The 65226-nt window shown below is 37.3% G+C and overlaps 1 protein-coding gene and 1 pseudogene across 1 annotated transcript; one reads left to right on the top strand and one right to left on the bottom strand.

Annotated features, from left to right (window-relative positions):
- The first annotated feature begins 13452 nt into the window (after positions 1-13452).
- LOC133074089 (putative protein CRIPTO3) lies at positions 13453-14005 on the top strand (annotated as a pseudogene).
- Positions 14006-21269: 7264 nt separating this feature from the next.
- CD200R1 (CD200 receptor 1) lies at positions 21270-64538 on the bottom strand. The gene is made up of 8 exons (XM_061167228.1): positions 64223-64538; positions 43582-43662; positions 36130-36189; positions 32655-32969; positions 32284-32535; positions 23418-23523; positions 22828-22873; positions 21270-22319 (listed from the first exon to the last, which is right to left on the bottom strand). Exons 1-8 carry the CDS (start codon positions 64287-64289, stop codon positions 22164-22166), a joined length of 1083 nt encoding a protein of 360 aa, XP_061023211.1. The 5' UTR covers positions 64290-64538; the 3' UTR covers positions 21270-22163.
- Between the last annotated feature and the right edge of the window lie 688 nt (positions 64539-65226).

The raw sequence follows: 65226 nt of genomic DNA, 5'->3' as shown, positions 1-65226 counted from the left end.
TATTGTTCAAGTCTTCTGTCTCCTTACTGACTATCTATATAGTTGTATTCATTAATGAAAGTGGCTTATTGAAGTCTCCAGCCATAATCACAAAATTTCCTATTTCTCCTTTCAGTTCCCTAGTGGCTCAGCAGTAAAGAATCCACCTGCAATGCTGGAGACGCAGGAGACAGAGGTTTAATCCCTGGGTTGGGAAGATCCCCTGGAGGAGGAAATGGCAACCCACTCCAATATTCTTGCCTGGGAAATCCCATGAACAGAGGAGCCTGGAGAGCTACAATCCATGGGATCACAAAGAGTCAGACACGACTTAGTGACTAACACTTTCTTATAATAATTACATCCTGTATATGTTATTAATATATCATGGCTTCCCTGGTAGCTCAGCAGTAAAGAATCTGCTTGCAATGCAGGAGGCGTGGGTTCGATCTCTGGGTTGGAAAGATCCTTTGGAGAAAGAAATGGCAACCCACTCCAGTGTTCTTGCCTGGGAAATCCATGGACAGAGGAGCCTGGTGGGCCATCATCCATGAGGTCACAAAAGACTTGGACATGACTTAGCAACTAAACAACACGTTATATCCCACATGCTGACTTTATTCTCAGAAGTCAGACGTTTTTATTTATGTTGGTGGTAAGCTATGTGCAAAAATCTGTTCACTTTCAAGGTCACTTGTAGAGACCTTACAGCCTTTCATCGACATGGCTTTAGCTGCTTCTGCTTGGACATATCTTGGGCTCCAGTTATTCCATCACCCTCCATAGTCAGCTTGCCTCACTGCACTTCTCCCCCCAGTTCTCTGGGCAGTCTTTCTCATCTTTCTCCTCTACTGCTTATCTAAAGTTCATATTTAGCACTGAAATAGTTACTCACATGAATTTCCTGTTCAGGTTGATTCTTCTCACAAACATTTCCACCACTAATACAAACATTTTGTCAATAGCATTAAACACACAAATGCAAATATACCATATACACACAAACCAAGCATTAAGTTTTCATGGTGTGGTCGATTGTGGTCATCATAAATATCAGGGCTCAGAGGAAACTGTTCTTTGCTTATTTCACATCTGAACCACAGGCAAAGTGGTTGATTATGTTGCAAATGCTATAGTTTCTGTATCTGTTCTAACATTTGGGCAATATTTTATCAGTAGTCTCTAAATGGTTATGACTATGAGTAAGACTTTGTTACTCTGTCTTATTTTATTTTGCTCCTGCAAGTGTTTTTCTTTTTTTTTTTTTTCATCTTTTTTTTTCTTGGAATGAAAACTAGTAGTGCTAATAACTCCATGGTTACACTTTAAGATAATAGATCCAACTACACATTCAATGAGTGGCATAACAGAGAGACAGACATACTCTGGACTAGAGTGAGTTGAAATAGGTTTTATTTCATCTTACCTGTAGATCAAATCCAAAGAGGACAGGAGAGAATTTAAAAACAGATACAAGCACTCATTTCTTTAATCTTTCCTCTCATACTTCATCAATTGTTAAACATACAACAAAAGCACTAGATAGTTCAGTTCAGTTTAGTCTTTCAGTCCTGTCCGACTCTTTATGACCCCATGGACTGCAGCACGCCAGGTTTCCCTGTCCGTCACCAACGCCCAGAGCTTACTCAAACTCATGTCCATCGAATTGGTGATGCCATCCAACCATCTCATCCTCTGTCATCCCCTTTTCCTCCCGCCTTCAATCTTTCCCAGCATCAGGGTCTTTTCAAATGGGTCAGTTCTTTGCATCAAGTGGCCACAGTATTGGAGTTTCAGCCTCAGCATCAGTCCTTCCAATGAATATTCAGGACTGATTTCCTTTAGGATTGACTGATTGGATCTGCTTGCAGTCCAAGAGACTCTCAAGAGTCTTCTCCAACACCACAGTTAAAAAGCATTAATTCTTCAGCACTCAGCTTTCTTTATAGTGGAACTCTCACATAGCTTTGACTAGATGGACCTTTGTTGGCAAAGTAATGTCTCTGCTTTTTAATATGCTGTCTAGGTTGGTCATAATTTTCCTTCCAAGGAGCAACCATCTTTTAATTTCATGGCTGCAGTCACCATCCGCAGTGATTTTGGAGCCCAAGAAAACAAAGTCTCTCACTGTTTCTATTGTTTCCCCATCTATTTGCCATGAAGTGATGGGATTGGATGCCTGATCTTAGTTTTCTGAATGTTGAGTTTTAAGCCAACTTTTTCACTCTGCTCTTTCACTTTCAGCAAGAGGCTCTTTAGTTCTTCTTCTCTTTCTGCCATATATATCCCAACAAAAAATAAATAAATAAAAATTTTAAATCATGATTTGTGATGAACAATAAATACATTTAAATATATAGTTTAAACAAGGGAGAATTATTTATAAAGAACACAAGTGTTTTGACCTTCAATATGTAAAAATGTATATTGAAGAAGGAAATATATATTGGAGAAGGAAATGGGAACCCACTCCATTATCCTTGCCTGGAAAATCTCATGGACAGAGGAGCCTGGTGGGCTGCAGTCCATGGGGCTGCAAAGAGTCGGGCACGACTGAGTGACTAACACTTACTTATGTAAAAATAACATAAAACCAACAAAACAGAAAATGAAAGGAAAGGTAGTGTGAAGAAGTGTGACATTGGTCTTTATCTGCCATAGCAGGGAGTCACCAGACACAGTGACAGTGAAATTGCAGGTTTTAAAATGAACAGTTACATCACATGCTTAATATTGTTCACAACTTAGAGAACTCCTTTTGAAATTAGTGTCACTTCTGGTAAAGAATTTTGTTTTCAATATGTAGGGGGCAATAGTCCAAACTAACTAGAACAGACACTTAAGCAAATTTACTTTCTCTATTTGGTATGCTGTGTTTTTGTTTTGTTTTTTGACTGCCTTATGTATCATTATGGTACACCAGAAAATATTGCTTCTGAAAAGGAGCTTACTTTTTATATGTAAGCTTAATTTTTTAGAGAAGTTTGAGAGTCACAGAAAATTAAGCATTAAGTACAAACAGTTTCTGTTTGCCCCCTACTTCCACATGTACACAGCCTCCCCCATCATCCCTACCAGAGTGGTACATTTGTTGCAATTGATGAACAAATAATATTGCAGCATTATCACTCAAAGATCATAGTTCACATTAACGTTTGTATATGGTAGGGACATTTGTATCTCACATTCAGTAATTACATCTGCTCCTTTTGCCAGCTTAAAATAAAGTAACAATAAATGTAATAATTTTTATTTAAGGTAACATGCTCATATGAAATAATTTTCATAAAATAATTTGTCTTTCCTTCTTTTTATATATATTCAAAGAAAACTGTTCAGCTAATGTTAGGAGTGGTTGTTTTGAGTGGTGGAATTTGAAGCAAGTACATTTTCTGTATTGCCTGTATATCCTACAAGAAGGACATTTCACCAAAATAAAATAAAATATATTATTTTAAAAATAACTAAAGAGAAAATTGTATGTTCTAGGAACCTCTGATAAATATTTCCACAGTATATGTGAATGCTGACTTATAGCATATTTGGCAGAATTGACTTAGAAAGGTATCTTGAAACACAGGAGACTTGAGAAAAAGATACAATAAACAATTTGATTTGGGAAGGTAAGAATAATAAGTGGGATAAGTAGAATACTTCAACACATATTTATTTAGGCTAAAAATTAAAAGTATTTACATAAAAAATAACACATATTTAAGGCATTTTAGACCAAGTCCCATAGTGTACTAGTCTGCTGTGGCATCAGTAACAAAATACCACAGACTGACTGTTTGGCTTAACCACATGGTGTTTGTCCAAAAAGCAGGTTATTAAGGCTAAAGAGTGTGTTTGTTAGTAGTCAACAAAAACCAAAGTTATGATTGTGTTAATTTTAAAGAATATGGGCAAATATATAGATTTATTTACAAAACAAGACAAAAACAAAGAAAGAGAGGAAGCTCTGCAGCTTAAGAGTCTGAGTCTTAACCACCAGAACCTTGTTACAACTCTAAAAAAAAAGGAGAGACCCACAGCTAGGAATTTATAGGAATTTATAGTCAATTCAGTAATTTATAGTCAATTCAGGCAAGCCAAATGATACAGCTCATGAATTTTCATTACTTTTTCACATTTGATAATATCTTATAATTTTCTAAAGTTTTATTCCCCCAATTTAAGACTAATTCAATAATAAGTGGTCCTAATTCATATTTTCTCTCAGCTAAAACAGTAATTCTTGGGCTTTTTAGTTTCAATATGTCTTTATACCCTTAAAAATTGTTGAGGATCCCAAAGAATTTACCATAGGAAACACACACACTAATAATACATAAGTACTCACTCCATAAGCCATCAAAGCAATAATATCAACATATGCCACGCAGCGTCTAGAAAATGAATGCAAGAGAATGTAAGTGCAAAAAGCAAACATATCAGTATTATTATGAAAATAGAACCTACCCTGAGGACCTCCTGCAAGGGTTCCTAGGACCACATTTCAACTAGAACTAAGCTAAAACAAGCTTGAATGCTCAAAGACTGTTCTTCTTTTATGTATGTGTGTGTCAAAAACATTAGGGAGGCAGGAAATGTAGAAAAAGAAAAAATAATCTGATTTATTTCTTTATTTTTATTTTTTGGCTGCTCTGGGTCTTCGTTGCTGTGCATGTGGGCTTTCTCTAGTTGCAGCGAGTGGTGGGTACTCTAGTTGTGGTGCTTAGGCTTCTCATCATGGTGGCTTTTCTTATTGTAGAGTATGGACTCTAGGGTGCTCAAGCTTCAGTGGTTGCATCTCCCAGGTACTGAGCTGGGGCTCAGTAGCTGTATTTCAGGGGCTTAGTTGCCCTGCAGCATGTTGAGTCTTCCCAGACCAGGGATCAAACTCATGTGCCATGCATTGGCAGGTGGATTCTTAACTCCTGGACCGCAAGGGAAGTCCCTGTAATTTGATTTAGTACTTGTTATTCCTCTTTTAACAATTCTAGTTGGCAAAGCAATTGTGATAAAAAGCTATTTACACTTTTAAAGAAAAACCTTTTTTTAAAATTGTGTGTTGTGTTATATTTTTTATTAAAGGGAATAAAAAATATTCCTTTTTTTATTATGTGTCATATTCACTGCTATACCTTGACATATCCAAAAATACATGCATAAAAGACATAAAAGCTTTTCACATAAATGATCAGTTACTTCCAATATATATTTCCATCCTTGTTAATAAGAAAAATAATAGTTTAAGTGATATGTGAGGCATATGGTACAGCGCCTGGCAGAGTAGTAAACATTCAAATGACAATTATGGCTGTTTGTTGTTGGTTGCTGCTGTTGCTACTGTTTTGTTTTAGTAGTTGTTTTTACCAGTGCCATTAGTATTGAATACTAGAACTATTGAGGTAGCATAGAAGGATCATAAAGTTTGCTGCCTATGAATTTCCCATTTAAATAAATATACTTTGAATGTAAAGTCCATTTTGATTAACTAATAGATAACTTGCATCCAGTAAACTAACAGAAAGCAATGGATCCCACAATAGTCAGAATGCCCAGAAGGAAAGAAAAACTTAAGGCTGAGTCCAAGGGGTAGAATAACCTGGAGGCTCAAGAACTTTAATTACAAGTACAAGTAATATCTTAAAAGTACATTCCTTATTGACAAGTCAAGTTAATCTATAGTGTATTATTGATGTTGATAATTCTTGTTTGCTCAAAGTAGCAAAGGAATCTGGAAAAAGTCAGGTATTTTGCTTTTCTCTAAGAAATATAAAAGTTTTCTAGTGAAATTTTGCTGGAATGTTCCATGAAAGTTCTTTGGAAAGGGTTCTGCATATAAGACATCAAATGTCAGCATTCTGATAAAAAAAAAAACTCCTTGACCAATGTGCTACTTAATATTATGATATTATACAAAAAGAACCTCAGTAAGGCATTTGGGGATATTTCCTGATATGATTCACAGTAAGGTTTTTTAAAATATATACATAATCTAAAACTTCCCGGAGAGCAGTTTTTATAGCCCTCCCCATTGGTTTTATGATAGTCATCAATGATCCATTGATTAATTCAAAATACATTTAAAATTGTTATTCTACCTGACATCTTGAAGGAATTTGAAATTTTTGCCTCTTCTTCCCTCAAACTCTTTCATTGGTTTCCATTGATTTTCCTTCCCCATGGACTCCACTCTGCCTCTTTTATTAGATTCTGTTCTTTGGACCATTCCTAAAAATGTGATGTTTCCCAGATTCTATCTTGTGCTTGCTTCTCTATCCAACTCAACATCTTTGTCTAGAAAAATTTGATTCATTGCTTATAAGAAGATGACTTCAAAATCTGAATCCCATTCTAATTTCCTTTGAATCTGTGTTTCCAACTCATCTGTAAAACATATTAATTCCAAACAAATCATCTCCACTTCCATCTCTGCATTGGAGAAATACTCTTTGCAAAAGCAAAACACTCTGTGACATAAATCACAAGCAAGATCTTTTTTGATCCATCTCCTAAAATAACTAAAATAAAAACAAAAATAAACAAGTGGGACCTAATTAAGCTTAAAAATTTCTTCACAGCAAAGGAAACCATGAACAGAATGAAAAGACAACCCTCAGAGTGGGAGAAAATATTTGCAAATGAAGTGACTGACAAGGGATTAATATACAAAATTATACAAACAGCTCATGCAGCTCAATATCAAAACACCCAAACAGTCCAGTTAGCTCATGCAACTTGATATCAAAACACCCAAACAGTCCAGTGGGTGGACTAAAAAGTGGGAGATCTAAATGGACATTTCTCCAAAGAAGACAGATGGCCAAGAGGCATACAAAAAGATGCACAGCATCACTAATTATCAGAGAAAAGTAAATCAAAACTATAATGAGGTAGCACCTCACACCAGTCAGAATGGCAATCATCACAAAATCTACCAACAGTAAAAGCTGGAGAGGGTGTGGAGAAAAGGGAACCCTCCTACACTGTTGGTGAGAATGTAAATTGGTACAGCCACTATGGAGAAGAGTATGGAGGTTCCTTTAAAAAGTAAAAATAAAGCTATGATATGATCTTGCAATCCCATTCCTGGGCATATATTCAGGGAAAACCAAAGTTCAAAAATGTTCATTGCAGCACTACTTATCATAGCCAGGACATTGAAGCCATGTCAATGCCCATCAATGGAGGAATGGTTAAAGAAGATGTGGTACATATACCCAACGGAATATCACTGAGCCATAAAAAAAGATCAAAATAATGCCATTTGCAGTGCCATGAATGGACCCAGATATTGTCTTACTGAGTAAAGTCAGACAGAGAAAGACAAAAATCATATGATATTGCTTATATGTGGAATCTAAAAAATGGTACAAATGAACCTATTTACAAAACAGAAATACAGTCACAGATGTAGAAAATAAATTTACAGTTACTATGGGGCAAGGGATGGGACTTCCCTGGTGGCTCAGTGGTAAAGAATCTTTCTGCCAATGCAGGAGATGCAAGAGACGCAGGTTCAATCCCTGGGTCAGGAAGATCCCCTGGAATAGGAAGTGGCAACCCACTCCAGTGCTCTTGCCTGGGAAATCCCACGAACAGAGGAGCCTAGCAGGCTACAATCCATAGGGTCACAAAGAGTCAGACATGACTGAGCGACTGAGTACGAGGGGGGAAGGGATGAGCAGAGGGATAACTTGGGAGATTGGAACTGACATATATACACACTACTATATATAAAATAGATAACTAATAAGAACCTACTATATAGCACAGGGAACTCTACTCAGTACTCTGTAACAGCTTCTATGGTAACAAAATCTAAAAAAGAGTGGATATATGTATATGTATAACTGGATCACTTTGATGAGCAGCAGATACTATCACATTATAAATCAACTATTGCTGTTATTGATAAATAAAATAAAATGCCCTCTTTTTAGTTTGTCAGCCTAATTAACTTTTTAAACTTCAATCTATCCTTCAGACCTCATTCAAATTTTATCCCCTGTATAAAGTACTCTCTAAATTCTTCTCACTCCCATCTAGCATTTAATGGTCACTATCTCTTCTATAATTCTGTTTTTCTATTCAGCAACCACCAGAATTGGCAACACAATAACTAGAAATAATAAGATAGTGTGAAAACCACTATGGTTTTCCACTATGGAAAATAACATGTGATTAACATGGTTGAAAAAGAAAAGAGGAAAAAGGAAATAAAATGAAAGAACTAAACTTTTAAGACTGAAAAATATAATTATTGGAATCAAATCTCAATGGGTAGATTAAAAATCTGATTAGACATAATCAAAAAGAAAATTAAGTGGTGACACAACCTGGTAAAATGCACTGTCAGAATGCACTAAGAATTGATAAAGAGATTAAAAAAATAGAGTGAATTTTATCTGAGAAAATCAACCTCAATACAATAATAAGACAGAAGGCAAAGGAAAACTTGAAAGAGGAAATAAGACAGAATGAAAAAATTCAATGTAAGTCAATTATAATTTCCTGAGGTAATAACCAAGTACGTCAATAGGTGATGACACTTGTTTGGGAAGAAGTTATGATAATTAGATCAGTTACTGCAAGACTGCTCCCCTATGGTTAGACTTTTGCTCCTGTTCAAATGTAAAACAAAGCAGGTCACATAATATACGTTGTTGCCTACCCAGTGGCATGTGCTCCGGGCATCACTGTCTTGTTAGTCCTAGATTCATGCACAGTGATGCAATCTTCTGGGACTCAGAAAATCTGTGCAAGCTGGCTTCCCTGCAACCTTTGCACATTGAAGTTTTATTCTTCCCCTGAAGTAGTGTCACTTCTAGAGATGCTGTAAATGAGAACAGGAAAAAACATCAAAAAAGCAACAAAGTTTTACCTGTGACTATTTCATAAGGATTTATAGTGCATGCTAGTTAAGCACGTAGGCTCTTGAGTTAGATTATCTGGGTGCAAATTCTGCCACAACTGTCTTATAACTGTGTAAACTTGAACAAGTTTCTGTGCTTTATCAAATAAAAGAATGATACTAATTTATAACATATTGATTATGCAACAGTAGGGGACTAAATACTCTGCCAGTTACTCGTGATATGACCTCTATTGTAGGATGCATCTTGTGCTGGAATATGCTCCATTTGCTCCTCCAGATCAATTCTCCAATCTTTTCTGCCATTCTCTGGGTCCTAAGAGGCTGACTTCTTGGAGGCATTTACAGCAAATGTAGATCAAAGGTGGAAGGAGAGTGAGGTTGGAGTACTTTTCCTGTGGGGGTGTTAGGGTCACTCCCATAGCCATCATCCTATAGGCAGCCCTCTCAAAAACACTGCTTTCTTCAGATTCCTTCATCTTGTAACTTCAGGCCAAGGAGTGTAATGCCTTCCAGCAGTTGCAAGACACCAGGTCCTTCATTATCTCTTATTGATTATGGAAACCACATCTTTTTAAAGCATGCATGCTTTTGTAAAACTCTCCCCAAGTTACTCAAAGTGTGCTGGTTGTTTACTGCTGGGGCTGTAACTGATACACATCCCATTCCGGAGATGTTAAAATGTGAAAAAATATTGCAGCTTAGATATAGTGAAATATATCACTTGGTTCCTCTGTGTCTCAATTTCATTTCCTTTAAATAGGAATAATATTCCTTTCAGGATTACTGTGATTAAATGAACTAATACATGTAGAGTACTTAGAAAAGCATCTTGCATGTAATAAGTGCTCAGTAAATATCATCATATTTGAAGTATTGTGATAGGTACCATGAATTATGCAGAGACGGATAAAAGACAAAGCACAATTTCAAGCATCTTGGTAGTCTTGGTAAGTGACCACGTTTTCATCTCAAAGTCAGATATGTTGACCTGAAGCCCAGTATTCTATCAAAACTTCCCTGATAATCCAAAATACCTGGAAAGAAGATCACTCTAGGTTAGTTCAAAAACACTTGTAAAACACTTGTTAAAATAAGAGAAGTGTTATTAATTTTAATTATATACAGTAACCAGCCTAATAATTAAAAGGCATTGTCATAATGCACTAAGCAATGAATAAAAAGATAAGAAACTAAAATTATCTTGAGTGCAAAACTGGTAGTTATTTATAAATAGATTCTTCAAAAGATAAGATAGGAAAGAGATAAGAAACCTAAGCTTAACTGAGCATCCCCTACGTGAGAGGCACTTCTATGCTATGTGAGAGGCACTTATATACTCACGAACTCTCTACAGGGAGAAATGGCTACCCCTGTTGTACAGATGAGAAATCTGCTGAAGAGCAGAGCAGAGACAAACTCAAAGCTTCCACAGTCAGGAAGGGGGAGCACAGGGAACAAGCATACATTTTCTACCTCACACTGCCTCTGGAGTTCTTTTTTTTTTTTCATTTATTTTTATTAGTTGGAGGCTAATTACTTTACAATATTGTAGTGGTTTTTGCCATACATTGACATGAATCAGCCATGGATTTACATGTGTTCCCCATCTGAACCCCCCTCCCACCTCCCTCCCCATCCCATCCCTCTGGGTCATCCCAGTGCACCAGCCCCGAGCACTTGTCTCATGCATCCAACCTGGACTGGTGATCTGTTTCACACTTGATAATATACATGCTTTGATGCTGTTCTCTCAGATCATCCCACCCTCACCTTCTCCCATAGAGTTCAAGAGTCTGTTCTATACATCTGTGTCTCTTTTTCTGTCTTGCATATAGCGTTATCGTTACCATCTTTCTAAATTCCATATATATGCGTTAGTATACTGTATTGGTGTTTATCTTTCTGGCTTACTTCACTCTGTATAATGGGCTCCAGTTTTATTCATCTCATTAGAACTGATTCAAATATTAAATCCCCTATCGTGGCTTAAATAGCTTGCACCCACTTATAAGGAGATTTAACATATATGTGTGAGTTCATTCTTAGACTCCTTTTTGGTTTTTGCTTTATTTTAGGGTTGGGTGTTTATTTTTGTTTTTTGTTTTTTTGCAAATGGCACAAAGGTGCAGTCTTAGAATTATCACAAGTGTCTTTTTTCAAAAAACAAGACTTCTTTAAAACCTTGCCTCTCATTGTTGAACTACATACCAGCAATATCAATATCACATGGTTCAGTTTTAGAAATGCAGAGCATTAGATCCCCATGCAAGGACTGTTCTAAAACTCTTACCAAGGAAACTAGAAAGAGAAGAATGAAATTGGGATTTTTAAAAGACATAAAAATTCTGGTGGAAAACAATCTAAAGTATCTTTCTCAACATGGTTTCCTCTACTTTTTTTTTCCTCCAGTACTTTTCACCCTTCCCCACCACCACTCCCAATAGACTCACCAGCTGTGAAAGGGAGAAAAATTGTGAAAAGTATCCCCAAAGCTGAAGATATCTTCTGAAGGGAGTTCCCTTCTTCTTCCTATCCTTACCTCTCTCTTTTCCTTCCATATACCTAGCTGTAGTATTTTTCTTCTCCTGATCTCCCGCATAAGCATTAATGAGAAATCCCCTGCTCTCTTAACTCCACTGTGTTTGCAGCTCACGAGAAATTTATGAGGAAGCATTTCCTATTTGGAGAGTTAGGTGATAATGGCTGAACTTCCTGATTTGTGCTTTTATACATTTATTTCTCTCCAGAGAAACATATGCATTTGACCCACTATTCAGTTCTAATTGTAATCAATTGAGTTATATCCCAGATAATGTTTAAATAATTCTTATGAGACATGCATCAGTATATTCATTTTTATAAATGGGGGAAGTAGAAAAGTAACTTATCCTAATTTGATCAATGGCAGAGCTGTACAACCAGGATAGACACAATTTTTTCATGGATAGTTTTCTTTCCCTTGCATTGTATCGTGTATGTGTGTGTGTTGTAATTTGTTGTGTGGTTTGTGACAGAAGCCAAACATGATCTCTCATTCTAGAAGTATACACTTTAATACAAAAAAACATAGAGTATTTAAAACACTCATAAAGACCATAATACTAATAGTTCTCCACTCATATGACCCCCTGCCAAACTTGGGCTGGGGCTAGCGATCAGTCTGCAATCCAAAATTAAAGCCCAGATGGTACAATTTTACTCTGATCCATCCAGCAAATTCTATTCACAAGCCCTGCACTTCCACAGATAGGGAGGGGACCAGGTACCGTGATAATGCTACACCTGACATTTCTCAGGCACTTCCAACCTGGCTTTAGCCACCGCTGCCCCACTGCTTTTTCCTGAACATGGCCTTAGTGCTATGCCATCCCTGACAGGAGACACCTCTGCCCACTCCACAAGCGCAGATCTTTTGTAAGCCAGGCCAGGTCCTTATTGCCTCTGCCCGACCTGCCTGCACACTCACACTCACACTTTCACACCGTGCAGATGATGTTACCCTCTTCTACTTCATAATTTCTGCTTTATTTCTTTTTTCTTCTTTATTCTGTTTGTTTCTGGCTGAGGCATTTTAAGATATGTTGCTTTCTGCCACGAAATAGAGGGGGGTTGGGTGGGGGAAGCATCTACAGAGTCAATGCAGTGTTAACATGGGTTTTCTATGTGGAAGGGGTCAGTGAAGACTGAAGGGTGTGAGTTTCTGCTTATAAATTCTCCTTTTCATCTTCTTAAACAAACAGTAATCCTTCTCTTGGGGTTTGTTCTATAAACAAATGGTTAACATAGGTTTCAGTTTGATTACCCAAAAGAAAGATTAATGAAAATTTCTTGTAGAAAAAACATTGGAATCAGATTCTTGTCACCAGATAGGTAATTCCTCAACACATCTGAAGATTAAAGTTTTATTCTTTTTAATTGGTGAATTTTATTACTGTCAATATTCTGGTTGTGAGTGTGTGCTCAGTCGTGTCCAATTCTTTGCAACCCCATGGACTAAACTAAGCTCCTCTATCCTTGGAATTTTCCGGGCAAGAATATTGGAGTGGGTTGCCATTTCCTACTCCAGAGAATCTTCCCAACCCAGGGCTCAAACCTGCATGTCTTGTGTCTCCTACATTGGCAGGCAGATTCTCTACCACTGTGCCACCTGGGAAGTCCTCTGGTTGTAATATTATACTATTATTTACCATAATGTTATCATTAGGATGGGCTTCCCTGGTGGCTCAGATGGTAAAGAATCTGCCTGCAATGCAGGAGACCAGGGTTTGATCCCTGGATCAGGAAGATCCCCTGGAGAAGGCAATGGCTACCCACTCCAGTATTCTTGCCTGGAGAATTCTATGGACATAGGAGTTTGGTGGGCTACAGTCTATGCTATTGCAGAGTTGGACCCAACTGAACAACTCATACACATTTTCATTAGGGCAAACTGGAATGGTGCACAGAGATCTCTGTGTTATTTGTTTGCATGTGTATCTATAATTATCTCAGTAAAAGTTTCGATTTAAAAACTGAAAGTCAGATGTGGCTGAGGAAGGAGAATATCCCTGAAATTTACAGCCAAAACATTTATTAGGACCAGCCTGTGGGCCATGGACCAAAGGAAGATGGAGCGTTTCTCTTCCAGTGTGGTTTTGATCATGGCTTTTTCCAGAGCATTTGAACTGGGATTAGTTGCTGGATTGGGTTATCATGAACTAGCCTGTCCATCACAGGGAGATCTGCCCCTCAGAGATAATGGCCTTCAGTCCCAGAAGGAGCCTGCTATTGGTCATTGGGCTTCCCAGTTTGTACTATTCAGAGGAATCCAGAACAGGAAGGAACTAAACAGAACCTGCTGTCTGAATGGGAGAACTTGCATTCTGGGGTCCTTTTGTACTTACCTTTCCTCTTTGGATGGAACTGTAAGCTTGACATGCACGAAGGGAAGTGTGTGGTTCTGTGCCTCATGACACCTGGTTGTCCAGGAAGTGTTCTATGTGTAAATGCTGGCATGGCCAGCTTTGCTGGATTCCTCAGTCATTCCTACCTGGTTGTGATGAGCAACTCACAGCTGCTGGAACTCCAGAATTAACACTGTCTGCATTTGCTCTCATGCTTCCTTGCTATACAGGTATTAACCCATATTTACATGCAACATTTGTCATGCAAATTTCATGATCTGTCCTTCCAATATCCCGCCTGAGAGATGATCATTCATTAGTTGCTTTGAAAGAATGGATACATTTCCTTATGATCCCTAACATTTCCTTAAAGTACCAACTACTTTCCTCTGCCCTACTCTCCCCTAAACAACTGCTTTTAAAAAAATAAGCCATTTATTATGCCAAAGTCCTGTGCTTCTGATACATTTAATTCTAGCAAAGGTTTACTAATAGTTTCCTTTAAACAATTGAGTTCCATCTTCAGATTATTAAAGGTTACGCCCAATGTGGAACTGAGTATAAAACATTGGATAGAGTTGATCAAATTAATGAAGATATTATCTTGGGAAGAAAAGAAAGTATCTGTAAAGGGAACAAAGAAGAGATGGGGCAGATATAAGAGGTAAGAGTCAGGATGCTGAAGTAATGGAAGTGTGCATGTGTCCCTGGGAGACTAGGTTAAAAAGTGAGAGCAAATGAGAGAGAGTTGAGAAAATAAAATGGATTACTTAGTTGATTGAATGAGTACAGAGAAACAAGTCAAGCTAAGTTGAAGGGCAAGCTTCTATCATCTATAGGTAACTATATAAAACAAGAACACATGTTTTCTCAAGGGTTTGTAGAGGATAAAGTCTCCTTGAAAAAAAATTCTATCTAAAGTCTCCCAGTGTATTAAGAGAGCTAATTCATTATGATTTCTCCATATTATGCAATTATTTTAATGGTGGTAAAAGAGAAAATATTCACAATATATTTAGTTGTAAACCAGGTGCTAAAACTATACATTGTAAAGTCCACCTTAAAAATATGTACCTGGTGTATTTCTGGTGTGCCCAGCACAAATGGGAAGTAGGTTGAAAAAAAAAAAAATGGAAAGTCAGGTCTAGATCTCAGATCTTGTATGTCGGTAAATTTAGGATAATGGAAAGGAAGTTGGTTGCAAACTTAGAACTTTTACCAGGCTAATTTCAGGAGTTGCAACACATGGATGGAAGAGATAATTTGAGATATTATTATATGAATGATCCATTCATAAGGGATATCATTCAGTCGTGTCTGACTCTTTGTGACCCTATGGACTGTAGCATGCCAGGCTCCTCTGTCCATGGAATTCTCCATGCCAGAATATTGGAGTGGGTAGCTGTTCCCTTCCTCAGGGGATCTTCCTGACCCAGAGATCAAACCCAGGTCTCCTGCATTGCAGGCAGATTCTTTGCCATCTGAGCCACCAGGGAAGCCCATAAGAGATACCTCTAAGTAATTAGGATGTTCTATACTTCCTCACTACACCTAAGTTTTAGGGAAATTCACACTCTTTCCAAACTTTTCTTTAGTACCTCTGACAGAGATTTAATATAGTTTTTGGTGGTTGTAATTTCTAACATCAGTCATAGAAAAATTTTTAAAACAAAATCCATCACCTCACATAGTAACTTTTTTGTATATTTGAAATTAGCAAGTTTCAAGTGTAAAACACAGAATTATTAACTACAGTCACCATGCTGTACATTAGATTCCTAGAACTTATTCATCTTATGATTGAAGGCAGGTACCCTTTGACCAGCATGTCCCCATTTCCCCAACATCCCAACCCCTGATAATCACCGTTCTACTCTCTGTTTCTATGATTTTGACTTTTTTTCCTTTAGATTACACATATAAATGATACCATGCAACATTTGTCTTTTCCTTTTTGTCCTATTCACTTAGCATGATGCCTTCCAGTTTCATCCATGCTGTCACAGATGATAGGATTTCCTTTCTTATTTTAAGGCTTAAGAGTAATCCATTGCATATGTATACCACATTTCTTAATCCATTCATCCATCAACACATTCAGGTTGATACCTTGACTATAGTGAATAATGCTTCAATCAAATTGAAAGTAGAGATATTGTTTCAAGATAATAGTTTCATTTCCTTTCAATATATACTTAGAAGAAGGATTACTGAATCATGTGGTAGTCCTAGTTTTAATTTCTTGAGGAATCTCCATACTGTTTTCCATAACAGTTTATTGGTTCATTTTTCTACCAACAGTGTACAAGGATTCCCTTTTTTCACACCCTTGCTAGCATTTGCTACCTCTTTTCTTATTGATAATAATCATCTTAAAATGTATGAAGTGATAGCTTACCATTACTTTGATTTGCATCTACCTGATGATTACTGATGTTGAGTACTTTTTCATGTATTTTTTGGTCATTCATACACCTTCTTTGGAAAAATGTCTACTCATGTCCTATGTCCACTTTTAAATTGGAGTATTTGGTTTTGTTTCATTTTTGCTATGGGTTGGATGAGTTCTTTATATATTTTGGATATTGACATCTTACAGATATGGTTTGCAAATATTTTCTTCATTTTATAAATTGCCTTTCCATTTTTATTGAATTATAATAAACTCATAACATTATATTAGTTTCAGGGGTACAACACAATGATTTGTTACTTGACTATATTATAAAATGATCATCACAATAATTCTAGTTAACACACATCACCACACACAGCTATTAAAACTATTTTTTTCTAATAATGATAAATTTTAAGATTTGCTCTATTATCAACTTTCAAATACTCAATCCTGTATAATTAATTAGAGTCACCATGCTGTACATTGTATCTCCATGACTTATTTATTTTATAATTGGAAATTTGTACCTTTTGACTCCATTTACCCACTTCACCCACACCCTACCCCCTACCTCTGACAACCAACAGTCTATCTTTTTTATCTGTGAACTTGGTTTGGAATTTGTTTGGGTTTTTTTTAAGATCCTACATAAGTAAAACATATCTTTCTTTGTCTGATTTATTTCACTCAGCATGATGCCCTCAAAGTCCACTCATGTTGTCATAAATGGCAAGATTTCACTATTTTTGTGGCTGAATTATATTCTATTCTAAGTATTTACCACATTTTCTTTATCCATATATCCATCAATGGACACTTAGATTTTCCCCCCTTGTCTTGGCTACTGTAAATAACCAATTCAACAAGAAAGAGTAAAAGAAAAAAATAAAAGAGTTGGTGGAGAAAACATAGTAAATGAGACATGTAAAGTAAGATTGTAGAAATATAGCCAAATATGTGAGGCTTCCCTGGTGGCTCAGACAGTAAAGAATCTGCCTGCAATGCAAGAGACCAGGGTTCAGTCCCTGGGTCTGGAAGATGAGCTGAAGAAGGAAATGGAAATGGAAATCCACTCCAATATCCTTCCCTGGAGAATTTCATGCACAGAGGAGCCTGGCAGACTAGAGTCCATGGGCAAGCAAAGAGTCGGACATGACTAAGTGACTAACACTTCACATGTAAGTAATCACAAGAAATGTAAATAGCTTAAATTCTCTAATTAAAAGTTTAAATTCTCCAATTCAGTTCAGTCACTCGGTCGTGTCCAACTCTAAGAGATCCCATGGACTGCAGCATGCCAGGCCTCTCTGTCCATCACCAACTCCTGGAGTTTACTCAAACTCATGTCCATTGAGTCGGTGATGCCATCCAACCATCTCATCCTCTGTCATTTCCTTCTTCTCCTGCTTTCAATCATTCCCAGCATCAGGGTCTTTTCAAATGAGTCAGTTCTTCACATCAGGTGGCCAAAGTACTGGAGTTTCAGCTTCTACATCAGTCCTTCCAATGAATATTCAGGACTGATCTCCCTTAGGATGGACTGGTTGGATCTCCATGAAGTCCAAGGGACTCCCAAGAGTCTTCTCCAATATCACAGTTCAAAAGCATCATTTCTTCGACACTCAGCTTTCTTTATAGTCTGACTCTCACATCCATACATGACTACTGGAAAAACCATAGCTTTGACTAGATGGACCTTTGTTGGCAAAGTAATGTCTCTGCTTTTTAATAAGCTGTCTAGGTGGGTCATAACTTTTCTTCCAAGGAGCAACCATCTTTTAATTTCATGGCTACAGTCACCATCTGCAGTGATTTTGAAGCCCAAAACAATAAAGTCTCTCACTGTTTCCACTGTTTCCCCATCTATTTCCCATGAAGTGATGGGACCAGATGCCATGATCTTAGTTTTCTGAATGTTGAGCTTTAAGCCAACTTTTTCACTCTCCTCTTTCACTTTCAGCAAGAGGCTCTTTAGTTCTTCACTTTTTGCCATAAGGGTGGTGTCATCTGCATATATGTGGTTATTGATATTTCCCCTGGCAATCTTGATTCCAGCTTGTGCTTCATCCAGCTTGGCATTTTGCATGATGTACTCTGCATATAAGTTAAATAAGCAGGGTGACAATATACAGCCTTGACATAGTCCTTTCTCTATTTGGAACCAGTCTGTTGTTCCATGTCCAGTTCTAACTGCTGCTTCTTGACCTGCATACAGATTTCTCAGGAGGCAGGTAAGGTGGTCTGGTATTCCCATCTCTTGAAGAATTTTATTGTGATCCACATAGTCAAAGGCTTTGGCATAGTCAGTAAAGCAGAAATAGATGTTTTTCTGGAACTCTCTCACTTTTTCAATGATCCAACGGATGTTGGCAATTTGATCTCTGGTTTTTCTAAATCCAGCCTTTTCTAAATCCAGCTTGAACATCTGGAAGTTCATGTACTGTTGAAGCCTGGCTTAGAGAATTTTGAGCATTACTTTACTAGCGTGTGAGATGAGTGCAATTGTGCAGTAGTTTGAACATTCTTTGGCATTGCCTTTCTTTGAGATTGGAATGAAAATTTACCTTTTCCAGTCCTGTGGCCACTGCTGAGTTTTCCAAATTTGCTGGCATATTGAGCGCAGCACTTTCACAGCATCATCTTTCAGGATTTGAAATAGCTCAACTGGAATTCCATCACCTCCACTAGCTTTGTTCGTAGTGATGTTTCCTAAGGCCCACTTGACTTCGCATTCCAGGATGTCTGGCTCTAGGTGAGTGATCGCACCATCGTGATTATCTGGGTCGTCAAGATCTTTTTTGTATAGTTCTTCTGTGTACTCTTGCCACCTCTTCTTATTATCTTCTGCTTCTCTTAGGTCCATACCATTTCTGTCCTTTATTTAAATTCTTAAATGAGGTAATAAGAAACAGATATGTCTTCTTTTAAATAAGCTATAGTTCTTTTATAATGGATAAATTTTCACAGAAGAGTTGAAAATAAGATGACAGACAATGAAACATGAGGCCAATACTAACCAGTGAAAAGACAGACTGGGCCACCAAGAAAGGAGCTATTAGGATTCCCATCAAAAGAGAACTTACCATTCAGCTCCAAGAAGTGCAGTTAGCTGGTGGTTTTTAATTGCTAAGACCTTCAACCTTCATTTCAGCTTTCAAGCTGAGGCCATACTCTTCCTAACCATTGACTAAGCTTGAAGGCGTATCAGAGTTTGACCATCTCTGCTCATAAAAGACTCCTTTTAGAAGCAGTCCTTGCTCCAGCACTTCTTGTTGGTTTGGCCATTATTTTGGCAGTTCTTAGTTGTTATATGAGGCTCCCTGTCTTCCATCCTGCTTTCTCCCTTCTTTCTTCTCACATGTTTTGTTCAGATTAGCATTATAGTCTAAAAACTTGTCCTCCTCCGTTTCCAAACCCTTTTAACTTTCAAAAGTATAACCTTTCACCCCTAATTAACTTTTTTTTTTTGATTGGCCACAAAAACAGGAAGCATTTATTATCATACTGAAACATACATTTGATACCATATTTCACACAAAAATTGTAGTTGAGCTATTCTGTTTATATATTTTACATATACATCTGATAATAATAGCTCTTATTTGAGGGATTATTGTACATGACTAATGCTGTACATTAGTTCATGAACTTTTGAATTCCCTGGCAGTCCAGTAGTTAGGACTTCCTACTTTCACTGCCAAGGGCCTGGGTTTGATCCCTGATTGGGGAACTGAATCCCACAAAAATCTTTCCCACAAGAGAAAAAACAAGTTGATATAAATAATATATTTATGGTAAAATATACATGGAGCAAAACTGTACTTGGAATTGGTGGTGGTGTATACAAAATTCATATTATTCCTAAATATTTGGATCAACAACCTAATTAACTTTTATCTCGACTAATTACATCTTACTACTTCCTGGAAAATCTGACACATTAGGTCCAATTTCTAGGTTCTCTGATTCCACAGATCTAGAGAGGATTTGAGGAATCTATATATTTTTTATTTTCCCACATAATTCTTATTTTCAACTATGTTTAACATCCCTGTAGTAGATTTTAATACATTTATTTTCTATAAAGTGTAATTTGACATTATAAATTATATTGAAGTCTTTACTATGATGTCATTTGATATGACTTTTTTGACATTATTGAGTTAAGGTGTAAAGTATTTAAACAGATATTCTTGAATCTAAGAGTGAACCTCATCCCAATAAGGGGATGGATGAAGAGTTAAGAAAATATTAAGGACAGGGTTATATTGTGCACACTTCTTGGTAATATTTATATGCAGAAACTTAACAGACTGTTTTCTTGACCAAGCCAAATTGGTTTGGTTAAAATATTATGTGTCAAGTGTCACATGATATGTATATTAGTTTAGATATGTGTATTAGTTTTACATCCAAAATAGACCAACAATCCTTTTAAGGACAAAGTTCAGAGTAACCAAAATGTCTTCAGGGAGACAAAATAGTAATAAAACTAAATAGCTGTCAAATGTTTCAAATGGCACAATTAAAGAATGAAGGGATATTGTTTAATTTCTACCATGTTAAAAAATTTTCATTTTCAGTATCATTTTTCCTGTGTGTGTGTGTTAGTCGCTCAGTCATGTCTGACTCTTTGCGACCACATGGACTGTAGCCTGCCAGGCTCCTAAGTCCATGGGATTGTCCAGGCAAGAATACTGGAGTGGGTCACCATTTCCTTCTCCAGGGTCATTTTTCCTGCTATGAAGTAAATAGACTTATTTTTAACAATAAAATGTATTTTTTAATAATATTAAAAATTATTAATATATACACTCCCAATATTTTATTCCACAGAAAAATGGAAAAAAGGGTCATGTCATCCTATGGCTATTCCTTTAGCATATAGATCATACTTAAAAAATATCCCAAGTCCTCAATAATGCATATTTAGCTGATTATGTAGTCAATAAACATTTGCTACTTGATAAATACCTCACAATAAAATGTATACCATAAAAATACACATTTCCAATTTATCATATATTATCAGGCATTAGAGAACAATACCTCTATAGAGATATACTAATTTCAGAAGAAGCTAATGTCCTCATATATGTGTCCTCCTCTTTCCTCTCCCCATATACACAAACACACACGAAAGAAAAATATAAATTCAGTTTTATTAAATAGTGAAATTATTATAATCTATATTTGCTAACAGAAGGTTTACATTTTATGGATATTAAAATAACAGAAAAGGCACATTCAAACAGGACTAGAGGGAATGCAAATTGATAAAATTTGACATATCAGTCAATAATAAAGATGCACAAACCCTTTGACCTGGCAATTTCACTCAAGGAAATTATCTTACAAATATGGTCAAACACAGACAAAGAGATAAATCCACAAGAAACATTCTATGTAGTATTGTTTATAATAGCAAAACAAACAAAACAATCTAAATGTCCACCACTAGATTTGTGTTTAATCAAATTAAATTCTGTTACATACAATGGAATTGTAGTAATCATTAAGAAGAATGAGGTAGCTCTGCTTGTTTTGATATGAAAGATCTCCAGGATATATTATATCATTAACTTTCTATAAGTAAAGAATAAAATTATGGTATGTTCCCATTTGTATATTGACAAGGATATGTGTATGTATATGTGAGTGAACATATAAGTGTACATATACACCATGCACATATAGATAAGGCATATGCACCTAGAAATTTTCTATATTACATAAAAACTGTCAGTAACTGTTCCTTCTGTGGAGTTATTTGAAGTAACTCAGTTTTCATCATCTACTGTACTGAACAATTTGAATATTTAGTCATGAGCATACGCTTTCTTTGTAATAATGACAATTCTTCAAAGAACTAGCTCATGACAGCTAAAATTCTAAAATTTCGATTGTATAAAGATATAAATGCATATCCTCTAGAATGTCTCTGTCTTCTAGGAATCTTTGAAAAGCTAATTTCAAAATAGACCTTCCATTCCAGAACTCTAAGAATATCAAAACAGCATCTGTACTGTATCTTGATTCACTTGTCCTGGTGTAACACTCCAGGAACATATATAGTACGGAGATTCATCCCATCAGCTTCACTTTGTAATACCTGAGACGTCTTCACCCTGTTTGTAATATCATAAAGTGGATTGTTCTTCTCTGTGTAGCTGGCATAGGGTTCCATTTCATCCTAAGAAATAACCCAAGGTTAAAATCAGTTCAAAAAAACAGAAATCACTAACTACCTATGGAGAAGAATGAAGTGATACAAGATGTATTTCAGAAGAGAGTTGAAGACTTAATAAACTTTTGGTTATAAGAGATTATAGAGATGGATAGGTTTTAAACTTGATTAAGAGGGAAATAATGATGCTATTGAAAAAAGGAAGTCAAGAATTAGAGATAGTTTAATGGGAGAGGAAATAACAACTCAATTTCTCAAAGAGTACAGTCCCAATGAGGCAAACATTATATCTGTGTAGGATGCAGTTCTTGAAAAAAAATAGGGATTTGGGCTTTGTATAAATAGTACTTGGTAGATAGTTAACAAAAAAAGTATACCTGACAGAATTGTAAAATTAGAATTTTTATTTTTCAACTAAAATACTAATACTGGTACAAATTAAAAATTATATGGCTAGATTTTTCAGACTACATAGCTTGAAAGTTTGCAAATAATCTTTTTAATCTCATCTTACCTCTTCAACAACTGGAGCATGTTCTGTTTTTTTAAATTTACATTTTCTGTAAAAATAAAAAACAAGCTGCAGTCAAAGTCAAAACATTATTATTCAGATTGAAAATGGAAAAACAAAACAATATACTATTGACAACTGTTCATTTTGATAGAAGCTATAATAAATCATAAGTGAACTATCAGAAATGAGTGAAGACTACTGCTTGTAGTTAATTTACCTAAATAATTCTGACTTTTGGAAAGGGAAGTAAAATTACGCAAAGAACCTTGATGTAATAGAATATATGTGGCACCACATCTTTGGTACATGACATGAATTACTATAATTCACCTCCCGAATGGAAAATAGCATGCACTGTTTCACCCAAGATCTGGCCCTAAATGGCCTAATTCACTACACTTGCATGTCTTAGTAACCTAGAAAAATCCCCCTCATCATTCAGAGTAGTCCAAGTATATTATTTTCAGGACATGTTTCCTGATGATGGGAGAATTGATATTAATATCTTAATTTTACCCATCAGCCAGTTCAATATTTCTGACTTCTTTCTAACCCAGTAAAGCCAACGGATAGAAAACACCACTCAATACCTGTAGCGATTGCTTTTCAAAAGCCAAATGGATCCCACGATGACCAAGATAGTAAAAATAGGGAGAATGATATATAAAATACTTGAAAGTGATAATATATTGGTATCTGTAAATATAGACACAAAAATGTATAACTTAATATTATTCAGCACTAAAACAAAATGAGCTACCAAGACATGAAAAGATGGAGGAAACTTAAAAGCATATTACTAAGTGAAAGAAGCCAATGTGAAAAGGCTATATATTCTGTGATTACAACTATATGACATTCTGGTAAAAATCAAAACTATGATGTCTGTCTAAAAATTAGGGGCTGTTAGAGGTTAGAGTGGAAGGAGGGATGAATAGGTGGCATATAGAGGATTTTTACCCTTTATGGATCACAGCCTTGTTATGGCAAAGGGGCTTGCATAGCTCAATGAAGCTATGAGCCATGCTATGCAGGGCCACCCAAGATAGATGGGGAATAGTTAAAAGTTCTGACAAAACATGGTCTACTAGAGGAGGAAATGGCAAACCACTCCAGTGTTCTTGTTGCAAGAACCCCATGAACAGTGCATGGACACATGCATGCTAAGTCTCTTCAGTTTTGTCGGACTCTTTGCAACCCTAGGGACTGTGTAGACTGCCAGACTCCTCTGTTCATGGGATTCTCCAGGCAAGAATATTGAAGTGGGTTGCCATGCCCTCCTCCAGGAAATCTTCCCAACCCAGGGATCAAACCTGCATCTTTTATGTCTCCTGTGTTATGTCTCCTGTCTTTTATGTCTCCTGTAGCAGGTGGGTTCTTTACCACTAGCACCACCAAGGAAGCCCCCCATGAATAGTATGAGAAGGCAAAAAGATATGACACCTGAAAATGAGCTCCTCAGGTCATAGGTGTTCAATATGCCACTGGAGAAGAATGGAGGGTAATTGCTCCATAGAGAATGAAGCAACTGGGTCAAAGTGAAAATGACACTCAGTTGTGTTTGTGTCCGGTTGTGAAAGTAAAGTCTGATGCTGTAAAGAACAATACTGCATAGGAACCTGGAATGTTAGGTCAATGTATCAAGGTAAATTGGATGTGGTCAAGTAGGATGTGGCAAAAGTGAACATCAACATCTTGGAAATCAGTAAACTAAAATGTAAGGGGATGGAAGAATTTCATTCAAATGACCATTATATCGACAACTGTGGGCAAGAATCTCTTAGAAGAAATGGAGTAGCCCTCACAGTCAACAAAAGAGTCTGAAATAAAATACTTGAGTGCAACATCAAAAACGACGGAATGATCTTGGTTCATTTCCAAGGCAAACCACTCAACATCACAGTAATGCAACCACTGATGCTGAACAAGCTGAAGTTGAATGGTTCTACAAAGATCTATGACACCTTTTAGAACTAACACTGAAAAAAGATGTCTTTTTTCATCATAGGCAATTGGAATACAAAAATAGGAAGTTGGGAGATACTCAGAATAACAGGCAAGTTTGGCCTTGAAATACAAAGTGAAGCAGGGCAAAATCTAACAGAGTTTTGTCAAGAGAACATGCTGGTCATAGCAAACACCCATTTCCAACAACACGAGAGATGACTCTCTACATAGACATCACCACGGATGGTCAATACCAAAATTAGATTGATTTTATTCTTTGTACCTGAAGATGGAGAAGATATATACAGTCAGCAAAAACAACCTGGAGCTGACTGTGGCTCAGATCATGAGCTCCTTATTGCAAAATCCAGGTGAAAATTAAAGAAAGTAGGGAAAACCACTAGGCCATTCAGGTACGACCTAAATCAAATCCCTTATGATTATACAGTGGAGGTTGCAAATAGATTCAAGGGATTAGATCTGGCAGACAGAGTACCTGAAGAACTATGGATGGAGGTTCATAACACTGTACAGGAGGTAGTGACCAAAACTGTCCCAAAGAAAAAGAAATGCAAGAAAGCAAAGTGGTTATCTGAGGAGGCCTTACAAATAGGTAAGGAAAGAAGAGAGATGAAAGTCAAGGGAGAAAGGAAAAGATATACCCAACTGAATGCAGAGTTCCAGAGTATAGCAAGGAGAGATTTAAAAGTCCTCCTTAAGTAAACAATGCACAGAAATAGAGGAAAAGAATAGAACAGAGAAGACTAGAGATCTCTTCAAGAAAATTGGAGATATCAAGGGAGAATTTCATGCAAGGATGGGCACAATAAAGGACAGAAATGGTAAGGACCTAACAAAAGCAGAAGATATTAAGAAAAGGTGGCAAGAATACACAAAACTATACTAAAAAAAAAGTCTTAATGATGTGGATACCTACAGTTGTGTGGTCATTCACCTTGAGCCAGACATCCTGGAGTGTGAAGTCAAGTTGGTCTTAGGAAGCATCACTATAAAACAAAGCTATTGAAGGTAATGGAATTTCAGCTGAGCTATTTCAGATCCTAAAAGATGCAGTTAAAGTGCTGCTCTCAACAGGTCAGCCAATTTGGAAAACTCAGCACTGAAAAAGGTCAGTTTTCATTCCAATGCCAAAAAATGGCAGTACCAAAAAATGTTAAATCTACTGTACTATTGCACTTATTTCACATGCTAGCAAGGTTATGCTCCAAATCCTTCAAGCTAGGCATCTGCAGTATGCAAACCAAGAATTCCAGGTGTACAAACTGGATTTAGAAAAGGCAGAGGAACCAGAAATCAAATTGCCAACATTTGTTAGATCATAGAGAAAGTGAGAGAATTTCAGGAAAACATCTACTTCTGCCTCCTTGACTATGCTAAAGCCTTTGACTATGTGGATCACAACAAATTGTGGAATATTCTTAAAAAGATGGATGTAATGGACCACCTTTCTTGTCTCCTGAGAAACCTGTATGCAAGTCAAGAAGCAGCAATTACAAACAGACATGGAACAATAGCATGCTTCAAAATTGGGAAAGGAGTGTGACAAGGTTGTATATTGTCACACTGCTTATTTAACTTATATGCAGAATACATCATGTTGAAATGCTGGGCTGGATGAATCACAATCTGGAATCAAGATTGCCGGGAGAAATATCAATCGTTTCAGATACCCAGATGATGTCACTCTAATGGCAGAAAGTGAAGAGGAATTAAAGAGCCTGCTGATGAGAGTGAAAGAGTGAAAAAACTGGCTTGAAAATCAACATTAAAAAAATTATCATGGCATCCAAGATAAAGACCAATACAGTATACTAACGCATATATATGGGATTTAGAAAGATGGTAACGATAACCTTATGTGCAAAACAGAAAAAGAGACACAGATGTATAAAACAGACTTTGGGACTCTGTGGGAGAAGGTGAGGGTGGGATGTTCTGAGAGAATAGCATCGAAACAAGTATACTATCAAGAGTGAAACAGATCACCATCCCAGGTTGGATGCATGAGACAAGTGCTCGGGACTGGTGCACTGGGAAGACCCAGAGGGATGGGATGGGGAGGGAGGTGGGAAGGGGGATTGGGATGGGGAATACATGTAACTCCATGGCTGATTCACGTCAATGTATGGCAAAACCCACTACAATATTGTAAAGTAATTAGCCTCCAACTAATAAAAATAAATGAAAAAAAAAAAAAAACTATCATGGCATCCAATTCCAACACATCATGTCAAAGTGATGGGGATAAAGGTGAAGTAGAGATGGATTTTATTTTTTTAGGCTCCAGAATCATTGCACCCATGAAATTAAAAGATGCTTTTTCCTTGAAAGGAAAGCTATGACAAACCTCAGTTCAGTTTAGTAGCTCAGTCATATCTGACTCTTTGCGACCCCACAGACTGCAGCTCGTCAGGCTTCCCTGTCCTTCACCAACTCCTGGAACTTGCTCAAACTTGTGTCCATCAGGTCAGTGATGCCATCCAACCATCTCATCCTCTGTCATCCCCTTCTCCTCCTGCCTTCAATCTTTCCCAGCATTGGGGTCTTTCAAATGAGTCAGTTCTTCCCATCAGGTGGCCAGAGTATTGGAGTTTCAGCTTCAGTATGAGTCCTTCCAATGAATATTCAGGACTGATTTCCTTTAGGATGGACTGGTTGGATTTCCTTGCAGTCCAAGGGACTTTCAAGAGTCTTCTCCAACACCACAGTTTAAAAGCATCAATTCTTTGGTGCTCAGCTTTCTTTATAGTCCAACTCTCACATTGATACATGACTACTGGAAAAACCATAGCTTTGACTAGACAGACCTTTGTTGGCAAAGTAATGTCTCTGCTTTTTAATATGCTGTCTAGGTTGGTCATAACTTTTCTTCCAAGGTGCAACCATCTTTTAATTTCATGACTGCAGTCACCATCTGCAGTGATTTTGGAGCCCCAAAAAATAAAGTCTGTCATTGTTTCCATTGTTTCGCTATCTATTTGCCATGAAGTGATGGGACAGGATGACATGATCTTCATTTTTTGAATGTTGAGTTTTAAGCCAACTTTTTCACTCTCCTCTTTCACTTTCATCAAGAGGCCCTTTAGTTCTTCTTCACATTCTGCCATAAGGGTGGTGTCATCCCATATCTGAGGTTATTGATGCTTCTCCTGGCAATCTTGATTCCAGTGTTTTCTTCATCCAACCCGGCATTTCACATGATGTACTCTGCATATAAGTTAAATAAGCAGGGTGACAATATACAACCTTGACTTACTCCTTTCCTGATTTGGAACCAGTCTGTTGTTCCATGTCCAGTTCTAACTGCTGCTTCTTGACCTGCATACAGATTTCTCAGGAGGCAAGTCAGGTGCTCTGGTACTCCCATCTCTTGAAGAATTTTCCACAGTTTGCTGTGATCCACACAGTCACAGGCTTTGGCATAGTCATTAATGCAAATATAGATATTTTTCTGGGACTCTCTTGCTTTTTTGATGATCCAGAGGATGTTAGCAATTTGATCTCTGGTTCCTCTGCCTTTTCTAAAACCAGCTTCAACATCTGGAAGTTCTTGGTTCACCTACTGTTGAAGCATGGCTTGGAGAATTTTGAGCATACTTTGCGAGCTTGTGAGATAAGTGAAATTGTGCGGTAGTTTGAACATTCTTTGGCATTGCCTTTCTTTGGTGTTGGAATGAAAACTGACCTTTTCCAGTCCTGTGGCCACTACTGAGTTTTCCAAATTTGCTGGTATATTGAGTGCAGCACTTTCATAGCATCATCTTTTAGGATTTGAAATAGCTCAACTGGAATTCCATCACCTCCACTAACTTTGTTCATAGTGATGCTTCCCAAGTCACACTAGACTTCGTATTCCAGGATGTCTGGCTCTAGGTGAGTGATTATACCATCGTGGTTATCTGGGTCATGAAGATCTTTTTTGTATAGTTCTTCTGTGTACTCTTGCCACCTCTTCTTAATATCTTCTGCTTCTGTTAGGTCCATACCATTTCTGTCCTTTATTGTACCCATATTTGCATGAAATGTTCCCTTGGTATCTCTAATTTTCTTGAAGAGATCTCTAGTCTTTCCCATTCTATTGTTTTCCTCTATTTCTTTGCATTGATCATTGAAGAAGGCTTTCTTATCTCTCCTTGCTATTCTCTGGAACTCTGCATTCAGATGGGTATATCTTTCCTTTTCTCCTTTGCCTGTAGCTTCTTTTCTTTTCTCAGCTATTTGTAAGGCCTCCTCAGACAACCATTTTACCTGTTTGCATTTCTTTTTCTCGGAGATAGTCTTGATCACTACCTCCTGTACAATGTCATGAACCTCTGTCCATAGTTCTTCAGGCACTCTGTCTGTCAGGTCTAATCCCTTGAATCTATTTTCATTTCATTTCTACTGTATAATCAATCATAGGGGTTTGATTTAGGTCATATCTGAATGGTCTAGTGGTTTTCCCTACTTTTTTCAACTTAAGAAACCTAGAAAAACCTAGAGAGTATATTAAAAAGCAGAGACATCACTTTGCCAATGAAGGTCCCTACAGTCTTAGCTATGGTTTTTCCAGTAGTCATGTATAGATGTGAGAGGAGGCTGAGCACTGAAGAATTGATGCTTTTGAATTGTGGTGTTGGTGAATACTCTTGAGAGTCCCTTGGACTGCAAGGAGATCAAACCAGTGCATCCTAAAGGAAATCAACTCTGAATATTCATTGGAAGGACTCATGCTGATGCTAAAGCTGCAGTATATTGGCCACCTGATGTGAAGAGCCAACCAATTGGAAAAGAACCTGATGGTGGGACAGGTTGAAGGCAAAAGGAGAAGGGGATTGCAGAGGATGAGATGGTTTGATAGCATCACTGACTCAATGGACATGAATTTGAGCAACCTCTGGGAGATAGTGGAGGACAGATGAGCCTAGGGTGCTACAGTCCACTGGGTCACAAAAGGATAGACATGACTTAGCAACTGAATAACCACAACAAAAGAGGATATTTAAGGGAGTGAAACTATTCTATATGATACTATAATGGTGAGTACATATGGTTTATACATTTGTCAAAACTCACAGAATGTGTACCTAGCATGAACCCTAATGTTAACTATGGACTTTGAGTGATCAGTTCAGATCAGTCGCTCAGTCGTGTCCGACTCTTTCTGACCCAGTGAACCGCAGCACACCAGGCCTCCCTCTCCATCACCAACTCCCAGAGTCCACCCAAACCCATGTCCACTGAGGTTAGATGATGCCATCTAACCATCTCATTCTCTGTCATTCCCTTCTCCTCCTGCCCTCAATCTTTCCCACATCAGGATCTTTTCAAATGAGTCAGCTCTTTGCATCAGGTGGCCAAAGTATTGGAGTTTCAGCTTCAACATCAGTCCTTCCAATGAACACCCAGGACTGATCTCCTTTAGGATGGACTGGTTGGATCTCCTTGCAGTCCAAGGGACTCTCAAGAGTCTTCTCCAAAACCACAGTTCAAAAGCATCAATTCTTCTGTGCTCAGCTTTCTTTATAGTCCAGCTCTCACATCCATATATGAACACTGGGAAAACCATAGCCTTGACCAGACAGACCTTTGTTGGCAAAGTAATGTCTCTGCTTTTTAATATGCTATCCGGGTTGGTCACAACTTTCCTTCCAAGGAGTAAATGTCTTTTAATTTCATGGCTGCAGTCACCATCTGCAGTGATTTTGGAGCCCAGAAAAATAAAGTCAGCCACTTGATGTGTTGAAGTGAAAGTGAAAGTCACTCAGTCATGTCCGACTCTTTGAGACCCCATAGACTGTACAGTCCATGGAATTGTAGCCTTTCCCTTCTTCAGGAGATTTTCCCAACCCAGGGACTGAACCCAGGTCTCTCACACTGCAGGCAGATTCTTTACCAACTGAGCCACAAGGGGAACCCAAGAATATTGGAGTGGGTACCCTGTCCCTTCTCCAGTGGATCTTCCTGACCCAGGAATCAAACCAGGATCTCCTGCATTGCAGGCAGATTCTTTACCAACTGAGCTATCAGGGAAGCCCTAATGTGTTAAGATAGGGCCAATGATTATAACAAATGTAACACTGTGAGATGTGGGGAGTGTAGATAGACAGGAAGACCATGTATCTGTAGGGGCAAGGATTTGGGAACTCTCTGGACTTTCCACTCAGTATTGTTGTTATCCTAAAACTGTTCTAAAAAATAAAGTCCATTTAAAAAAAGTTTTATATATAAACATATAAAATCAAGTCACATATATATATATATATATATATATATATATATATTATATATACATATATATAAAATCAGAGTTCCCTGTGGTAAAGAATCTGCCTGCCAATGCAGGAAACACAGGTCCAATCCCCAGGTGGAGGAGGAAATGGCAACCCTCTCCACTATTCTTGCCTGGAAAATCCCATGGACAGAGGAGCCTGGCAGGCTACAGTCTGTGGGGTCACAAAGAGTAGACACAACTTAGTGACTGAATACATACACATATACATAGTTAGTGTTACTGAACAATAGATACATGCATCATTAAGGAGATAAAAAAAGAAAAGCTGTTAAGCCCAAGAAGAACAAAAATTTATTCAGAGACAAATATATGAGTTTATTTATTGATTCAGTTCTTAACAAAACATACACATTCAAAATAATGTAAACACTGTCACTGTCTAATTTAATCCAAACTTGCTATTTTACTGTATATGAAGAATGAGGGAAGAGAAGAAAGTAAAATCTTTGTCTATCATGAGAAGTGGGTTCAGTATGTCCAAATTTGCTATATTAAGGAACAGCCATATAACCATGTGATTTATATTAATAAAATTTGAGTCAATTACTATAAGAAACACTCAAACATTTGAAATACTTCCCTTGGGAGATCATGTAAGAATGGAGAGGTGGAGGTGGAGAGAGAGGTCTAATGTTTTTTTATCATAAGCTTATAGAACAATGTGAACTTTAACCTATATGAGTTATGTTGATTAAAATAATAGTTTTAATAATAAGAAATAAGAGTAGGATAGGAGCAGAGAGTAGAGAAACTAAACAGATGAACTGAATCATAGATGCTAGTATATGACATTTAGGAAATTTTATTGGAGGAAACTGAAAGAGAAAATTCTACCAGACTGAGGATTCACAAAGGTAATTTATGAATAACTTTATTCTTCTAATAAAATTATAATTACTTGTTTAAAATTATACTTTATCTTTCTATTAAAGCCATAAGTATTTATTTTAAAGTATATGATGTAAGTAAATTTAGCAGTACAGAAAGGACAATTAAAAGTAAAATAAAATGCATTCTATATATGACTTTTTACAACAAATTTCTTTAATATTCTTCTAGGCAAATTTCTTTGTTTTGAGGAGAAGAGGAAGATAAAATGGAGATTGGAAAGGACATTCTAGAATGAAGTTTCTCTGCAGACTCCTTTTTCCTTCTTAAAGTAACTCCTCTAAAAGATAGGGAAAATCAAACACAAAACTAGAAAAATTACCTACCTCTTTCCAGCTGTATGGACAGACTCTTGTTGCCAGTCAAGTGGGAGACAGAGCAGAACACAGCAGGCACGTGGTGGCCCCCCCAGCGGCATGCACTCTGGACAGTCACTGTGCCATCACCCCAGTAAAGCTCTTGCTCAGTGACACAATCACCCTCTGGGGTCCAGGAGATCTGTGCAGCTGGTTTCCCTGCAGCTGCTTTGCACACTGCAGTTCCATTCTCAGTTTGAATCAGGGTCACCTCAGGGGGCACTGCAGAAATGTAGGGGAAATGCTTCAGTCTTAACATATGAGACATGGAATTTAGAGTGAGATTTGTTTCAGCCCAAAATCTGGTTATGTGAAACACTGCAACATATGATGTTCCTTACCTAACACTTGGAAGTGATATCCATGTTGGAAATTCCCATCAAGTGTTACTATATGACACGTGTAATTCCCATCATGAGTGATGGCCACTGGATAAATCAGAAGAGCAAGATTCTCATCAGGTCTGGAGGCCCAGATTATTCTCTCATCTGTACAGTTTTCTGTTGTCCGATTCATATCACGCCTAAAGGCTCTGAAGCAGGGTGGCTTGTCTCTGAGGACTATTTCCCATGTTGCTACCATCACATTTGTCCGCAGCACAGGAGGGCAATAGAGCACAGACTTTGTACCCACTAGTACCAATAGTGAAGTGTTAGCTGGACACATACACACAAGCACAAATACAGAGAATAATAAGAGAAAAGCTTGATAAAGAACTTCATGTGTTAAAATTTATTCACTGCATATTACTTGAAATTGTACTTTACATTACTTTGCTGGTGTCTTACTCCAGAAATCTTAAACTTACATAAGAAACTAACATTGATGAAAAGCATATAAAGTATTAAATGCATCCAATGATCCCCTGGAGAAGGGCATGACAACCCACTCCAGTATTCCTATCTAGAGAATCCCATGGACAGAAAGCCTGGCAGGCTACAGTCCATATGGTCGCAAACAGTTGGACACAACTGAAGTGACTTAGCACATAGCACAAAGATTAAACAACTTCCTTCTGTGTTATGTATCAATAAGAAAATAACTTGAATTATACTTGTGACAAAACTGTTTAAAGTGTTACAAAATTAATTCAGGAGATTTGATACCTATAAGACAAATAGATGAGAATGCAGAATCTAAAATAAAGACAAAGACTGTTTTCTAAATCTAATCTTTTGACCACAGAAACTATTAGATTTATCATACAACTCATGCTCCTCAGGGGAGGAAAAATGGAAGCATTAGTAATATGGTTTTCTCCTCCTAAATTCTGATGAAAGTGAAAAATCAGTAACATCAGAACTAAACACCTATCCTTAAGGGTGGCACTGCAGATAAACATAAATCTGGAAGAATATGATACTTTCATTAAAAATAGCTAAGATTGCATTCAGGTTGAACAAGCTGGAATTTCTTTTGTTTAATTTTTATTTGGAGAATCACAAAATCAGTTAAGTCAACAGATTTTGAAATAATCTGCAATTTCCTTAGTTGGGCCACCTCACAAAAATGAAAAATGGTGATGCCAAGTGGTAAGAGATTCTTAGAAGTATTTTTCTAGAAAAAAAAAAAAGAGTAGTACTATATATAAATACAAATCAATGCAAAAACAAGGATTATTTTCTTCTGTAAATTTTCTATTAAAAGGATTTTATTGCAAATGTGTAATGGTATCAAATATGGCCTTTCAGTGAGTTCCCCTTCCTTCCTATTCACTCACATATATACTCTCTGACTGTTTGCTGTGAACCTTGCTCACAAATTTTGTTTCCATACATTCAATTATCAGTATAAATATAGCATTGACCTATTTTTCCATATTTTAAAGTAAAAATTAAGACTGGCAAGCACCTCTCAATATAGAAGCTCACACTTTCCCATAATCTGACATGTGTCCCTGATTGAAAGGGATTTGCTGAGAGGTGATTCTGTTACAAGTCACCTGTAACTAAGGTGAGTGTCGGTGATTTCATCAGTTTAACATGAACAGAACCAACTGTGGCACGGCAAAATTTTTTATGTGGATGAAGCTTATTTGTTTAAAACTTTGCATTTAATAATTTTCTGCTCTTCTTTTGGTATCATCAGCCTCCTCTAAGATGTACTCAAGCCTTTGCATCTCATGGCCAATATAAGATTATATTACTGGATAAAGGAAGAGATGATTTTAAAGCAGATCTAAGAGGGCAGTTAAATCCATGCTCTTTCCATCACTCTAAGTGGCATCCCCTAGGCTTGGAGACAAACAAGAATATGGCTTGTTAGAGAGCTGCTAGAGGTTGGATGTGGGAAGCATCTTTGTGCATAAGGAAATGATGCTTAAGATAAAACCAGAAAAATAAGAGACCAGTGAGAGCAAGTTGTGAATATCCTGTAGTTCTTGGGATTTTGAACTTTAGCTTATAAGCAGCATAAGACTTTAATGTTTTGTCTAATACTTATCCTCAATATCTGACCCTATTTTTTAAAGGAAAGTTCTTGCTAATCAAAAAGACACACATTTGAACAGGGGCATAGTATCCAAAGAAGTAACTCCAATGGTAGGATTCCAAGCATTGCAGATATTCTATGTTCTTTCACTTTCTACCGTTCTATAAACTTCAATCACCCTTCACCTTTTGCAGGGTGATGATAGTTCTTTTGTTATTGTTGATTTTAGGCCTTTCTTCAACCTCTTTTTTCCTTTTTCATATCTGCTGTGATAATTTACCAATGACCAGGACCTCCACAACACTCTGTGGGCTTAACACTTAACAAATATATTCTCCATATGCTTCCTGTGATCACCTAGGGTGATTTTACTTCTTGCTTCACTGAGAAGACTGTAGTCTCATCTTTGCTCCCAAAACAGCAACCACAAACCATTCTTCATCTATAAATATCTTCCAGTCTCATCCAGCCTTATGTACATAGACAAATTCTTGGCTCTGGGCATTTCATTTCTTTTCTCACTACCCTATGTTAGATTAAGTCCCCATCGCCATATACTTGGATTGATGCAAAAGCCTCCTAACTTCTGTCTCTGTCTCAAAACTCTTCTCCTCCAGTCCAGACATCCAGACATCATTACACTGCATCCAGACATCATTCTACAACATAGATAAGATTCCCTCAACTCTAAAACCCTCCAGAAATCACTCACTGCCTGAAAAATAAGTTTAAATGTCTTCACATTGGCTTTGAAAGCCCTCATTGTCACATTGACTCTCTTTACAATCTTATTTATTACACACTACATTGTCCGCGTGGTGCAGAAAAACACCAAGCACAATTCCACTTCTGTGTCATTTCTCACATTGTTTTTACAGTCTAGAATGCCCTATATACAAATGCTCTTTTTCTATTAAAATACACTTCCTTTAAGACTTGATCCACACGTTACATCTTCTGTGAGCCCTTTTCTAAGCCTTGGTGCTTAGCCACTCCCTCTCTACAGTCTTGGTACAGATGATGTGAGTGCTTACCTCCTGTGTGATAGCTGTGCTCCTACCTGGGTTCCCCCATGAGACTGAACTCCCCAGGGGCTCTCTGATAGTCTTGCTCATCTTTATGTTCCTCCCAAAGCCCAGCAGGGTGCCTGATGGAGAAAACCCCATAACCTTCCAGTGGAATTGAACTGCTTTAAGGGAGGATGGGTGAGGTAATTCACGTCCCTTATCCCACAGCATTCAGATCACCATATTTTTCAACTGGGCCCAAGACCAGCACGGGGACCAGACCACCACTGACTATGTTTCTAAGGAAGCTCAACATTCCATGCTTCAGTACTGGCCTCAAAAAAAAAAAAAAAAAAAAAGGAAAGAAGAAACATACTACCTTCTGTAGGAAGTGTTACAGTGCTCTGCTTTCTGTCCATAGAAGAAGTAATTGTTGAATCTAGAAAATACTCAGAGAAAAGTAGATGAAATCAATCTTAGAAATTTAGAGTCAAAACCATTATTTCTTTTTTTTTTTTTATTTTTTTATTAGTTGGAGGCTAATTACTTCACAACATTTCAGTGGGTTTTGTCATACATTGATATGAATCAGCCATGGATTTACACGTCTTCCCCATCCCAATCCCCGCTCCCACCTCTCTCTCCACCCGATTCCTCTCGAAACATCCCACCCTTGCCTTCTCCCACAGAGTTCAAAAGTCTGTTCTGTATTTCTGTGTCTCTTTTTCTGTTTTGCATATAGGGTTATCGTTGAGGAAGCTGTGGTACATATACACCATGGAATATTACTCAGCCATTAAAAAGAATTCATTTGAACCAGTCCTAATGAGATGGATAAAGCTGGAGCCCCTTATACAGAGTGAAGTAAGCCAGAAAGACAAAGAACATTACAGCATACTGACACAAAACCATTATTTCTTCACCAGAACTTGTATACAACATGATAGAAAATCAATGAACCATAACTAAAATTACACAAAAAACCTTGGAAAACTGAAATTAGAGGATGGCCCATCATTATATGGAAAAACATGTTAACATTTGAAAATTACATTTATGTTATTAGTCAATGATTCCCCATTTATGCAACAGCTCATTTTATATTTCAAACTATTTTGCAAAAGATAACCCTGCCTCCACCTTTCCCTACCCATAATGTATTGGTTCATCATGGACACCTCACATGAGCTGAGCTGATTTATGGTCTTTTTTTACAGATGCCACTACCTGATTAAAATTGTTTAGACCAGTGGTGGACACCTCAAACAGTTGGGCAAATCAAGTACTTTCTCAAGAATTTAAGAACCAGGACCAATAGGAATAGTCCATCCCTCTTTCTTCCCCACTTTTCCTACTGTGATGGTTAATTTTATGTCAGCCTAGCTAGTCCATAGTACCCAAATGTTTGGTCAAACATTATTCTAGATGTTTCTGTGAAGGTATTTTTTATCAGTAGACTTTGAGTAAAGTAAATTTACCCTCCATAATGTGAGTGGGCCTCATCCAGTCAGTTGAAGGATTTAATAGAAAAGACTGACCTCATGGGTAAGGGAATTCTGCCAGCACATTGCCTTCAGCCTCGAACAGCACCTCTTCCCAGGGTCTCCAGAGACCCTGCAGATTTTGGGCTTGCCAAGCCTCCACAATCACGTGAGTCAATTCCTTAAAGTAAATCAATCTCTCCTCCTCTTTCTCTCTCTCCCCCCGCCTCTCTCTCTCTTTCTCTCTCTCTACAGGATGTATGTCCAACACACACACACATCTTTTCCTGTTTTTCTTTCGAACCCTGACTAATAAACCTACTATAGGAAGAATGAAGCAGAAGCGGAAAGAGAGATGGCAGACTTCACCTAGTTCAAGTTCCCAATTCCATAGTTCCTGAGACCTACATGCATTCCTTCCCTTGAGTTCTGTAGAGTTTCTGACCATCAAAATAGTCCTAATCAACTTCAAATTTGCTTTCTGAAAAATCTATCATAATACTATTTTGTTTAAACAACAACAATGATTTTTTAAATGCTTCTTATGACGTAAGGACCTAAAATTTCTTCCCCTTAGTTTATAAGACTACCATAAGAATTTCAATAATTTATGAGCACTCCTGCTTATAAAAATGTATTTTTGCTCCCCATTCTAATTTTCTACCCAATTCTACCACATAATAAATAGAGAAATTCAATAATGTCTTAAAAATGAGTAGTGAACAGACCTCTGAAATAATTTGGCTTTTCTCAGCAACTAAGTGTTATTGAATTGGGCTAGAAAGAAGACAAAGAATGAGATTCCAGCTATTAAATTTAGTCATATTGGGGTCAAATATCTATTTCAGAAACAGATAAGAAATCAGAGCTGACCTCAGAGGGATTACTGAGATCAAGTTACATCTTAGGTTTTCTAGACTCTGAAGCTCCATCGTAGCACACAATATAGCTTTGCCAAAGGACTAAAGAGTAGACATCTGAGGCTTTGGGTTCCATATGGTCTCTGTTGCAAGTATTCGATTCTGCTGTTGCAGCAAGAAAGCAGCCATATATAATAAGGGAACAAATGCCCATGGTTTTGTTCAATAAAATTTTAATCTACAAAAATAGACAGTTGGCTGGATTTTGCCCATGGGCCATAGTTTGCTAACTCTTGACTTAAAGTACAGTATTTTGTTTGTTCTAATTTCTTACATTGACAACATTTATAAATAAAAACAATGAACATCTAATGAATATTCTATTTTCCTTTGTTTACTTTGCCTTTTAAAAATAAATCTCCAGTGATAATTCCAAATTCTCCCTCAAATTACATGTTTCATATTCTATTTTTAACATGTTACAGTTCCTTCCTTTCTTGCTTCCTTCCTTCCTCCCTTCTTTCCTTGCTCTCCTTACCTTTAGTGAAGTGTGGCAAGTATTGAGGACACCCAATAGGATTCTGATAAGTAAAAAAACTACAATGAACCCTGCCCATTCCCAGCTAAAAGGGAGCTGTCTGGTGGTCAGAAGATGGCAGCCATAATAGATAGAGATTACTGGAACCTATCAAGGCCTTCTCTTGGGGGCATTTTGGCCTTTGAAGCCCTGAGACCTGCTGTTTCTGGAAGTATGTGTTTCACAACCATAATATTCTCTGGTTCTAGTTAAACAGAGTTCTTCTTCAGCATTAGTTCTTCACATGTCTGGCTGTCACCAATCATTCTCCCTATTTAAAAAAAAATTTTTTTTTGGCCACAGTGCATGGCTATCAGAATCTTATTACCCCTACCAGGGATCAAACCCACACCCCCTGCCCATGGAAATGAGGAGTCTTAACCACTGGACTCCCAGGGAAGTTCCATGCTCCTTATTTTAAAGGTATAGGTTGTTTGTTATCAATGGAAAATTCAAAGAATCCAGCTTTGATTGATATCTTCTAGGAGATATTTTAAGACTTTTCTTCTTATCCTTTGGATTTCACTTCATATGCCCCATAAAAATTGTTACTTTTGGTAACAGAGCAAATGATTTTCATGCTCTGAACTAAGCTGTTGCCATTTCAGTGAATTCTCATTTTAGCCATCTTGTTTGGGAATACTGTCAGTTTGACACATTAGTTTTTATGAGATATAACTAAATCAGTATGGGTACCACGGGATTCTGTTGGAAGAGCCTGGTCATATATTAAGTGGTGTCTTCATAATTGACTTTAATTAAATCTTCCAACTCTTTGAGACCCCATGTCCGACTCTTTACGACCCCCATGGACTGTAGCCTGCCAGGCTCCTCTATCCATGGGATTCTCCAGGCAAGAGTACTGGAGTGGGTAGCCATTCCCTTCTCCAGGGGATCTTCCTGGCCCAGGGATCAAACCTAGGTCTCTTGCATTGCAGGCAGATTCTTTACCATCTGTGCTATCAGGAAGCCCATTTTCTGCCAACCTTATTGCAGAAAGAAAAGAAGAACTAAACAGGCTCTTGATGAAACTGAAATAGGAGAGTGAAAAAGTTGGCTTAAAACTCAACATTCAGAAAACTTAAGATCATGGCATCTGGTCCCATCACTTCATGGGAAATAGATGGGGAAACAATGGAAACAGTGACAGACTTTATTTTGGGGGGCTCCAAAATCAATGCAGATGGTGACTGCAGCCATGAAATTAAAAGACTCTTGCTCCTTGGAAGAAAAGTTATGACCAACCTAGACAGCATATTAAAAAGCAGAGACATCACTTTGCCAACAAAGGTCCATCTAGTCAAAGCTATGGTTTTTCCAGTAGTGATATATGGATGTGAGATTTGGACTATAAAGAAAGCTGAGTGCCGAAGAATTGATGCCTTTGAACTGTGGTGGTGGAGAAGACTCTTGAGAGTCCCTTGGACTGCAAGGAGATCCAACCAGTCAATCCTAAAGGAAATCAGTCCTGAATATTCATTGGAAGGACTGATGCTGAAGCTGAAACTCCAATCCTTTGGCACCTGATGTGAAGAACTGACTCAATTGAAAAGACCCTGATGCTGGGAAAGATTGAAGGCGGGAGGAGAAGGGGACAACAGAAGATGAGATGGTTGAATGGCATCACCAACTCAATGGACATGAGTTTGAGTAAATTCCGGGAGTTTGGTAATGGACAGGGAGGCCTGGAGTGCTGCAGTCCATGGGGTTGCAAAGAGTCAGACACAACTGAGTGACTGAAATGAACTAAAAGTCTTCAAGTTTTTGAGTTTCAGTGGACTAGAGTGTAAAAATGACTTCATGCTTAATAAAGGTATTCCAGTGAGTGGAGGCCCATGGAGAATTCTGCCTCTCAAACCACATACAAAATTCTCCTACAACTGAGCAACATTCACTGTCTAAAGAAAAATACCTTGGGAAGAAAATCAGTAAATTATATCTGCAACTCCTCATACCAGAACTAAAACCCACAAGTTGTAGTGTACTCTTAACTGTGCTAAAATTACATTTTTCAGAAAAGAAAAATATTATGCTTATTTTCAGAAGTAGTCCTCTGATTATTTTTATACTACTAGAGATGTTTTTTAAACTTAGTTAATTGCTAATATGAGTCATCCAGTTTTATTTTCTCCATTTGGTATCTAGTTCCTATAGAATGCCAATTTCACATGAAGTATCATGTCTTCATTGATAAAAGAAAGCATCTTTCTTACTCAGTCTTTCTTGAAGCTTTGTATATACCAATCATTGTTGTATATACAACAATCATTTAAAGCTTCTGAACAATGGTTCTATGATTTCTGTCTTCAATTTCTTCACATGAAACCAAATTTTCTTTTAAGTTTAGGAAGATTATAGTTTTACATTAACATAAGAAGTCTAATTTAAACTCTTTCAGTTATGTACATATACTGTCAGTGCCCACCTTGGGATGGTATGATTTAGAATTTCTTTTTTTACTCTACAATGGTGCAAAATTGATATGCATTCAGTAGAAACTGTACTTTGAATTTTTGGATTTTGATTGCTTTCCAGGATAGCAATAATGCAGTACAATATTCTCTTGTGATGCTGGGCAGCTGCAATAAACCATTGCCCCCAGTCAGTTCCCAGTTGTAAGTTGATATACTTAGAACTATTCTGTATCCATAGAAACATTTTTTTCACTTTCAAAAGGTAAGTATTCAATAAATTACATGAGATATCCAACGTGTTAGTATAAGATAGGCTTTGTGTTAGATGATTTTGTTCAACTGTTTAAAGAAGGCTCGGCTAAGTTTTTTTTTTTTTTCCAGTGGGTTTTGTCATACATTGATATGAATCAGCCATGGATTTACATGTATTCCCAATCCCGATCCCCCCTCCCACCTCCCTCTCCACCCGATTCCTCTGGGTCTTCCCAGTGCACCAGGCCGGAGCACTTGTCTCGTGCATCCCACCTGGACTGGTGATCTGTTTCACCATAGATAGTATACATGCTGTTCTTTTGAAATATCCCACCCTCACATTCTCCCACAAAGTTCAAAAGTCTGTTCTGTATTTCTGTGTCTCTTTTTCTGTTCTGCATATAGGGTTATCGTTATCACCTTTCTAAATTCCATATACATGTGTCAGTATGCTGTAATGTTCTTTATCTTTCTGGCTTACTTCACTCTGTATAAGGGGCTCCAGCTTCATCCATCTCATTAGGACTGGTTCAAATGAATTCTTTTTAATGGCTGAGTAATATTCCATGGTGTATATGTACCACAGCTTCCTTATCCATTCATCTGCTGATGGGCATCTAGGTTGCTTCCATGTCCTGGCTATTATAAACAGGCTAAGTTTTGATGTTAGGTGGTTGTTGCTCAGTCGCTAAGTTGTGTTCGACTCTGCAGTCCCATGGACTGCAGCACACCAGGCTTCCCTGTCCTTCACTATCTCCTGGAGTTTGCTCAAACTCATGTCCATTGAGTTAGTGATGCCATCCAACTACCTCATCCTCTGTCACCACCTTTTTCTCCTGTTAGGTAGGTTAGGTGTATTTTGACTTAAGATATTTTCAACTTAGGATGAGTTTATTGAGCCATTAGGCCATCATAAATCAAGGAAGATCTATATATAGACTGAATCATATGTGGACTGTGTTTTTAAAGATATGTTTACAGTAGAAAAGTAACATAGTTACTCTTTATATTAGTTTCCTAGAGCTGTCTTAATATGCATCCTCAAACTCAATGCCTTAAAACAGATATTTATTCTCACACATTTCTGGAAGCCAGAAGTCTGGTATCAAAGTGTTAGCAGGACCATATTCTTTCCAAAGCCTCTAGTAAAGAGTCCTTTTTTGTTTCTTCCAGGTTTGGGTGGCTGCCAGAAATCCTTGGTGTTCCTTAGCTTGTAGATGTATTACCATCTTCACATTGTATTTTCCCTTGTGTCTTCTCCTTTTCTTTTCTAAGTACATTTGTCATTGGATTAGGGCCCATGCTAATCCAGGATGATCTCATCTGAAAGCTTTAACTTAATTACATTTTCAAAGAAGCTTTGTCTAAATATACCCAATTTGTAGTTTCCTGGTGGACATATCTTGATGTGGAGTCACAATTTAACCCCCTAAACTCAAGCACTATTTGCACCCCTCAAATTAATAGTTTACATAGTCATTTTACTTATTTGAGTCTGCAGTTGACCTGAAATCTAATTTTTCTAGATACTAAATAATTAAATATAATTAGAAAAGATATTTATTGAGTCCAAGAATACATTTTGAAATCACTAGAATTATTTTTCCATGAAGTGCTCAATGTAAAATATGTAACAAAAATAGTATTTTAAAATATAAAGAAAAGGTTAAATGATGAGGAATAAAAATTAGGGAGACAGTAGAGCTGGGCAAAGGCATACAGAAAGTAAATTAGTAACACCTGCTAAGGCCAATTTTTTCAAGTTTTCTAGAGTAAAATTAGTAAACCTATGATTTAAAAATTGAATGAAAAAAATTGGGGTTGTGCTGTTGGTTTACTTCATGATCACAGTCTTGAAATAGGTACTAAACAAGCACAGAAGATAATTTCAGAATGAAAAATTTACCAACATTTTAAAACATAAGCAGTATTTCATTTAGACAGTTTTAGACAATTCAGTTCAAGATCTCAAAGCATAAAAATTGTACAAGCCTCAAGCACTTTTCTACAAGTACTCAGGGCTGGTGCACTGGGAAGACCCAGAGGGATGGGATGGGGAGGGAGGCGGGAAGGGGGATTGGGATAGGGAACACATGTAAATCCATGGCTGATTCATGTCAATGTATGGCAAAACCCACTACAATATTGTAAAGTAATTAGCCTCCAACTAATAAAAATAAACGAAAAAATAAATAAATAAAAGACTGAATAATATTCCACTGTGGAAAAAAAAAAGATGAGCATTACCTGAACTGTGATTGCCATTGTCCATCTGCTGCATTGAGTTGTTTGATGTTATAGGACCTTCCATTCCTGCACTTAAGCATTCTGAAAAGACACATGGGGTGAAGAGAGAAATACACATAAGCATTTCTTACTCCTGGTGAAAATTACTTTTTTTTCACATTCCTTGGGCCATTTGGGGGTAGCAGTTGCCAATAAAAACATGAATTATGACAGGAAGGCAAACATCTCAGAAAAATTTATCCTGGTATGAACTTTCGATTTGATCTTCCTACCTATATGGCATACCCCTATTTTAGGCCCACAGTGCCACTCACCACCCTCCTGTCTTATATTCAAGTCAAAGTATTTCTTCTTCTAGCATAAATGCATTTAATCTATCTCCAGTTGTGAAAAAGTGTTTTACTATCTGTTACAGACACTTCTGTCTGTAACACAGAATGAGAGCACAATTGCACTCATCTCGCACACTAGTAAAGTGATGCTCAAAATTCTCCAAGCCAGGCTTCAGCAATACATGAACCATGAACTTCCAGATGTTCAAGCTGATTTTAGAAAAGGCGGAGGAACCAGAAATCAAATTGCCAACATCTGCTGGATCATCGAAAAAGTAAGAGAGTTCCAGAAAAACGTCTTTTTCTGCTTTATTGACTATGGCAAAACCTTTGACTGTGTGGATCACAATAAACTGTGGAAAATTCTGAAAGAGATGGCAATACCAGACCATCTGACCTGTCTCTTGAGAAACCTGTATGCAGGTCGGGAAGCAACAGTTAGAACTGGACATGGAACAACAGACTGGTTCCAAATAGGAAAAGGAGTACGTCAAGGCTATATGTTGTTACCCTGCTTATTTAACTTATATGCAGAGTATACCATGAGAAATGCTGGGCTGGAAGAAGCACAAGCTGGAATCAAGATTGCCAGGAGAAATATCAATAACCTCAGATATGCAGACGACACCACCCTTATGGCAGAAAGTGAAGAGGAACTAAAAAGCCTTTTGATGAAAGTGAAGGAGGAGAGTGAAAAAGTTGGCTTAAAGCTCAACATTCAGAAAACTAAGATCATGGCATCTGGTCCCATAACTTCATGGGAAATAGAAGGGGAAACAGTGGAAACAGTGTCAGACTTTATTTTTTGGGGCTCCAAAATCACTGGAGATTTTTTGGGCTCCAATATCAGATGGTGATTGCAGCCATGAAATTAAAAGACGCTTACTCCTTGGAAGGAAAATTATGACCAACCTAGACAGCATGTTATAAAGCAGAGACATTACTTTGCCAACAAAGGTCCATCTAGTCAAGGCTATGGTTTTTCCAGTAGTCATGTATGGATGTGAGAGTTAGACTATAAAGAAAGCTGGGCACTGAAGAATTGATGCTTTTGAACTGTGGTGTTGGAGAAGACTCTTGAGAGCCCCTCGGACTGCAAGGAGATCCAACCAGTCCATCCTAAGGATATAAGTCCTGGGTGTTCATTAGAAGGACTGATGTTGAAGCTGAAATTCCAATACTTTGGCCACCTCATGAGAAGAGTTGATTCATTGGAAAAGACCCTAATGCTGGGAAGGATTGGGGGCAGGAGGAGAAGGGGACAACAAAGGATGAGATGGCTGGATGGCATCACCGACTCGATGGACATGGGCTTGGGTAGACTCCAGGAGTTGGTGATAGACAGGGAGGCCTGGTGTGCTGTGATTCATGGGGTCGCAAAGAGTCAGACATTTCTGAGCGACTGAAAAGAACTGAACAGACATTTCAGGCACCAGTGAGAAAGGAGAATTTTAGTACTGATATGTTGATTGGATGCTGATATAGAACAACAAAGGAGTTTCCTAAATACTGTTGAAATCACATCACATAGACAATTGTCTATTAAGTTCAAATTTTACAAGACAAGCTCCAAGTGAAAATTGTTAGTAAGCATTTTTTGAGTAGCAACTCCTGGCAAAGTACTCACTAGGCATAGAAACATCATAATGAGCAATACCCTTTTCTCTCCATAAGCCTGAGGTCCAGGCAAGAAATTAACTGTACAAACAATTATAAAGTTTCAGTGTGATGATAGATGTATACATAATGTCCAGAAGTTTAAAAGAAGAGGTTTTTAATTCTAAGAGAGTAAAACTCTTAGAGTTTTTACTCTAAGAGAGTAAAAGATTAGGGAGGACTTCCTACAATAGTTGATATTTGAGGTGGATCTTAGAAGATGGGTTTTTCTAGGAAACTAAAAGGAAAAAGAATATTGCACACAAAGAATGGCATTTAAAAGAAGGCATGAAGCCATTTGAGGGTTTCAAAGAACTACACGTGGTTGGGTATTGTCATTATATGAGAAAAACTGGATGTATGATTAGAATTGAGGCTGGATACTGGCAGGCTCTAATTGTGGAAGGCATAAAACTCAAAGTATTCACAAGGAAATGATATACTTTCAGTGCATCTACAGTATCTGACCAACAAAGAGAAACATTTTAGGGTAAAATTCAATGCACAGTGTTTTTTGGAGAACTTTTGAATACACCACTCCCTCCCATTTAGTTACTATTCACTTGAATAAAATTAAAATAATTTTTGAACACTTACATTAGGAACAGATTTTTGGTAATTTGCATGTTATTCATTTGAGTCTCTGCATGTTGACAAGTGGTATCATCCTCATTTTACAGATAAAGAAATTTAGACTCACAGTGATGAAGCAGATTGGCCAAAGTAACTCAGTTTGGGCTTCCCTGGTGGCTCGGATGGTAAAGAATCTGCCTGCAATGCTGGAGACCTGGGTTCAATCCCTGGATTGAGAAGATCCCCAGGAGAAGGGGACGGCTATCCACTGTCCCCTTGCCTGGAGAATTTCATGGACAGAGGAGCCTGGCAGGCAATAGTCCATGGGGTCACAAAGAGTTGGACACAACTGAGAGGCTTTCACATTCACCCCAGCTTTTAAGCTGCTCCAATTGCCAAATTGTTCTTATGCAAGTAGTTCTTACCACAATGAGTAGAAGCCAAGGGTTGGTTCCTAAGAAATACACTACCCCTACACGTGTGCTAAGTCGCTTCAGTCATATCCAAATCTTTGCAGTGCTATGGACTGTAGCCTGCCAGGCTCTTCTGTCCATGGGGATTCTCCAGGCAAGAATACTGGAGTGGATTGCCATACCCTCCTCCAGGGGGTCTTCCCAACTGAGTGATCGAACCAGCATCTTTTATGTCTCCTGTATTGGCAGGAGGGTTCTTTACCACTAGTCCCACCTGGGAAGCCCAAAATTAACCCAAAATGAGAGAGTTGGAGAAGCAAATCCCAGCCATGTTTCTGTAGAAACACAGAGAGACAAAGGTCTGAAAGATCACATCAACAGGTAAGTGCATAGAATCAGGATTATTATAAAGGCACATAAACACAAGCATTATGAATTCTGGATCTGAATAGGAATAGTTAACCTAAGGAGGAGGATTTGAGACCTTTGCCAAAATTCATGGGCCAAAATCACCACTCCCTCACTAGACTGTAAGCTCCAGGCGGGGCAGGGATTTTCATCTAGGTTGCTCATTCTTCATCCTCAGAGCTTAAAAGAGTGGTTTGCACAGCATCCTGGCAGGCAGCTGGCTCAAGCTGGGTTAAAAATTAAGGTCAACACAACCCTATAGTTGTGGACAATTTACAGAAAAAGAAGTATACATGTCTCCTAGTCATTTAGAAAGAAGGTCAACATCATTTATGATGAAAGAAATGCAAATTAAAACAATGCAGAAATGCTATTTCTCACCTATAAGATCGTCAAAACCGAAAAGTTTAACAATATACTCTGTTTGCAAAACTGTAGAGAGATAGGCATGACATATATTGCTGGGGGGAATGTAAAATGTTACCATTTCAGTAATGGAAAATTTGACAATAAGTAGCAGTTACATATGCATTTTCCTTTTGACCCAGCCCTATCACTTCCCAGAATCTATCCCAAAGCTATATAGGCAACAGTATGAAATACATTAATATATATAACAGAAGGCAGGTCATTACTACATTGTATTAGCAAGACTTTTAGAAATAATCCAAATCATAGGAAAATAGTTGTTTAAATTATAGAACATCCACAAAATGAAGTACCATGAAACCCTTAAAAAGAATGAGGGATATCTTTATAAGCTATTACCAGAGTGATCTCTAGGACATAATGTTACATAAAAGAAGCAGGACAGATAAAAGTGTACATAGTATCAAATTTTGTGATATGCAGCCAGCCTAAAGCAATGCTTACAGAAAAAATAATAGCTTTAAAGACTAATAACAAAATAGGAATTACCTAAAATCCACCCGAAGAAGTTAAAAACAAAAGAGAAAGACGAAAACAATAAAAGGAAGAGCAGAAATCAACAAAACAGAAAACAATAATAAATAAATAAATAAACAAGTAATAATTAACAAAATCAAAAGCTGGTTCTTCAGGAGTTCTCTGGTGGTCCAATGGTTAGAACTCAGCACTTTGACTAGAGAAGTTCAGATTCAATTCCCAGTCAGAGAACTAATATCCTATAAGCCACAGCACAGCTGAAAAAACAACAATATGTGAAAAACTTTTACAATTCAATAACTTTTTAAATAAATTTAAAAAAAAAAACAACAGGCAAATGACTTAAACAGACACTTGACCAAAAAAAGAAATTCAGATTACCAATAAATACACAAAAGAGATGTTCAACATTAGTACTCATAGAGGAAATACAGATTTAAACCACAATGAGACAATGATTATGCACCTATAACCATGGCTAAAGTTAAAAAGACTGATAATATATATTGGCGAAAATGTGAAACAACTGAAACTTTCATACATTATTAGGGGGAATATAAAAAAATATAACTGCACTAGAAAATTTATGGTATTTTTTCCAAAAGTCAAATCCATGCCACATATAACCTTACCATTCCAATCCTAAGTATTTAGCCAAGAGAAATAAAAACATGTCTACACAAAGACTTGTGCATGAATGTTCATAGAAGCTTTATTCACAGTAACCAAAAGCTAGAAACAACCCAAATGCCAGTCGACAGATAGCTAAGTTATCTGTATAATGGAATACTATTCAGCAGTGAAAAGGAACACACACAACATTGATGAATCTCAAAAATCATTCTTTTGAGTGAAATAAGGTAGATACAAAAGAGTACATACTAGATATCACATAAAAGAGTATACTAATATAAAATGCTAACTAATCTATGGAGACAAATGGCAAATCATTGGTTGTCCACAGATCAGAATGAAGACAAGGAAGGACTATTAGTATACATGGAGGAATATTTTGGGATGGAAATATTTTGTATCTTGTTTGTGATGGTAATTACCGAAATATCTGACTTCAAAACCTCATCAAATTGTAACTTTTAAATGTACCCAGTTAATTGTATATAAATTATCCCTCAGTTTAATTAAAAACAATGTCAGAAACATCAGGTTTTAACACACGTAATATTAGAACATGCATCCACACAAACAAACATAAAAGGAAATACAAATGAAAACCCCTTGGCACTGGAAATAATGTTTAAAAAAAAAAAAACCTTTTCCATCTAAGTCAAAATCATCAGTAGAAGTGAGATTGTTTTGTGATTTGACTATTAATGAAACCTCTTAGTCACTTTGAGCACTCGCTTTGAGTTTCCTTTCCCAAATCATCATTGTCATTTGCCTGAGCAAGTATATACCACCCACACAGTAGACACTGTATAGGCATGACTGTGCAAACCCACACTCCAAAGACTTCCTCCAGTGAGTGAAAAAGACTCTCAGAAATAGCACATGGTTTTCTTGTGTGATTTAATAGTTTTTAGCTATGTAAAATCCTGTGCTTTGCTGGGCTGTACTGACTAAAAAAGTTAGAAATAGGCATTTCTGATATTTCACAATTCCCAGTAAAATCCCAGATTCAGTAACTGTTTATTAACCAAAGTAGAACATATATTATGCCATAATTAGTTGATATAGTGGCTTAGATTATTATTTCTAATATATGCTGATGGGAAACAAAAAATTAAAGATTTTCTGCTCTTTCATTCATTTGCAAGGTTTTGGGAGCATACAAACAAGAAGTAAGGAGGCTGAACAGATGAATTTAAGCTGAAAGAATCCTAAAATTGAAGCAAAACTGTAGTCTAAAATATTTGGCTATGGTCTAATAAAATGACCATATAGCTATACAGGAGAATAATGTAGAAGAACTTTACTTTTACATTTCTTTTGATATTTCTTTCCAGAACTTGGGACTTCTATGCTAGTACTGACCTAATTAAAAGTCATTTTTATGGTTTATTGTGATATTTACATCTTTACTTGACATCTTTGTTGATATTTAACATTTAATGAACTTACTATCAATACTTTTTTTTTAAAGGAACATAGAATACATTAAAATATATTCAATATATTTCAATGCACTTAAATCTGTGCAAATATTCTGATAATTTACACAAGGAGGGCCAAACAATAGAATTATTGCATTTTCCAGTCGGTGTTTCAAGCTTCTGATTTCAAAACTCTGCAAATTATCATAGCAAATACAGAACTGGATCATTTTGAATAAAGCAATGGTGGGAAAATATGAGAGATATGAGTTTTATTTCACTCTGCTTCTTTCCCAAATTACTTAAAATAATTAAATTTATATACTCTAGTTCTCCCCTCTGCAAAATGCAGACTGTCACTCTTAATAAGTAAGGAATAACTAGTGAAAGGTGTCTGAAGAGCATTACAAACTGAGGTTTTAAAGCCAGTAAAAAGGAAACTACATTTCTCCTAAAGATTCAAGCTTCATTTTAAATAAATGCAACTCTGAGACTGAGATCTTAATCACACAGACCCGGAAATTAAAATCACACTGCCAGAACAACCTTATTTAGCTGTACTGAGCACATAACTTTTTCTAATCATCAGTATGGTAAAGTCAATACAGTACAGAAAGCTTTATCATAACTCTCTGGCTTCAGAAAGCTTAAAATATCAACCTTAACATTTTAGTTAGTACGTTTGTACTGTGTTTTATAAAACTGCACATTGTGGATGTAGGTTAGACACACAAGTATTATTTCCCAACAGTTTTTAGAGTTATGAATGGATTCAAACAAGAAGAGACCTTGAATTGTCTCCCTTTTTTAGAGGTTCTGAAAATGAGATGAATTGTCAGCCAAATAGTTTACTTATATTTCTTCCTCTAATGCAATAATTTTCACATTGGAAACTAGTGGAAATCCATGATAGTGAGCCAGAAAATCCATAAACTTTGGGGGAAGTTTTACAATAATGTACAATTTTATTTCTGATATATAATTAAAAAGTACTACCACCCTGTAGGAATCATTGAAAGCATAGCCAATTTTCCCCCCGGATTTTGTTATTTGCTAAATAGCAAACAGTAATGGTCGGAATGGGCTTCCCAAGTGGCTCAACGGTTAAGAGTCCGCCTGTAGTGCAGGAGACACAAGAGATGTGGGTTTCATCTCTGGGTTGGGAAGGTCTCTTGGAGTAGGAAATGGCAACCCACTCCAGTATTCTTGCCTGGAGAATTCCATAGACCCTGGGAGGCTACATGGAGTCACAAAAGAGTCAGACATGACTTAGAGACTAAACAAAAACAACTGTTGGAATAACAGACTCATGTGATTTTTTTCTCTACTAAAGCTACCTGAAAAGTAATGCAGTAATTTTATGAGAAATATTGGAAGTAAAGGAAATGAGCTTTTTTTTTCTGCCTCCTAAGATGATGATCAGTCTTTCACTAGTAGTTTTCACTGAGATGGTATCTGAGTGACCACCTATCACATACATTAGTACTTTCTAACTGGTGGAGGGAAGCTGGAAGCTGCATTAATAATATTATTTATTCAGTTACCATAACTAGGTCTTAATAAATACCTGTATCATGGAGCTTTCAATCTAATAGGAATATTACACAGTAACCAAATAATAAAGCAATTATATGAAACTGTAATAGCAATAAGTGAAAAGTATATAAAATGTACCTTGAGCAACTTATCCTAGTACTGAAGTGATAGGCAGCCTCTAAGATGGTCCCTACTTTCCTGATAATTGTGTCTTTATAAAATCCCCTCCTCTTGCATGTGGGCTGGATTTAGTAACTCACTTCTAACAAATACGATACAGCAGAAATGAATAGAATGTCACAGCCAAGATTAAGTTATAGAAAGACTATGGCTTCTACCCTCATGATTTCTCTCTCACTCACTCTTGGGTCACTGTGAGAGAATAAATATTTGTCTGTGGGTAGTTTATTATGCAGCAAGAGGTAATTGATACAAGACCCAATGAACAAGAAGCTGATATTAAGAAAGAGAATAAGAAACAGAACAGTCCAAATAGAAGTACTTTTATATGCAGAGAATGTGTATCTGGAGGGAATAGAATCTGAAAAAAGACTGGAGCTAAAAAAGAAAAAAAAAAATTCAGCTTTTGCTATTAATCTAATCTTCCATAATGATTTCAGGATCTTTTTCCTGAGACAAGTGTATTTTCCTATGGAAGGAGAACAGAAAAGAAAAACAAATGCTTGCCATTTGGGGAACATAAAATGAAATGTCTTTTAAAATGAAAACTATCTCCTTTATGTGTCTCATAGCTTAATATTTCAATTATCATGATGCTTGCTTCCAAAAAGGAAAGAAACTGAAATGTAAAATAAGAGATTTGGGCTTCCCTTGTGGCTCAGCTGGTAAAGAATCTGCCTGCAATGTGGGAGACCTGGGTTCCATCCCTGGGTTGGGAAGATAGAATAACAATTGGAAAGATAATAACAATGTCAAAAACTGATCCTGGTAACACAATACATCTAATTTGTGTTCTTATACTTTAATTTATGAACATTATTTACATCTTAAAATGCATTAATTTAGTAGCAGACAACACCTAATCAACTGTTCAGTAAACAAAACACTGAGTAGAAACCCAAAGCTTTTGCAGAGACAAAAATAGAAAAAAACACCACAATTAGAGTAACAAAATCAAGTAACCTTTTGGCTAATGTTAAAATAAATAAATTTCAATGTATTACCTCTGTAATATTGTGCAGATTACTCTCTGAAACTCAGTTGCTCTATCTACATTTGTGGGAATTTAATATCTGATAGGAATAGGCATTCAAATTCATAAGGGGAAGAATGATTATATCATTGGTAAATGATACTAGGAGAACTAACTAGCCTCTTGGGAAAAAAATATGGACAGGAAACAGTGCTAATAAAAACCATATTGCTGGGACTAATTTTTGTGTATGTGACAATAGTCACAAAGTCTGCATCATTTTAGTAGGACACAGTATTAATAAAAGTCATATTGTCGGGCTAACTTTTTTTCAGGCAATTACCATCACATAGTCCAAAACTAGGTAATGAAAACAAATTTGTTCCCTAGCTCATGGTAGTTGTTGTACAAATGTGTATCAGTGATCACAAAGGTCAGTGTGTTTGGTGAACAGATAGTAAATATATACACATATCCGATATACAAAGATACATGCATACCACATTTTACTGCCCTTCACTTTACTATGTTTTTTACAAATTGCAGGTTTATGGCAACCTTGTGTTGTGAGATGATGGTTAACATTTTTTAGTAATAAAATATTTTTAATTAAGGTGTGTACATTGTTTTTTTATACATAATGCTATTATACACTTATACACTACAGTATAATGTTGTTGGGCTCCTCTGTCCATGGGATTTCCCAGGCAAGAATGTTGGAGTAGGGTGCTATTCCCTTCTTTAGGAGATCTTTCTGACCCAGGGACCAAACCCACAATGCTTATGTCTCCTGCATTGCCAGTAGATTCTTTACTGAAGCGCCAGCAGGGAAGTCACAGTATAGTGTAGACATAACTTTTTTCTTTAGACAAAACTTTTACATGCACTGGGAAACCAAAAATTTGTGTGTCTCAGTTTATTGTGATATTCACTTTATTGTGGTGGTCTGGAACCAAACCCACAATATCGCCAAAATATGCCTTATATTTTAGGATATTAATGCTGGTATATTTTTTAATTCTAAGAAGAGAATAGAAAAAAACAAAAAGTTGGTATGTAGGGGCCAATAAATAAGTTATGAAATAATATCTATTAAAGAGCTTTAGAAACTGTAAAATGATAATTATGATATAATTTTTTGAATGTTTGTCAAATTCAGACATAGTATTAAGTGCTTTATATATATATCATTTAACTCAATCCTCACAGCAACCCTAAACACCATCTCAGGGGCGTTGGGTAAAATCTCCCAATTTAAAAATATTGGCAGCTAATTCAAAATTTTAAAAATATTACATGAGCCAATCAAAAGTGTCCCTAAGCCAGATCCAGCCCATGGACTGCCACATCACTGTCTTTGATGTGGAAATTAAAGACAAGGCCAAAATGAGAGTCTTGAAACATTTAAAATTAGGGATCTAATGAAGGAAGTAAAGTTAGCAGAAACAATGAAGAAAAGTAGAAGGTAAATGTGGGGTCTTGAAGCCAGGGAAAGAGAAGTTTTCAAGACACAAATAATCAAGGTCAAATCATGTATGAAAAATTTTAAAGTAAGGAGTGAGAGGCATTATGATTTGCTAACAAAATCCACAGAGATCATTAAGAGCTGCAAGAGAGTAGTGTTAGTACAGGGGGACTAGCAGAACAATTACAAGGGCCCAAGCAGAAGCAATTGTCAACAACTGTAGACTTGCTCTTTCAAGAATTTTGACCCTGAAAGTATCAGAGAATGAGACTTTATCCTTTCATGTCAAATCTGAAAGAGAGAGATGGGGCAATGTCTGAAACTAGAAGCATGAGTGGGTATTTGAGTCGTACTGCATATTTGTAGACAGAGGGAGCGCTAGCAGTTACAAGAACAAAAGAGGCTAACTGGCACGCAGGATCCTAGAGGTTGTGGGAGGGGATGAGACAAATGCAAAATGAAGGTTTGCTTTTGAAGAGACTGACACTTGGTTACTCAGAGAGAAGCATAAAGGGCAAGAGTGGTTACAGATACCAGAGACATTTTGAGGAAGTTTAGGTTGAAAAACATTTTCTGAGTATACCTTGGCCTCCCGAGTGGTAAAGAATCTACCTGCCAATGCAGGAGACACAAGAGATGCAGGTTTGATCCCTGGGTCAGGAAGATCCCCTGGAGGAGGAAATGGCAACCCACTCCAGTATTCTTGCCTGGGAAATCCCATGGACAGAGGAGCCTGGTGGGCTACAGTCCATGGCATAACAAAGAGTTGGACCCGACTGAGAAACTGAGCAGACACAAACATGCAGGTTGGCAAACACTTTCTGAGTATACCTACTCAGTGTCAGGTAGCTGTGCAGAACTTTAGGAATCAGTTCAGTTCAGTTCAGTTGCTCAGTTGTGTCTGACTCTTTGCAACCCCATGAATCGCAGTATGCCAGGCCTCCCTGTCCAGCACCAACTCCCAAAGTTTACTCAAACTCATGTCCATCAAGTCAGTGATGCCATCCAGCCATCTCATCCTCTGTCATCCCCTTCTCCTCCTGCCCCCAATCCCTCCCAGCATCAGGGTCTTTTCTAATGAGTCAACTCTTCACATGAGGTGGCCAAAGTATTGGAGTTTCAGCTTCAGCAGCAGTCCTTCCAATGAACACCCAGGACTGATCTCCTTTAGGATGGACTGGTTGGATCTCCTTGCAGTCCAAGGGACTCTCAAGAGTCTTATCCAACACCACAGTTCAAAAGCATCAATTCTTTGGCACTCAGCTTTCTTCACAGTCCAACTCTCACATCCATACATGACCACTGGAAAAACCATAGCCTTGACTAGAATAAATAAGGCAAGGTGTTGGATCTCAGAAACCTTAATATTTGGGGAAGTTAAATTCCACATTGGGTGACAGGTAAATCTGAAGGTGAGCAGCCTGTAGAGCTGGGACAACGGGGATAGTTTAAGTGATGAAGAAAGACCTGAAATGGTGTTCTTAATCATGGCTCCCATCAGAATCACCTGCAAAGATTTGTTAAAGTCCAGATGCCCTGAAAGTTGTGTTTAAGTAGGCTTGAAATAGCATCACTGCATCTTTAATATTTTAGGCCCTGTGGGTGACTCTGTCTGGAAACTAACTTCAAATTATTTGCTCGGAACAACCTCTGAGTAACATCTAAGAGACAGTCAGTAAAGGGCAGATACAATGATTTTTTTTGGAGAATGAAAACAACTAGATTTAATTATTTTGAATCTACAAATGTGAACATTTTTTTCCAAAATTGTCAATATCACAAAAATAAATCATAAGACCAGATAGTCTCAAATTATGTAATAGCTCATGTGTGCTCAGTCGTGTTCCACTCTTTTTGACCCCATGGACTGTAGCCTATCAAGCTTCTCTGTCCATGGGATTTTCCAGACAAGAATACTGGAGTGGGTTGCCATTTCCTCCTCCAGGAGATCTTCCCAACCCAGGGATCGAAACTGCATTCCCTGAATTGCAGGCAGAATCATAAACCAGAGGGAAAGATGGCATAGTATTCCATGGTAAAGTAACAAAATGGCAAGGACAAAGAAAGGAAATCACTAAGCAACTTAAAACTTTATGTGAGAACACCCTTTAAACGCACTTAGGGTCCCCTCTGTTGACAGAAAAAAAAAAATCAGATTCTGCTTTCTCCTCCTAGCTGTCATCCTATCTCCTTTCTTTGCTGCCAAACTTCTAGAAATAGTGGTCTGAACCCACAACCTCCATTTCCTATCCACCCACACCCTTCTCAAGGTTAGCAATCTTGTGGCTCCTACGTCCTTCCATTCAGGCCACAATTTTGAACGTCACCAGGCCCTTTACAGTCAACCTTTAGGCCTTTCTTCAGTGCTTAAGCTCCTGGACTGCTTGGCATATTTTGATGCTAATAACCATTTTCCTCTCCTGCTGCCATGAAATTAAAAGATGTTTGCTCTTTGGAAGAAAAGCTATGACAAATCTAGACAGCATAGTAAAAAGCAGAGACATCACTTTGCCAACAAAGGTGTGTATAGTCAAAGCTATGGTTTCTCCAGTAGTCATGTATGGATGTGAGAGTTGGACCATAAAGAAGGCTTAGCACCAAACAATTGATGCTTTTGAACTGTGGTGTTGGAGAAGACTTTTGAGATTCCTTTGGATAGCAGAGATCAAACCAGTCAGTCATAAAGGAAATCAATCCTGAATATTCACTGGAAGGACTAATGCTGAAGCTCCAACACTTTGGCCACCTGATAGGAAAAGCTAACTCATTAGAAAAGACCCTGATGCTGGGAAAGATCAAAGGCAGGAGGAGAAGGGGACAACAGAGGATGAGATGGTTGGATGGCATCACCGACTTGATGGACGTGAGTTTGATTAAACTCTGAGAGTTGGTGATAGACAGGGAAGCCTGGCGTGCTGCAGTCCATGGGGTCGCAAAGAGCCAGATACAACTGAGCAACTGAACTGAACTGAACTGAACATTCAATTTCAACATCTAAGACAATACAGCCAACCAAATCAACATCAGTTCATAAAAACACAATGATATTTAAAGAATCACAATGATATTAAAAAGACAGACTAAGAAAGTTCCACTTGGTTTATGGCCTTGTAAGCTTCAACACAATAACAACTGGAAATTCTGGACAAAATATAAAAGCTATCTGAAGCCACTGGAAAGTAGAAAAAGCAAGATTTTTGAGGGGTATGAATCCTTGAGAGAAGGAAATGTTCCCATATTTACCACTTCTAGTCCCAGGAAATGCTGCAGCTGGCAGGACACTGGACAGCTAAAACTCTAAGAGGAAAAAAAAAATTCATGGTTTTCTGAAGAACAAAAAGATAGATTTCAGGGCAACCTTGGTCTCTTGAAATTGAGAGGCAGAAAGCAAGAGTTCAGACTCCTTATATAAACTGCATGCACATCTCTGGCTAATCCCAAGCCCCACATGGCAGGGCATACTTAAGCCAACCAACTAAAGATAAAAGCACTGAGGTTTAAAATATTGTCCAAAAGAGAGTTTTTAGTTTGAGCTCCACCAAGTTAAATGTTTTCGGGAAAAAAAAATCAACAAAGTAATATAACAGAATATAGTCTCTAAGATGTAATACGCACAATATGAATAAATTTACTCACTGTACAGAGAACCAGGAAATTGTGACCCATTTTTAGGAGGAAAAAAAAAAAACATTAAAAGGAGATAAACCTCAAATTGACCCAGATATTGCAATTATCAGACAAGTACCATAAAGTAGAGATTAAACTATTCTCAGTGATATAAAAGAAAATAGGCTCACAGTGAATGAAGAAACAGAAAAACCTCAACCGAAAGAAAAGAAACAAGTTACAAAATAAATGGAAACTATAAAATAGAAAAATACAAGATGGCCTTAACAGAAGAATAGAAATGAGAGAAGAAATTGTTATCAAACTTAAAAATATATCAATAGAAGTTATCCAATCTGAAGAGCAGAGAGAAAAAAAAAATAACTGAAAGAAAAAACAAAAACAAAAAACCTATAATAGCCACAAGGGCCTTCAATGAAGTAGCAGAACTTCTAACATAGAAAGCTGATAGATAAATATTTGGAGAAAGTAGTGATTAAAAATTTCCCTAAATTTACCAAGAAGCATAAATTTACAGATTCAACAATTTCAGTAATCCTCAAGTAGGATAAATATAAAAATAACCATACATAGACATTAAAAGTGGTGAGAACTGACAATGAAAAAAATCTTGAAAGCGGCCAGAGAAAAACATGACACATTAATGTTCTGAGCGTCTGCCAACTTTTCATCAGAAATGGGGAAACAACATTTTTAAAATGGTGAAAGAAAAAAGTCAACCAGAATTCTATATCCAACAAAAATATGCAAGAGTAAATATGCAAGAATGAAGCATATTCAGATAAAAGGAAACTAAGGAAACTCCTCGCCAGCAGGACTACACTACTAGTGAGGATAATAGAAGTTATTTAGGTTGAAGGGAAATAGCACCAGACAGAAACTCAGAAATTCAGGAAGGAATGAAGAATATTTGAAACAGCAGCTATGGTGGAGATAGTACATGTACCCAGAATCCTATTTTAGGAATGACTTTTTGCTCCTGCTGTCAGGAGCACTGTCACCAGACGGCCTTCAGTTCTCACACCTTAAGAAATCATCTCAGTTATCCCATGCAAAGTCAGACTTTTCCCAGAGCAGTCCATATCTGTTGACTAATTTGGAGGTATAAGGCCCATAAGACATTCTGATTCAATGCAGAGCCTCTCTGGAGCCACTCTAACTCTAGAAATCCACATGCAGTCAGATGAGGGTGTCATGGTTGGGATTGCTGGACTTCTCCCTCTGCTGCCTTGCCCTATTTTCCAGCTGTTGCTTCCAAGAATCCTCACTAATAAACTTTCTCTGCTTAAAACTCAACTTTTAAAGTTTATAACTATTAAAAATGTAATGGTTTGATTCTTAGGAGTAATTAGCATCACACAGACCCAAGTCATTTTGTAGCCACAGATCTGCTCCCTAATCCTATTTAGGAATTTCAAATCTGTGTTGATGACAACAAGGGGAAGAGGCAAAAGTATATCCATGGTTACTGCATCTTAATCACTGTACAGATTGATTTTTCAGATACAGCAGAAAACCAAATGACAACCGAGTTATTTTATTAACTAGCACCATTAACTGGAGTACTCATGACTTTGTTGGAAGGAAATTTACCTCCTGTGGAATTCTCTGATTTGTTCCCATTTCCTTATTTCTATCCTCAAGCTATTAGCATCTCTACATACAACTTCTCATCTTAGTCTGCAATTTCAGAAGAGCTTCTGTCCTCTTATTTATAGTGAAGCATTCCATCTATACTACAGAGTGTCTCCTTCCCCACCTCTTCTCAGATCTTATTCTCTGTTATAAAGAAGAAGAAATAATTATCATTCCTAGAACCCAAATCCAAAAATCTCTAGAGCTTATTCTGTTATTTTTATCTCAATGTGTACTCTTTTTGTGGGATCCTCCACCATGAATAATTCATGAAGCCTGGAATGTGCTATACTTCCAAGTACCAATAGAGATTTTCATCCTGTGTGTTTGCCATCTCTAGATTGAATTTAACATCTTCCTCTGCAAAGAAACTTCCCTTCTTAGCCACCAATGACTCTCAGTGATACCATGGGCCTTCCTAAAATGGAAATTCAAGGGTGAGAACCCTTGCTCCTGCTTCAAAATAAAGCTTTGCTGAGTGCCACTCCCACTCAGTGAGATACTGCTGCCACATTTTTTCCAAAATATTATTTTATTATATTATTTCCCCCAAAAGTTACAGTTTCCAAGTTCTTTTGTTTACTGATTAAGGATTCCTGAAATGTAGCCTTATTTCCTGAGATCATATAACAATCTCTGTTATATCAAGCTACAGTTCTTTCTATCCCTGAACCACCTGCCTTTGATCATGTTGCACACCTGCTCCTCCCAATTCCTCTATTTCCCTATCTATATAAACCTATCATTCAAGACCCTTCTCCTCCAGAAAGCCTTCAATAACTCCAACACCATTTCAAGACTGACTGATTTTAAATGTTCTCCATTTGTTTCATTTTAGCTTGATCTCTCTAATGTAGATGGCAAATAATTTTTAGGCCCTATTCTCTTTCTCTGTCTGTCTGTCTGTCTCTCTCTCTCTCTCTCTCTCACACACACACACACAAAATATATATATGCAATCAATAACCTCTAACCAGATTGACAAAGAGAAGAAACAAATTATCAGTATGAGGGGCAAAATAAGAGATTATGCAGATGCCAAAATCTGCAGATGCCAAAAGGATTTGTTGTTGTTCAGTTGCTCAGTCATTTCCAACTCTTTGCGACACTATGGACTGCAGCACGCCAGTCTTCCCTTCCTTCACTATATCCTGGAGTTTGCTCAAACTCACGCCCATTGAATCAACGATGCCAACCATCTCACCCTCTATCGGCCTCTTCTCCTTCTGCCTTCATTTTTCACAGCCTCAGGCTCTTTTCTAATGAGTCAGCTCTTTGCATCAGGTGGCCAAAGTATCCAGGTTTCTCAGGAGGCAGATAAGGTAGTCTGATATTCCCATCTCTTTAAGAATTTTCCACAGTTTGTTGTCATCCACACAGTCAAAGGCTTTAGCATAGTCAATGAAGCAGATGTTTTTCTGGAATTCCCTTGCTTTCTCTATGGTCCAACAAATATTGACAATTTGATATTTGTTTCCTCTGCCTTTTCTAAACCCAACTTGTCCATCTGGAAGTTCTCAGGTCACATACTACTGAAGCCTAGCTTGAAGGATTTTGAGCATAACCTTATTAAAATGAGAAATGAGCTCAACTGTATGGTAGTTTGAACATTCTTTAGCACTGCCTTACTTTGAGATTGGAATGAAAATTGACCTTTTCCAATCCTGTGGCCACTGCTGAGTTTTCCAAATTTGCTGACATATTGAGAGCAGCACTTTAACAGCATCATCTTTTAGGATTTGAAATAGTTCTACTGGAATTCCATCACCTCCACTATCTTTGTTCATAGTAATGCTTCCTAAGGTCACTTGATTTCTTCACATTCAGGATGTCTGGATCTAGGTGAGCGACCACACTATCGTGGTTATCTGGGTCATTAAGACCTTTTTTGTGCAGTTCTTTTTTGTGTGTATTCTTGCCACCTCTTTTTAATATCTTCTGCTTCTGTTAGGTCCTTACCATTTCTGTCCTTCATTGTGCCCATCACTGCATGAAATATTCCCTTGATGTCCCCAATCTTCTTGAAGAAATCTCTAGTTTTTTCCATTCTATTGTTTTCCTCTATTTCTTTGCATTGTTCACATAAGAAGGTCTTCTTATCTCTCCCTGCTATTCTCTGGAACTCTGCATTCAGTTGGATATATCTTTCCCTTTCTCCCTTGCTTTTCATTTCTCTTCTTTTCTCAGCTATTTGTAAAGCCTCCTCAGACAACCACTTTGCCTTTTTTGCATTTCTTTTTTCTTTGGAATGGTTTCAGTCACTGACTCCCGTACAATGTTACGAACCTCTGTCCATAGTTCTTCAGGCACTGTCCACCAGACCTAATCCCTTGAATCTATTCATCACCTCCACTGTATAATCATAAGGGATTTGATTTAGGTCATACCTGAATGACCTAGTGGTTTTCCTTACTTTCTTCAATTTAAGCCTGAATTTTGCAATAAGAAGCTGACGTTCTGAGCCATAGTCAGCTCCAGGTCTTTTTTTTGCTGACTGTATAGAGCTTTTCCATCTTTGGCTAGAAAGAATACAACCAATCTGATTTCAATATTGACTATTTATTAATTGCTTAAGCATGGATGTTTAGAGGATACCACACCTAAAAATTACTATAATGTGGAAATTCATAGCTATTAAAAATTAGAAAAGGAAGAGAAGACTGAAATCAATGAGGACAAACATCTTTTTCACATTGCTTTTAATCTCTTTTTCCTTCTTTTGCAAACCTGCTGAAGCTGCCACTCAGCCCTGCCTTGATTTTTATCTCCTCTTGTGACTACCTGCCCCCTATTGGAAGATAATAATAAATGGTTAAAATTAGCCCAAAGAAGAAAAAAAATGGAGGATTTCTTTCCAGTAACTCATAATCTCAATATTAGTGACTTTTATCAAAGAAAAGAGTTGTTTGATGGGGACATCAAAATATAATTTGAAAACAAGAAAAAAATCTAGAAGACAATAGTATAAAATAAAAAGAAAGATGTGGCCTGGGGTAAAGGGAGTTTGAGGGAAGGAGACTAGATACAGGGCTAGAGATCTTTTCTCTGCAATGAATGATTAGCATTCTTTTTATTTTTCCCTCTCAGGCACTTTCTTAATAAATCCTATCCATCAACTACCACATTACTTGAATTTACAAGCAAATAAGTAAACAAAAAAGTAAACAATTTTTTTTTAATGGCATGTCTTACAGTGAAGTCATTAGCTCTCTTTCTCCTTTATGAGTTTGTCTTGTCTAATAAAGTGAGTTATTTCTCTTTGGCAGTATTAATAACAAAGCAGTATTAGTAATAAAGATATAAGCTCATGCCCCAAAGGCTTTGCATATCATCATTCTGAATTATTTCATGGTGAACTTATCATGTCAAATCACTGCCCAAAATGTAATTTGCTTTTCCATATCTTTCTCTTAAATATTCTGATAACATTATAATTATAGAAGCACAGATTTCAGAGATTTGATATTGGTAATATTTCCTAGCTGTGGTTAGAAATAGTTTTAAAATCCAAACCTTTAAACTATCAAATTCAAAATTATTGATTATGTTTTAATCATGATTTTTTTTTTCTTTTACCCCAAAGTCATATTGCAGCTTAACATAAATAGCTCATTGTCTAGCTGACATTCCTTGCCAAGTTGGATCTTGTACAGGTGTCTATAAAAACTTTCTTCAACAAGATCTCAACTACTGAAAGATTCAGATCATTCGATTTTTTTTAAATGAGTAAATACTCCACTCAGTTTATAACTAAGTATTGACTTAATGGTGCTTGTTAGTAAGAAGCATAAAGACTAAGTATTGAGGAAAACTGCCTACTCAGATGTTTACTGATGCTTACAAACATATATTAGTACTAGGAATGACTGTCATATACTAGTAGTATAAACTTGAACAAATTTCACCTCTCTATACCTCAGTTTCTACCTTTGTAAGGTGGAGAAATGTCTTCTATGCCTACTTCGCTGGGTTGCTGTGCAGATCAAAGGAGAAAAATTATGTGAAAGCACTCCATAGAAAAGTTCAGTAATACAGCATAGTTACTTTACGTGTGCTCACCTAAATGAGGAAAAGCAGATGTTTTGCTGGAAGACAGGCAGTTTTAAAATCATTTATATGAGGAAAAAATACCTTTTTTTCCTTTGAATTACTAAACTATAAAATTTAAAACCAAATGTTTCCCTGAAGCTGCTCCCATCAACTAAAAGTGAAACCTGAAAACTCCCTCCTACGTCAACTCCTACCAACCCTCTGTAGTGAAACCAGGACACCCCCACAACAGCCCCAATTTCTCCACAACTCTTGCAGGAACCTAGATGTTGAAGAGTGTGTCTTCTAATCCAGAAAGAGTCTCTGACAGCCCACACATATTAAAATAAATACGGACCTACATCACAGACACAACATCAAACTTCTGAATGTGTTATATTTTTAAAAGTGCCTGGTCATCGAAAGTGACAAGAAAGCAATAAACTTTCCTAATTTATACTGTTAACAATACAGACATAAATAGATTGGGATTATTAAATTGTTTAAGAAGAGGAGACGAAAATAGTTCCGCTTTCCTCAGGTGACTTGGATTGCTACTAGAAAGTAATTTATTCTGCCTCACCCTAAAAAGGGGTAGGGGGAATGAGGAAGTAGGCAGTGGGGTAAAGTATAGATATCTGTAGTAGGATACAAAATAAAATAAGCAAGACGAAGGGGAAAATAAGAATAAAAAAGTGAAGTAAATCTGGGAGGAAACTCTCCCCTCCCCCATAACTCTGACTGTAATTGCTGTGCTCTGCCCCCATAAGAAAGGCAAAGAAAGCTCAGGAAAAGCTGTGACCACGTTTCTCACCTGTCGTTCTCCTGTTACCCTCCCAAAGAAAATTCAAACTCACCTGCAACTAAGAAGAGAGTCAAAATTAGTCGTAGCTGAAGATCAGAAGTTATCCAAGCACAGGGCATTTCTGTTGCCTTATTTTGTGCCCTTCACTCAGCACTGTTCCTCCACACAGGTGTAAAAGGAGCTCTGGGCATGGTGAGGCTCTGTCTGATTGACTCTTCCGTACTGGATCTTCTTAGCCCATTAGCAGCACAGCACTTCTTTCCTCCCAGCCCCTTCCTTCAACTCTATGTGTTTCAGCCAGATTAGTAACTTGGAACAGAAGAAACTTCTCTGGAACTTGACACAGCAATAGATTTCCTGTATGAAGCCTGAAGCAAAGACAGAGGAAGCGGATTGACTGAGTTATCTTTCAGCTCATTGGTCCTCCTCTCACTTCTGCTATACACAGATAAACTCTACAGTAAGGCACTGAATGTGCCCAAGACAAACTGATTTGTCTAAACTTGGTTTAAAGGGTAAAACAAGATATTTATCCATATTTGGCCCATCCCTGTAAATTTCATCGTAACTTTTAAAAGTTATCTCCAGGTTGAAGAGGTGTACAGTCTTAGTAACCAAGCTTGAAATAAAAGATTTTTGCTTGAAAATTCTTGTATAATTTTGGGAGTCACACACAACTCTAGAAGCATCATAAATGTATTACTTTCCTATTATTACTGTAATAAGTTACCACAAACTGAGTGGCTTAAAACAACACAGATTAATCACTGTACAGTTCTAGAGGTCTGAAGTTCAAAATAGATTTCAAAATAGATCCTGTAGAGCTAATATCTAGGTATTGTCAAGGCTGCATTCTTTCTAGACATCTGAGAGAATCTGTTCTTTGCCTAGGGGCCACTTAGACTCTGAGTCTCATGGCTGCATAATTCCCACCACTGTTCTTTGTTACATCTTCTCTGATGGTAACTCTCCTGCCTCCCTCTTATAGAGACCTTTGTGATTATATTGGACCCTCCAAGTAATCCAGGATCACCTCCCCATCTCAAAATCCTTAAC

This window comes from Dama dama, chromosome 19 (genome assembly GCF_033118175.1).
Source record: "Dama dama isolate Ldn47 chromosome 19, ASM3311817v1, whole genome shotgun sequence".
NCBI lineage: Eukaryota > Metazoa > Chordata > Mammalia > Artiodactyla > Cervidae > Dama > Dama dama.
The sequence above is the reverse complement of the archived record's forward strand: the minus strand, read 5'-3'. Positions and strand labels throughout refer to the sequence as shown.

What these genes read in the sequence shown, in the direction of transcription:
- CD200R1 (XM_061167228.1), bottom strand. Translation starts at nt 64,289, where the DNA reads ATGCCCTGTGCTTGGATAACTTCTGATCTTCAGCTACGACTAATTTTG. An exon ending in GACTCTCTTCTTAGTTGCAG is followed by an intron (nt 43,663 to 64,222) that starts GTGAGTTTGAAT and finishes GTGTCTTTTCAG; the next exon opens with AATGCTTAAGTGCAGGAATG. An exon ending in ATATCACTTCCAAGTGTTAG is followed by an intron (nt 32,536 to 32,654) that starts GTAAGGAACATC and finishes ACATTTCTGCAG; the next exon opens with TGCCCCCTGAGGTGACCCTG.